This window comes from Aulonocara sp. 'chitande type north' Nkhata Bay, linkage group LG3 (assembly GCF_057382095.1).
Source record: "Aulonocara sp. 'chitande type north' Nkhata Bay isolate Kocher_YH1m ecotype deep benthic linkage group LG3, A_spYH_male_GT1.1, whole genome shotgun sequence".
NCBI classification, from domain to species: Eukaryota; Metazoa; Chordata; class Actinopteri; order Cichliformes; family Cichlidae; genus Aulonocara; species Aulonocara sp. 'chitande type north' Nkhata Bay.
This window is the reverse complement of record NC_141346.1, coordinates 37,415,680-37,475,209: the sequence shown is the minus strand read 5'-3', so window position 1 is coordinate 37,475,209 and position 59,530 is coordinate 37,415,680. Positions and strand designations below refer to the sequence as shown.

The 59,530-nt window shown below is 42.7% G+C and overlaps 4 protein-coding genes across 10 annotated transcripts; 3 read left to right on the top strand and 1 right to left on the bottom strand.

The window, feature by feature from the left end:
* Positions 1-1,230: 1,230 nt before the first annotated feature.
* Positions 1,231-27,248, top strand: intu (inturned planar cell polarity protein). 2 transcript variants are annotated; one of them, XM_086279359.1, is made up of 17 exons: positions 1,231-1,588; positions 3,801-4,393; positions 6,777-6,862; positions 13,308-13,523; positions 17,168-17,286; positions 17,893-17,982; positions 18,601-18,678; positions 20,094-20,280; positions 20,583-20,636; positions 21,224-21,286; positions 21,566-21,775; positions 23,575-23,667; positions 23,750-24,181; positions 24,626-24,720; positions 24,808-24,997; positions 25,371-25,513; positions 26,645-27,248. In XM_086279359.1, the coding sequence occupies exons 1-17, from the start codon at positions 1,503-1,505 to the stop codon at positions 26,754-26,756; spliced, it is 2,847 nt and encodes a 948-aa protein (XP_086135485.1). In that variant the 5' UTR covers positions 1,231-1,502; the 3' UTR covers positions 26,757-27,248. The 2 variants fall into 2 exon arrangements, with proteins under 2 accessions (XP_086135485.1, XP_086135479.1); XM_086279353.1 differs by lacking the exon at positions 1,231-1,588 and adding an exon at positions 2,260-2,510.
* A 2-nt stretch (positions 27,249-27,250) lies between these two features.
* ino80b (INO80 complex subunit B) lies at positions 27,251-35,839 on the bottom strand. Of its 2 annotated transcripts, none has more exons than XM_086279392.1 (5): positions 35,665-35,839; positions 29,363-29,543; positions 29,125-29,276; positions 28,289-28,461; positions 27,251-28,129 (listed from the first exon to the last, which is right to left on the bottom strand). In XM_086279392.1, the coding sequence occupies exons 1-5, from the start codon at positions 35,720-35,722 to the stop codon at positions 27,665-27,667; spliced, it is 1,029 nt and encodes a 342-aa protein (XP_086135518.1). In that variant the 5' UTR covers positions 35,723-35,839; the 3' UTR covers positions 27,251-27,664. The 2 variants fall into 2 exon arrangements, with proteins under 2 accessions (XP_086135518.1, XP_086135525.1); XM_086279399.1 differs by lacking the exon at positions 35,665-35,839 and adding an exon at positions 31,355-31,665.
* Positions 31,746-45,578, top strand: aadat (aminoadipate aminotransferase). 2 transcript variants are annotated; one of them, XM_086279378.1, is made up of 14 exons: positions 31,746-32,043; positions 32,447-32,518; positions 37,725-37,893; positions 38,084-38,216; positions 38,420-38,494; positions 38,577-38,786; positions 38,980-39,045; positions 39,161-39,243; positions 40,707-40,803; positions 41,469-41,530; positions 41,634-41,698; positions 43,326-43,432; positions 44,415-44,516; positions 44,597-45,578. In XM_086279378.1, the coding sequence occupies exons 2-14, from the start codon at positions 32,452-32,454 to the stop codon at positions 44,636-44,638; spliced, it is 1,278 nt and encodes a 425-aa protein (XP_086135504.1). In that variant the 5' UTR covers positions 31,746-32,043; positions 32,447-32,451; the 3' UTR covers positions 44,639-45,578. The 2 variants fall into 2 exon arrangements, with proteins under 2 accessions (XP_086135504.1, XP_086135496.1); XM_086279370.1 differs by having other exon boundaries at positions 31,751-31,889.
* A 1,912-nt stretch (positions 45,579-47,490) lies between these two features.
* On the top strand, positions 47,491-57,161 carry mfap3l (microfibril associated protein 3 like). 4 transcript variants are annotated; one of them, XR_015126792.1, is made up of 4 exons: positions 47,491-47,911; positions 49,315-49,715; positions 55,306-56,243; positions 56,331-57,161. XR_015126792.1 is itself a non-coding variant. In XM_086279326.1 (3 exons), the coding sequence occupies exons 2-3, from the start codon at positions 49,448-49,450 to the stop codon at positions 56,178-56,180; spliced, it is 1,143 nt and encodes a 380-aa protein (XP_086135452.1). In that variant the 5' UTR covers positions 47,492-47,777; positions 49,315-49,447; the 3' UTR covers positions 56,181-57,161. The 4 variants fall into 4 exon arrangements, 3 of the variants coding, with proteins under 3 accessions (XP_086135452.1, XP_086135460.1, XP_086135440.1); XM_086279326.1 differs by having other exon boundaries at positions 47,492-47,777; positions 55,306-57,161; XM_086279334.1 differs by having other exon boundaries at positions 47,492-47,868; positions 55,306-57,161.
* Positions 57,162-59,530: the final 2,369 nt, after the last annotated feature.

Below are 59,530 nucleotides of genomic sequence, written 5' to 3'. Positions count from 1 at the left end.
AGCATAGAGCATAAATTTCTTTGAGTTTACCCTTAGAAGGTTTTTTAAGATAATCTCCTTCTGTGTGTTTTAGCTTGGATTCCAAAACCTTCCTTTGCTCTGCTTGTCTACGCTTCTTACCTTTAGTATATGAAATAATGAGACCTCTTGAGTAGGCCTTTAATGTCTCCCAGAGTAACGACGGGTTATCCGTGGAGGGTGTATTAATTAACAAGAACTGTCAATCCAAGATCGTACAGGATAGAGGGGTCAAAGTGCCAATGGCTATCCTGGGGGGCGGATTCCTGACGTTGCAATGAAGGAAAACTGTCGCATGGTCTGATATAACTATGTTACCAATCGAGCTAAACGTAACTGATGGCAAAATAAGGTTTGGGACGAAGAAGTAGTCAATTCTTAGTAGTAAGATTATAACTGATTCAGCTTTTTTCCAAGAGGTTTAATGCAATAAAAACGCTACAAACTGTGTTTTTTACTGCGTGGTTAAGTAAATGAGCATTTTTACATCACTTGCAGCAGCATTGCGTGATTCTCTGTGGATTTTATTTTTATGTACATATAAATGTGGGCTTGCCTGCAGAGCTTTTTTGTTGGTAGGCGTGCTTCTGCTCCACCTGCCAAGAAGACTGCCGGGTGTTGTGCCAAAAAGTGATTGTCTGCCAAAAAGTGATTTCCAGTGTTTCTGTGTATTTTTTATGTGTAATATCTTTACGTATGTTCGTAAATAGACTTCGGTGAACAGGGGATACAAAGGGGTTACATAAAGAATTAAAAAATTATCTGTTTTTTAAGTATCTTTACAACTTGTACTTACATTATAACCAATCCGGTCCTTTATCCCCACTTAAAATATTTTTACAGAACTATTGTAATATTTGCTGCCATTTCTGCTGTCCTGTTGGGCAACTTACTCTTACAAAATACATTTTTAATGTTAATGAGATTTTTTTTTACTGCATAAATAAAGGTTATATAAAAGTCGCTGCCAAAAACTGATTGCGGCTTGTATCTTGCTACACGAATGTTGTTTGTGGCTCAAGATGACTTTATGTCATCCATAAGGGATGCATTTGACATATGTTTAACATATTATAGCCCAACAAGTTACTTATAGCACTTTAAATATGAGCAATCGCTTTTTGGCAAATACCGGAAATCAGTTTTTGGCAGACAATCACTTTTTGGCACAACACCGGGACACATTCCGCCCTGCTGGCCTGCAAAAACACTCAAAACTATGAAAGGAGAAAAGAAATAAAGGAGGACCCGCTTTGAATTGTTGTTGAACCGTGCACCCTGTGATTGACGTGAGAAACTAGGGGGAGGATCCTGTCTGGGCTCAGACGCAGTTTGGGTTGCACGCTGCTGCTCGGGCATACAGAAACTTCAGGACGGAGAAGAGGCATCCATCAGGAGGACTAATAAAAGTTTTAAAGGATTTCTCTTCGGGAGTCTTCTTCTTTTATCGGGCAGGCTCGTCCCGGTGGAAACATGAAACATAAATGATGTTCAACGTTTCCATAGATGGAGGTTCATTCTCTAAGAACCTGGAGGACTTTGACTCCATCCGCAGTGTTCTCCTTTACAGGTCAGTCTAAACTTCACTTTACCCTCAGTGAGCATACAGAGCATTTACGCACTTTATTTATTTATTTATGTATGTATTTATGTATTTATTTATTTTTCTACAAAGGCGACGTCCCGTGCTTTCATTTGCTCGGAGACACTGTTTTGCTGAAATCCTGAGGGGATTTAAAAAACCTTATGTATTCAGGGAGGTGGAGGCACCGGGCATCAAAATAAAGGTGCAAATTAACAAAATAAAAGCCTATATTGTCATATTTTATAGGCTACTTAAGGCTCCATATTCTTTCAGTTTCTTTACTGGATTTTTTTAAAAATTTAAAACATATAAATCATTAGCAGTTAAACTGAATTATTACTCATAGTACGTATAATATGAGCAGGCTTGAGCTGTTGTCTGTGTGCTTGCTGCATTATTTTATAGGAAATAGCTTCACGGTGCCAAATAAACCGTTAAGTGTGTTATCGTACGTAAACATGAAGTAAACCGTATCCCCGACCCGTTATAACATGATATGCTTATGTTGCTAATAATTGGCGGCGTGATTGACGGAAAACACTATTTTAACAGGAAACTTCAGCAGGAAAGCAGCTAGCTAGAAGCAAAAGCTTCTGCGTTGTCAGGGGCAACTGTGCTATCCACCAATAGAATTCGGTGCTCACGTGTCACGTGACCACACCACAGCGCTCACCGCTGCTTACAACATGGCGAGTGGATGTTGGTGCTTGTTTTGGTGAAAGTTCCTCTGTTTTTTCGCGCTTTTGGTGAACTAAGCCGTCCATAAACCGATGGCCACCGCGAATCCCCGCCACTGTGCCGGGAAAAGTATATCCAGCCGCCACACGGACGAAGAGACAGCCCAGAGCGACGAAGGTAGTGACTGTGGATCCACAGCATCGAGTTTCAGCAGCTCCGACTCCTCAGAGTAAGGACACACTATGTGTCAGAGACTAGAAACGTTTCACCTGTCTGTTCATTTCAAATGTCCAGATAAATGTTGCTTTTGAGTGGGAGTACTGCTAGGTTGTCAGAGAGCGGTGTCCGCAGTTTCCGTCTCCTCCCTTGTGCTTTTCATAGCTCTGGGCAATGTTTTCAACTTGGGAGGTAAACCTTCATAAATAATTACATGCTTTCTTAGTAAATTTATGGATGCCGTGTAAAAGCTACTTACCGCAACTTCTTAAAGTTAAAAGAAGAAAGACCCGAGGCAAAAATAGCTCCAACTCTTTTACATATGATGTTTGTACATATGGTGTTTTTCTCTGTTCTGTTTTTACAGCATGCACATGGTAGACATTGACATATTTTAGGAGTTTTGATATTTGTTCTACAGTTCACTCAGAAACCCCCCAGAAACAAACAAAAGTGCAACATGTTTGTGTGTATTTTTTTAAGGGGCAGTGAGACCTTGACACTGTTACAGGACCTTTCTGTATTTCCACCACATCTACCTAGATTCCTACAGAGACTGCTGCTGGCCTGTTAGGGATCAGGGATGAATATTCAAACACTAAAATAGTGATTATATGTGGTGCACAATAGGAACAGAGGTCGCACAGAGGTCAGATGTTGGCTTAACAGAAATATGAGATCTTATTAAAGGGTGGCACAGTGTTGGAGTAGTTTGCACTGTCGCCTAGGTTCCTAGTTTGAATCCTGGCTGGTGTCTTTCTGTGTGAAGTTTAGAAAATGCTATATAAATATATAGTTATACAAGTTTTCAGTGGTCAGTACGAGTAGAAAAGTGTTATATAAGTGCAAGTCATTTACATACCTATTTGTTGGCACTAATAAAAAGTAATCTAGTAATAAAGAAGTTAGAATCCATTTATTTTGAGCTAACTGAGAATAAAACAGAGATCAAAGAGGGGTTGGAGATTATAACCATTTGATATAATAGGATTTAAAGCCACCTGAGCTGGCATTTCAGTAAGTGTGGGAAACATATTTAGGTCAAACAGGACCTGATATTGTGTGATAATGGTTGCTTTTCTGCAAAAACAACTGTTGTAAAACCTAAAAAATAAACTCCCCGCTCTCTGAAGCATTAATTCATGATTAATCCTCCATTTATTAATGGCAAACATGCCATTTATACATTCTAAATTCAGCTGCAGTTCAAAATTTGTTGTAGACACTTATTATGAGTGAATTCTTGGAACCATACGGTGAATATGAACAGTACATAAGGCTTAAATCCTCTGCTTTCTCTCAGTGACCTGGAACCAGAATGGCTGGACGACATTCAGAAGAACGGCGAGCTCTTCTACCTCGAGTTGAGCGAGGGCGAAGAGGAGGCTGCGTTGGCCCAGCAGGTGAATCAAGGTGTATCCACCAATCATGTTCGCTTCAGTGAAAAAGAGGCAGAGATCATCACAGAGCAAAACAAGAAGCAGCGCTGCGGCTCACGGGCAAAAGGTGAGCCCACGCTTAAAAAGCTGGCTAGGATCCTGAGGAGGAAACGGCGGCCTTCACAGCGTAGAGGAGGGAAGGATGGGTGTAAAGACAGCTCATCGCCTCCAGCATCAATCCTGAAGAACCAGCAAGGCCAAAGGCAGGGTGTGACTGTTCAGCAGCAGCAGCAGCTGAAGGAGGTGTGTGTCTACCTCAACCCTAAACGTTTAGGAGGTTCTTCGACCCCTTTGAGTGATGGCGGAGGCCTGCTGGAAGCACTGCTGGGTGTGGTGCATCGCCCTGCCTGGAGCAGAGGTCAGGAAGACCCTGCAGTGCTCACACAGGAGGAAAGACTGACTGTTCATGGATTAATACCAAACAGTCCAGCCATCAAATGTGGCCAAATCCTAATTGGTAAGAACATAAATCCAAAAGTCAGCTGGTTTTATCAGTGAGGGATATATTTGTTACTTCAAAGCTTATACTTCAGAGAAAGAAAAGTATCTGGGTAGAAATTAATCACTTAATTGTAACAAAACTGTTTGCGGAGGAGCTTGCGCCATCCTCAGAACTAAACTCCTACCTTCACAAGTGAGGAAAAAGTAGCTATGTAGCCATTAAGATTCTGTAACAATCATCAGCAGAGTCGAGATTTTAGTTGTTTTAGTACTGATAAAGATGAAAATTTAAAAAGTAGAAGAGATGGGAGGAAAAAAAATACAACCAGTGTGTGGGATTTAAAAAATCACCAAATATTGGTATCGGTTTTTAAAACCCTAGATTGGTCAGGCTTTAGTGGAGTCGTGTTTTAGTACTGACACATTAATTTCCACACCACACAAGTGCCCTGCCAAAACACGGGCTGTAATTATGACGACATAGCCATAGTGACTGCATGCAGATTTCTTTTTTAATAATCACCTAAGCAAAGCCTAAATGATGACTCTAGCATGCAACACAAGAAAAAAATCTTAGGGAAAAGAGAAAAGTCTGCACACCGTTTGCCTTCTGTTTAATAATCTGTTTTATTTTAAATTACACAATTAAACTCAAATTGGGATGTGAACTGTATCTAAATGATGTTTATAAATAAAGTTCATTTCTTAGGATTTGTTAATTGACTTGTTACTATCATCATTATCATAGTAAACAAAGTAACCTAAGTTTGTCATATCTTATTTATTTAATTTTGCTTCTTGCAGTGTAGGTAGTAGCCACGTGTGTTGAAACCATAGTGCTAGTAAGCAGTATAAATCTGTCTGGAGCACACTGACCTATCTGCCCTGTTTAAAGAAATTTATTCAGTGCCATATTTTTATTCATGTATTCGCTCAGAGCAGCTTTACATGATTCACAATTGTGTTTTTTTTTAACTCCTTATTTGTTTATCCCAGGCTGTGTTGGAGTCACTCAGTTTATTGTCTGCTTGAAGCAAAAAGGTTTCAGCTTAGCTTTCTTCTGATTGATTTCCCTTCACAAACACAATGTTTGTGGGTTGGGCTCTTGTGTGTTGCATGACATGTCAGGGATATCCTCTAGCGAAGATCCAAGAGGAGAACAAACTAGGGGTCGACTTATGTCAGTTTTATAGGGGGAGATAATCACGTTCAGTTTTCTTACCAGAGCCACATTTCTTATGATCCAGTCCTCACATACTTGTTTGCGTTGTCCCTTAAAAAAGCCTCTGTTAACATTTTACAGTAGCTGAAGCTCTGCGTGCTTGTCAGCGATGAAATCGAGAACAGTTGTGGTCCTGTAACTTCAGCCGAGAGGACTGCGATGTTTATCGCGACTCCAGCGATAACTGCTGCTTTACTTTCAAACCGCAGCTCAGATTTCAGGAGCTACTTCAGACTGAATGCACTTGTGTGATGGCCTTTTACTCTTGTCATGTAACCAATCAGATAGCGGGTGTAGGTGAGATATTGCTCTAGACTTCAGAGTGGCGACTGCAAAGAGAGATATGGCTGCGTTAGAGCCAAATCAGCAAAATCCAAATGAATTATTTTTATTGTAAATCTGTAAAAATAAAAATAATAATAATGATCCCAATGATCAGGAAAATGTAGAATATCATTAGAAGATTGGAAGATTAGCAAAAAAAAATGCCTTAAACCTAATTCATCTACTTTAAAGAAAATCGTTATTCATGACCAACTCTAAACCTTTACGATCCTCCGCCTTAAATAAAGCTTTTACTGCAGATTTGCAGAGTGACTGGAACTTTGTGCGGTCAGATGTGGTCCTGTCTGTCTGAAAGCTAAGCATCTCTGAAGTGATTTTCTTCTTGGAGGACTAATCTTTTTTTTGTTATACCAGCAAACAGAGGAATGCCAGTTGTGCTTCACCACAAATGACTACCCACATCAGTTACGGTTTAGAGGAGCTTTTATGCAGTGCAGCTACATGTTTGAACAATTAGACTGCTTAAATACCTGAAATAGCTCCGTTACTGAGTCGGTGGAGCGCTTCTCTGCACAAGAGCAGGTGAAGCTCTTTACCGAATGCAAACAGCAGTGGGTTTAGTAGCAGATTGCAGTTGCATATAATTAGTTTTTACAGGAAAGGGGTTGGCATAAAAAAATGAAGGTACATTTCCTTGTTATGGTTACATTAAAGAAATCTGTTTTGTATATCTACCAGATGCTTTCTAACTCTCACTGTATGTCTCAGTCCTAATATACACGGCGTGTCTATCTTTCTGTATGATGACAGTGTATTTGTTAAAACTTGCTGCTTTTGTCCTGATTGAGCCAGTTTACTTGATAAATATATACTTTCTGCATGTTTTTCTCAGGCGATGCGCTCGTAGCTGTAGACGATGTCGACGTGACCTCGGAGAATATCGAGAGGGTTCTCTCCTGCATCCCGGGACCAACGCAGGTCAGTGTGTGCGTGAAGCTGCCAAAATCACTTTTTCTGCTGGTGTTTGGAATTGGTGACATGCCGGTGGTGTAGTCAGTGATGATTTCCAGATCTGGATAAAGCTGACACGGGGAGTTGACGGATAGCTCTGACGTACCTGGATTACCTGTAGCAGCATTCATTTATGGCTTTTATGGCCTTTTTAATTTTTTTATTTGACACAGCGAATCAAAGGGAGCTTGTATTCTCAGCCTCTGTTAACAGTTAGCTCCAAAGTGACGTGTTTTTTTGTTTTGTAGTTATGCCTCTGTGAACTACCACGGTGGATTTTAATGAAGAAGTGCGGACTTTCAGCTTATCTTTTTAAACTAGTTTTCCACTAACTGTTTATGAATTACAGACATTTTTTTGTAAACACAGGCTCAACATTAATTGTAAAGATTAACATAATTTAAATATAAGGAATACTTTTTTACACTGAAATCCTTTGCAGTCAAAAGTCTAGAACCCGTGAACTTCACAAAATGCTGTATTTCCACCTTAAGTTGCTTCTTGTTTTTGGGTCTCTCTGCCTTATGTTTGATTTTCAATAACAGTTATGCTCTATTGGGTTGAAGAATATCCCATTTCTTTACAAACTCTTGGCTTGTTTTTTGTGTACTTGGGAACTGACCTTACCTGGTCATGAAGCTGCTCATCAGTCAGTTGTCAAATTACTTTTGAGCCTTTTGTATAAAAATGGCTCCAAGTCGTAAAGAGTTAATGTATAACATAAATAAAGCTAGAAGTCTTACTGTCAATATTGGGAGGCCCCTTTTTTATTTGATGGCCACTTAATGAGTGTTTTGTGTTGCCCTCTTTTCATTTGGTTTGATTTCTAAATGTATAAGGCAGCATGTATGCTTTTAAGATCCCGCTGCCTGTCATGAGCAGCAGTTGTCGAATGCAGATACAGATCAAATTGCTTTAAAACGCAGCGGTCCTGCCAAGCTGCTAAATTGTGAGTAAAAAAGCATAAGCCAGCACTGTTTAGAAAGCCTTCAATGATCCTTTGATCGTCAGCAAAGAAAAAAAAACAACAACCCGCAGTCTGCGTCTCAGATGTGCATTTTCACCAAAAAGCAGACCATCAAAAAGAAGGAATTTGCAAATGACAGAGTGTACGCAGAGTTGATGGCAAACATGGCGGATGCACAGGACGGCGGTGTGACTATTTTTCGGTGCCACAGGAAGCTGTTGCGGGACTGAAAGCTCAGCTGATTAGAAGTTGTAGTCGGAAACTAAATTACATCGTACGGGAAGAGCGAGAGAGATTTTTGGGGAAAAATGCGCAGCTCCTCGGGCACCGTGATGACTTTCAGAAACTTGAAATAGAGCTGTGCTGCTGACAGAATCATTGTTTGGTGTGCGTGTGGGTTTGTTGGAGGATAGAGTGTGTTTCTGTGCGCCGAGCCTGCCAAATGGAACACAGACAGTAGTTATTAAGTTTGAAGGGACAAATATTAGTATTAAAGTCAGTCCACCATGGCCTTTACCAACCCTGAATGAACTACAGCTTTTCCTTTGTGCCTGCATGTGTGTGTCCATCCATGAATGAGCGGTAAATGACTGACATCAACAGACTGGAATTCTAGCAAGAGCACACTCCAGTCTAACCACATCCTTATTGTTTATGATGAGAGAAAGTGCTGCAGTTAGCCCACTCGGCCTCTTTACTCAGAGATTTCCCCAATTTATGCCCAGCCTCTTTCAAACTGTGGTACACCCTTATTTTTCATGTCATTTCAATTTGATGTCCACAGCTCAGAACTTACCGCTTTCATCATCTGTGCACCCAAAATAATTAAAGATATGCTATCATTAAATCAGTTTGGTTTTTTTTCTTTTTTTTTTACAGCTTTTAGAAGTTACTTTGCAGCACTGAGTTTGAAAGGTAGATCAGCGGGTGTTTCACCAGCGCTAACTTCTTCTTTAATAATACCCTTAAATTGGCTCAAATGGCCGAGCTCCCAGATGTAGGCGCCTGCTGGAGAGGCGGGTGGCCTGTGGTTAGTGCTGACAGGCCTTGGAGAGTTCTCAGGGAGCGATCGCTGGTTTAAAGAAATACGATTTAAACATTTTGACCAGGTAATTTGATCTTTTTTCTAAAATATATTGGGTAGGCTCCATGTAGTCTAAAGTTGGGAGAAATAAATACAGATTTATACCTTTGGAAAGTCTGCATCGGCTTATTATTTACTTCTCCGAGCAAACAATGCCCGTGTTAGAGTTTTAGCTCCAGATTGAGTTTTTTTTTCTTTAGAAAACTGTTCGCATAAATCAGTGTGAGCGGTTCTACAGTGTGCAATAAATGGCATAGTTCACATTCTGTGTTTCACAACCAGATTGTAGTTTTGGTGTGACTAGTGACAGTGGAGATGTAGTGGTTAAAACTTACTCACTGTGGGTTGAGGTTAAGTCTCAATTCTGTTCACTTCGCCTTTCTGCTTTTCCTGCAAACATTTTACTTAGAAAAAACGACTTAAAGCAGCTTGGTTCACCCCATAGGGTGCTGACCTTGGACAAGAGATAAACAGCATGCAAGCACAACCATATTGCTTCAGTTCATGTCAGCTTATTAACTTTTTATCAGGAAAGACACTTAACCCTTTAATCCCAAGTGTATCATGTTTGATACAAGAGTTTTTGAGACCTCTATATCAGCGGTCCTCAACCTTTTCTGTGCCACGGACCGGTTTAATGTCAGTCAATATTTTCACGGACCAACCTTTAAGGTGTCGCAGTTAAATACAACAAATAAAATGATACGACCAAGAAAAAATTGTGGTATTTTGTAAATATAATAATAAACGCAAATTCACTGTGTAATTGTGTAACTTTATTAGCAGCGTCCTCCTGAAATGCGCCAACAACATTGAGAGTAAAATCCTCCTCTCTGCCCCTTAATGCTCTCTGGTCGCTATGGTAACGCGTAAATATTTCTTTCAAAATCAGACACACAGCTACAACACGGGAAAAGACCGAGTTAACAGTAAAAACCCTGAAAACCATAAATTTCACACCCGATCCTCAACTCTCGCGGTCCGGTACCAAACGACTCACGGACCAGTACCGATCGTGGCCGGGGGGTTGGGGACCGCTGCTCTATATCATCAGTGTGATTTATAGGTTTTTGTTTAAGGTAAACAAAATATGATTGCACAAAAATGAAAACACACACAAATTAATATATCTTTTTTTATGTCAAATGGTCAAATAAACATACCAGCTTAAAAAAAGTAATTAAGTGCCCTGCCCATATGGTATTTATAAGGCTTTTTATTTACTATTCATTTGGAAATCATGAAAGTGGGACTGCGCTCTGTGTTTTAGCAGGAGCAGTTTCTTATAAACAAAAGTCTTGAGTTAAAACAAAAGAAATTGAGCTGGTCTAAAAATATCCCATAAATTTATACTTGGTTAAACACAGTATTTTAAGCAATACTCTGCTTTGCCCCTTTGTGCCACGCTAAAGTCTCACTGGCGCTCACGGGTTGAAATACTAAATAAAATGTGATGTGGTGAGAACCTGACTTTTTTAGCTGAAGATATCTCAAATACCAACGCTAACTGAATCGTTAATTTTTGGGTTTAATCCTCATATAAATGTGACCTAGTTTAAGACAACCACATAAAGGAAATGTCTTTTTCTTCAGCCGGTTTTTACAAAAGATTCATTACATATAATATTTATGTGTGTAAAAATGAAGAATGAAGTATAGCTTTGGCTAATATTGTGTAGTTTAGCCACAACAAGCTGTTGTCTCCCCATATCAACTTGATGAATGTTGAGTGCATGAAAGGTCGGGAAGGTGTAGTGGTTGCGTTATGGGTGTTAGAGGGCACCATGTCTGTTCACCGATGGTCAGTCACAGTGGACGTAGGTGGCCTCCTTTATTCATCTCTCAAACCATATATCTCTCTTTTCTTTGGGTGCAGGTGTACAGCTGAGTCCTGTCCTGTTTAATTGCCTGTTTCAAATTCCCCTCCAGCATTTGAGTACAATTCAAACCCTGTGCTTCTGTGACAGAGCCTTCCACAAACTATAGCTGTGGTCTTCTTCCAGCTCAGCTTCTGCTTTAACACAGATTGCCTCTCTGTGTCATAAATCTGTTTGATATGATGCAGAATTCGCATTCGAATGAATGATGGCATATTTTCTAGTCCCCGAGGCAGTGAAGTAACCCCAGACTCTAATATTTCCACCACCATGCTTCACATTTGGTATGAGCGTCTTCTCCTGAAGAACTGTCTGTTCTAAAGACGTCTGGTAATACTAACCCTGGTCCGTGTGTCCATCCGTCTGTAACTCTGACCCGTCTGTCTGGAGCACATTATTATAAAAAGCCAGGGTTCACTCAGATGGTTGTTTTTTGTTCAACTTATAGTTTTGCTCTATTGCTCTTTTTGGAGTACAAAGTCTTTTTCCTGGCACACCTCCCATGTAGGTTAAATTTAAATTAGGTAAATTTGTGCAGTCTCGATCATAGATGGACTTCGACATCAAGAGTTACCTACAGGTCCTCTAATGAAATTAGGGAGTTCTTGGAGACGTCTTTTAACATCAGTTTGGTGTTGGATTAAACTTGCTTGGGCTGCCAGCCCTTTAAAATCTCTGCCACTTGTAGGTAATTTTCCTTGGAGTGAAATATATTTTTAAAAAATAATTTAAATATGTTTTTTTTCCACGTCCTTTTCCTCCTAAAGAGCTCTTTAGGTCTTGGCATTATAGCAAACTGAACAACAGACCCTAAATGTTGCTGTCACTCATCTTCTATTACTTTTATTTTCGTAGATTAAACAGTCTTTTAATAAGTTGTGAAAAGACTTGCTTATTTGTTTCAGTGTATCATCTTTAATAATATCCACAACATTTTTTGTCCCGCTTTTAACTCAGCTTTGTTTTGATTGGTTGTACCTCATAAACAGAAGGTTTGAATGGTATGTGGGCGGGGCTTCTGCGCTCACAGACTATGTGCTCTGATGAACATGATAGTGATATGGTTTCTATACCACATCATACAGATTAAAGATTTGAAGAAAAAAATGCGTGGAACTCACTGTTTAAAGCACTCTGAGTTCTTTTGCACATGCTCAGCTCAGTATTTGAAATTTGACCACGTTTAATATGACCACTATAATCCAATGTTGTATAACCACTGACAGAAAATAAGGAAAAGCTCCAGAGGCCTGCTTCAAATTGTTAAAGGAAGGAAGAAGGTAAAGCTTTATTCATCCAGCTCTTCCTGAGCAACTCTTGCACACATTATGTTAACCAGCTGTTCCCTCTCACATCTGGACTCTGGCTCTGATTTACTTGAATTAGCATCAGCTTAGCTCCATAATTGGCCTCTGTGGCGCTGACAGCCTTCAGCCCAGAGTCAACACAGCGTGTGCGCAGGTATGCCGCTATAGCGTGTCTTTACTGTGAGCCGTCAGCACTAACTTCAGCCTGAACGATTCTTTAATTCAGTGTTTGCGTATGAGCGCACATACGTCCACACGGTCTTTCTTTGTGTTGATTCATTTTTGGTGTGTTTCTAATCTGTATGTGCATAAAAGAGGCTCTCTTGAAATGGAGAAAGCAGTAATCACAGGGCCTAACTAAAAAGTTTATTTAAATAAATACAGATCTTCTTTAATCAAAACTCCAGCACGATGATTTTAATTCATCTGTCTCCAGACTCGTCTATCGTGTCCTAATCTGTGAGGTCAGCAGGCAGCCTCTGACTCCAGCTATAATCACACTTAAATGTAGGTCTGACAAATTGTTTAAACAGAGACACCGCAGAGTTGCAGTTTCTCATCCTCCTGTGCGTCTCGGACACATGTGTTTCCATGTGCGGATGGTCCGATTTCCATGCGGCTCTTGTGTCTGTTTCCACTGCGACTTTCTATGAATGACAATGTGAAATGGAGGACTGTGGATGGAAAGTAAAACTGCTGCATGAATGAGAGCAGCAGTGCTGTCCGCTGCCTCAGCGCTGTTCCTCGGCCTTGTGAAGCAGTCTGGTTTTAATTTTAGTCAAACACACACACACAACCGCACCGATCTCTGCTATGTGTCATGCTGCGGTTAAGCCTAGATGTCAGTGTCACTTTCTCTTTGACAGTCGCCGTCCCGCTTTTCACTTTTCTCCTTAGTGAATGTGTAATGATTGAAGGTTTTTTTTTTCTTTTTTCCCGTCTTTTGGAAGCATGGCGCACATGCACACCTCGCCAAGTATAATCAAGTGGAGACGCAGTGACTTGCAGAATTTTTAGAAATGAATGAAATCTCTGAGAGGCCCTGGCAGGCAGACTGATGAAGTGATATTGTAAAAGAATGGCTGATTTTCTTCTTTGTGTCTCGGTTTGTTCCTTTACACTCAGAACTATTTCTCCGTAGTCTTTCTCTGATTTCCCTCATGTCTTCCTCCTCCAGGTGAGGCTGACCTTGGAGACCGTGGCTCCGTTGGACCGGGTCAGCGCTGGCGACACTTCCCTGATCCGTAGGACAAAGGCCTCTCCTCCAGTCAGCCAGCTGGTGCGGCTGCTGTGGGGCGAGGACACAGCCGAACTTCAGATGTCCATATCGCACATCCCTCATATCGTCATGTACCTGTCACTCAAACTGGACTCCACATCACCACAGGAGGAGGTTAGACAATAAAAATGCTACGATGAACAGTCTTTAAAGTTCATTTAATGAAATCTTTGTGCTGCGTTGGTGCTGCGCTGAGCTTTGCAGTCTGCAGTCTCACTCTTGTTCATGTTTGTGCTGTTGTTGATCCTTTAGGTTTGCCACGTCACAGAGAATTACAAGTTTTATAGACAAAGAACTTCTTTGAAGTTAAATGAAACTCGAGTGTTTAAAAACAGAGAAAAGTCTCCAGTGGAGACATTGTTTGTGCTTGTTCTCTTTGTTTCTCTGATCTTCATTGTTTTTTGCTTTGCTTATTTCTCACGATGACAAAGTCCGATGTGGCTTCTTTTCCTGTTTGAGCCAGCTTTTCAGCCAGTCAGTATTTAACCACACAGATATCTTATTCCAGATGGCAGACTTTTTGGAGATTTGTGCATGAACGTGTCTCAGTAATCTTCCTGCTCAATATTCTGTGTGAAACTCAAAAGTTACACAGACATGGAGCCATAAATCATACTCAAAGACCTACACTAGCACTAAATGGCGTTTGGACCGTCTTTTGCCTTCAGATCGTCCTTAATTCTTTATGGCACAGATTCAACAAGGTGCTGGAAACATTCCTCAGAGATTTTGGTCCTTTTTGACATGACATCATCACACAGTTGCTGCACATTTGTTCACTCCACATCCACGATGACAATCTCCTGTTCCAACACGTGCCAAAGGTGCTCTACTGGATTGAAATCTGGTGACTGTGTACACTACTGTGAGCTCACTGTCATGTTCTTGAAGCCAGTTTGAGAGGATCTGAGCTCCGTGGCATGGTGTGTTATCCTGCTGTGATCAATAGTGGGTCAGCCACCACCTCCAAAGGGGACAACCTCCATTAGGGTTTAAGCGCCTGGTTCTCATCATCTTTTTGAAGAAGCTTCTTGGATAAAAGGTGACGCGCCTTCACAAACTTAAAGTCCTCTTTTTCCATTTTCAAAAAAATTTGCAGAGCTTCAAAACATATTTGAGTTAAATAATGACCCAGCCTATTAAGTATAAGTGAGCCTGTCAACATTACTAATAAACTATTTAAATGTTTGAATTAATAACCACATGGGTACTCTACAGTGAGCTATACAGTATATAATTATTTGGTACTTTGAATGCTCATTGCAGTGATACCAGGTTAACTGCTTTATGTAGGAAAAAAAATAAAACTACTTATTTTGTTATGAAACATTTGCATCTGCAGACATGTCCTATTTTGAAACAGTAGCTATAAAACTTTACAGTACCTGTTTTTGTTTGTCTGTTTAATTTTGCCTGAAGTGCAGCGTAAGTGTAAACCAGCAGCTTGTTGTTTGGTGAAAGCAAACTTAAAGTATTTGGGGGAATTTTTGTATCCTTCCCCAGTTATGTCTATGCAACCATGCTAGCCACCAGTACTGAGGTTTAGCAACATCTAGGATATTATTAAAGATAAAGCATTGGCTTTGACACAATTTTTTTGGCAAAATGTTAAAACATTTTTGCATTTAAAGACTCCATTGAATCCCAAAAGGATAGACAAATAAAAAAATAGCAATTGTTTATTTTCATATTCATCTAGTTTTCTGTCAAAGTCTCTGGTGCTTCTGTTTCACTCATTTATAGCTAGTATTTAAAGTTATAACGAAGAAAAAAGTGTTTGCTGGGAAAAAAGGCAGTGCTGCTGACTCCACAGTGGTTATAAGTACTGTCACCAAAGCACTAAAGGTACGATTTGAAGGATTTATTGGCCAAAGAGCTACATTTAGACTTTGGGTCTTCCAGTTGAATTACAAGCAGAGTTCCTGTGTTTCTCTGCAAAAGGTTCCTGGAGGTCCTCCACTGAAAACAGGCTGCTATTAAAGAACAACATGTAGGGAGCTGTTAAAAGAGAAAGCCACCTTCAGACCTTAAATACTGCTGATAGGTTTGACCTAACTGAAACTGGCAGAATAAACAGAACCCTAAAGGCTGCTGTTGATATCCAAACCCCGGATGACCACATATTTTCCCATTCCTTTGGAGAGTAAATTGGTTTTTGGGGAAATCTGATCGTGACTTTTGTGGTCAACGGCTCTCATGACTCGGAGCAAACTCTATAAAACTCAATTTAAGACACTGAGCTGTGCTGAACAGACTGATTTAATTATCCACATTCTGACAAAGGGCATTCTGATAATGGAGTATTGAGTATTGGCCGTAGCTGTGTAGGAAACCCCAAGATTGGGAGTGGTGAGCTTCTCTTCTCTTCTGAATTTCTCTGATGTGATTCAGACACTTCAGAAAACTACTACTCTGGACAGCGTCCAGCGCCTGCGGGTGCTACCAACCAAAACTAGAGAGTGGAGAGAAAAGCGAGAGGTGCTCTCCATCATTTTAATGCCGTGAACTTTCTATCCTGCCCCACGTTCCCTTTGCAGCAGCAGCGAGCTGTTCTTCCAGTCGGGCTATAAACAAAATAACATTTCCTATTTTAATTAGATCCATGTGCATGGTGCTGTTTTAACATCCCGTAGGTAGGACACAGCTCACTTGTAGTAAAGTGTTAATCCCAAAGTCTCTGCTGACCCACACCTCCCACACTGTAATCACATTTTCCCCGTGGACGCTGCTGGCAGGTTGACGTTGCCTTTATGGTTGCACTTCACTGTTCTGCAGTTCCTTTTTGTGTCTCTGCACGCCAGAGTTTTTTCTTTTCTTTTTTTTTTATCTCGACCTAAAGAGCACTGGTGATAGAGAGTACAGCTTGTCTGGAGCCACATCAGCCAGCGGTTGATTTTTCTAAATGACAGTGCTGCGCACGAACCCGCTAAACTCTGACTTTGATTTTTTAAGTCCTTTGATTGTAGGGTAGTAGGAACCGGAGAGGTTCAGTGGTGATATTTTTGAGCTTTAGCTGTGCGATGTTTTGCTGATGTTTGTGTACAGGCTGAAGTTGCTTTCTGTGGTGGTTGTTCTGTAGCAGCCTCTCCGTGCGTGCTTTGTCCCCCAAGGTGAATATCTCCCATCGGCACTCGTTTGTGCCTTTGTTCTGGTTGCCAAGGCTATAAGAGGCCGTTCATTCAAAGTTTTTACCCCTCACCCACCATCCTCTTATCCTCTTGGCGGCTTGGATCTTATCCGCTCCTTTAAAGTTGCCAGCGTGCTGGGAGGAATACTAATAACTCAAACAATGCGCTGGATCTGCCCCAGAGCGCTCTGATTCTCTGCTGCTCTTTCTGCAGATTTTGGACCTGCAGATTTTTGCAGTCGCAGGAATAAGAGTTGTACAGAAACTAGCTGAACATTAACCGTGTGCCGCTATGTCCCTGAGAACGAATGGCAATTAAATTCCTGTGTGTCCTCCAGGACAGGAAAGTCAAATATTTAAAATGTGTTTGGAAACATTGGTCTTTAAAGTGACATATTTTTGTTGCTTTTTGGAGCCAAAGTGACATTGTTGAGTTGTGGCTCATCCATTCTTTCTTTTTTTTCTCTCCATAATTTATGGCAGAGAGCATTTGGTAGCAGCCAAGTTCAGATATTTCACATTCTGCTATTGAAAAACTAACCAGAGTTTGTTTTCCCCTCTATGTAGCGTGCGCGATTTTAACAATAGAGTTTGTTTCAATGCTAAGCGACGCTGCTGTCTGTGTCTGCAGGAGGAAGTCTTGTACCAGTACCCTGTGTCTGGAGCATCCAGCCAGCTGAAAGGAGTGAGGGGGATCTTCATCACTCTGTGTGACATGCTGGAGAATGTCACAGGCGGGCGGATCATCAGGTAGGAAAGATAAAATGTGCTGCAGCGTGCTGAATCCAGGCTACGCACACAAGAAAATCAGCAGAGCCATCTAATCATCATATAATGCTTAGCCCTATAGATCTGTTATAAGATGATAAGGGGATCTTTGGAAGATATCTTCACATGTAAGGGGAAAGAGAACTCCTGTATTGCGTGTACTGCCAGTGACACTGGTCTCTTGTCACACATGGTGCGCTTATGATTCCAAACGCTCTGATACTTTGTCAGGCTGGAGCTCACTGCCTTTATAGACACTTACTGCCTATTAACCTGATTAACCTGGTTGTGGTCACAATGAAGCCACTTTTAATTTAAGTTTCCAATAAATTTTTGTAGCAGCTCCGCCCCAGTAGGTCGCTCCATGGTGTACTGGTTAACTCACCCACCCACATTACGTACGTAAAAAAAAAAAAAAATCAAAGAAAACAAACTACAACACTTTTCCCTTAAAGTGATCACTGCCCAGAGGGTGAGCTGCCTTGGCAGATGTGTGTACTACTAAGAGTGTTTCTTGTATTGTATTAAAATTAAGTCACCCATTTCACCATCTCTCATATCCTCATCCATCCTCTTTTTCCCTCCCAGTTCGTCTCTTCTACTCGGCAAACATCTGGTACATGTTGGCTACTGGAAAGAAAGCAACAATCTTCTAGTCATCGGCCTTCCTGCTGAGAGGTAGCCTCAGGCAGCGTTACACACACACACACGCACACACACACACACACACACTTATGCTGTGAGGTCAACTGCAGGCACATTCGACATGCTGTGTAGATATTACACAAGTCGATAGCACATGGCAGGTGTTAAAGTTTGACAGTAATTTTTCACGTATATCTTTTTTCCTTTTTTAAATTGCTGCCCTGTCACTGATGTGGCAATAAATCCTCCGAGCATGACCTGTGCTCCAGAAATGAAGTATTTTTGGAAAGAAGGAAAGATTTAAGAGCACAATCTGTAAAAACAATCGGAAAGGACCGTCTTTTTTTCTTCATCTCCTCGCTTTTAACTTTACCATGTGCTTCTCTTTGTCCTTTGTTGGCCAGATGAATGCCTCTTTAAGAAGCACGTGGTCGTAAAACGCTTGGCGAGATGAGTCACATTAGCCACCTTTATGTTTGTAGCGGGTCAGCCCCGACCAGTCATCGTCTCACGCCTGGAAATAATGGATCGATTCTTGAAGAACACCCACAAGCAGAAAAAAAAAGCACTGCCGTAAAAATGTTTTTCTCCGTGGCTGCTGGCTGTTAATCCAAATATTTGATAAGCTTGAATTTTTCCATTTCCCTCCAGGGTTCCTCTGCTGTATCTGCAGACCGTGGTAGGAGACGTAGTCCGCACACTAAAAGTGATGTACGGCTCCTTAGACAGGTTGGTCACTGTTGCCTTTCCCTCAGTCCTGCTGAGAGCTGGTTGGAACTTCCTCTTTCTGGTTGCCATTTTTCCACATTATGCAAAATATGCTGAAATCAAAGTAAAATGTCTTAGCTGTAAAGCGCAAACCTTCCCCACAAACTCATTATTGTCTCAATTTGTCTACTTGATGTACTTTCTTCTCATGAGCATGTTTTTTTTCTTTTAAAGGGGACCTGTTCCACTCATTTCTAGGCCCATGTATGTAAGGAGGGAGTAGGGGGAATGTAATCACTTGTTTGTTTGTCTCTCTTTGTTAGCAGGTTTCTAGCTGTCATTTTTCATATTTTGCGTGATGGTAGATCACAGATGGTACAGCTTGGACAAGGCCACAGCAAATGTAACAATAAGTCTAAACATTTGACCTTAACCTTCATTGTTGGCGCCAAAGTTCAAACCTGACCTTGAGGAAAAAATGTCAAGAAACCATATTGAACAATACATTATATAAAAGGGATGGAGAGAGCTGTGCAACACACTTTTTAAGTTTATTTCCAGACTGTATAAATCTCTGCAGGAGGGAAAAATGTATATCATGTATATTGTGTGCAGATGGGAGGCAGAGGCAAATATAAAATTAACAAAAAATCCTGATTGGATGAATTTATGTGAGACACGCTGATACACCACAATTTACTTGGAAGAACATGGTAAAGATTTTATACCTCAAAGATAAAGTGTGAGAAACTGTTCATCCTGAGCAGGAGCACTACTGGACAATGTGTAGGAATAAATCTGCAGGTCTCTTCCAAAGCTGTTCTCCCACTGAGGCAGCTGGCAGAAAAAAATGTAATAATTGGTTCAGGAGTTGGTCTTTGACTTCACTGTAATTTATCTAGGAAACCTACCATCTGGACTCGATGAAAAAGATAAATACTTAGAATAAATACTTTTTAAATACTAATGGTGGGTAGCGAAACATGCCAGACTATTAAAGACTGGATAGAAATCACACAGGAAGTAGATGACATTTTATATGACACAAGCTGTGTCCAAATTCATGAATTTGGACACAGCTAAAGACTGGTCAAAATGCAACACATTTTTGAATCAGAGGTGTTTCTTCTCTGTCTGTGCATCTGTGATTTATCTGTAATTTAAATGTGTTATATGTTATAGTTTTTCAACTCTAGAAATGAATCTAAAAGGTGCTTATGTCATATGCCTGAAAAGACTAATTACAAGGAACACGACTGTGAGTGCAGTGATGTGTGCAATTTTATTTCATCTTTTCAGTTGTTTTTCTCATGTCTGTTATTAGTAGATGAACTTGTGCTTTTGCATGTTTGCCAATTTCATGAATTAACATTAAACAATAAAATTAAATATATATTTTTTTTAAAAAGATTTCTTCTAATTGTGTCCTCCCACAGTGCGTTCTGTAAGGCGGACCATGCTCCCAGGTTGGACCATTTCTTCTGCCTGTTCTTCCAGCAGCTCATCCAGCCCTCGCGTCTGAGGGAAGGCTCCTCCTCGGCACCTCCGCCCGACATCTCAGGGACTCTCTTCCTGGATGGACTGCCGGCGGTTCGATGGCTCACGCTGCCTCCAGAAATCAAGGTACACTGCTGGATCTGTGAATGTAAAGTTTCTTCTATCTTTCTGTTCTTACATGTGGCTATAGCTTGTTAGTTTAGCTCTGGTGCCCCCTTGTGTTCAATATTAAAAACAATACCTGCTTGATTTTGATTGATTTATTAAATCTGATTAAATTTTAATGGACTTCATAATGACAGTGGGTGGTGGGAATAAAGCGTAAGCGTTCATGAAAAATCACATTTAAAATGACTGCAGAAGGCAGCTTTAGTGTTAATAATATTTATGTGTGTGCGTTTTGTTTGGTTGTTTGTTTTCATCTGTAGATGGAGGTGGACACGGTTCTGTCTGACTTTGAGTCTTCTGATTTTGGAGAAATGGTAAGAAATGTTAGTTTTCCACCTTTATACGTTCTCTCCTGCACATATAAAGCTGTGCTGTCTTTGCAGTCAGCTGCAAGTCAGTGAGGTTTAACTCTTTCTCATAAAGAACGTCTAACGACCTGCCCCTGGACCCTTAATGACGAGTTTTCACACTCATTATACATCAATAAACCACTCTGTTCAGAAACGAGCTTCAAGGTTTACTCGCAGCAGGCTTTCAGGGGTAAAAGGTTAAGTGGGCAAAGACACACGACCATCATAAGGGCTTCTCTTGAGCATGTGTGCATGTTTGCTGAGATCTGTCTTCTGTCTTGAGCAGCAGAAGGGAGAAGGTCAGACTATTTATAGGAAGGCGTTCATGTCTCTGTGTGTATTTTTAATGAGCAGCTAATGAGGTCTGGTCTGTCCCTTTGTACGCGCAGCGCTAACAGGTTAGAGATGGATTATTGATGCTGGGAGCAGTGAAGCTGTTACTGCTTTCACTTAAATGATCATTCTGTTGAGCTCCACTGATTTAATGTTGCACTCACACAACACACAGAAAACCTTAAATGTGACTTTTTTTGTTCTATGTGCTTTTACAGTCTGAGGATTTCTTTGGCCTGAGGCGTCTGTATATAATCCTCGGCTCCTGTTTGTTCTATAAGGTAAGTTTCATAGTCACAACACGCACATGCCTGCTTCAGCGCCAGCAGCCTTATCATGTTTTTACTTCCTGATAGCATCTACGGTCTACACAGCTATTCTCGTCCAGATAACAGTCATTGTGTACATTAGGTGGCCTCTCACACGGGATAACAGGATGATGAGTGTGTTCTGTGGCTCAACAGCAAATTTACAAACAAATTAAGCTGTTAAATTATTAACTGAGAGGATAAGGGAGACAGTAATTTATCCTTTCATGTTTCCACTCCCTCCCCTTCCAGTCCTACCTGATCGCCAACCACCTGCCTAAGGAGGACTTGCTGGACGTGTGTCTGTACTGCCAGCACTACTGCCTGCTGCCGCTGGCGTCAGAGCAGCGCGTGGGTCAGCTGGTCATCTGGAGAGAGGTGTTTCCCCAGCAGAGGGCTAACGGAGCCACGCCGGGCTACAGCCAGCCAGAGGGCCGACACTTCCTCCTCATTGTGGGGCTGGTAGGGAAGGAAATCACTGACTTGTTTTATTGATATTTATTCTTTTCCTTGACAAAACTCCTTTTCTCATTTCAAATAAAAGGAGCATTTAATTATCGTGTTTACACAAAACCCACTTTAATCCCTCTTTACATTCACCCTCCTTGTGTGAAGAAAAAAGTACATCATCTCTAAATTCTAAGCATATATTATCTGGTCCTTAGTATTCTAGTCTTAAAATGAGGTAAGTAAAACCTCAGATAAATGACAAAACATGACATATTACACCTGAACCAAAATTAAAATGTCTATGCAAACTTGCATAGGAATTAAGTAGCAGTAGCAGCAGCAACCAGGTGCTGCTAATCAAATGCACTTGATTAACTGATCATCAAGTATGAAAGCAGAGGTTTTGGTGCAATGTTCCCTCTAATTTTTACGTGGCCGATCAACACAATTTAAAAAGTGGTATAAAATCCACACTTTTTCCAGCAATTGTTCCGTCTATGCTGCTCACATCTCCAATGGTTGTACACGTTGTTATTAACGTGGCTTCACTCCTCATCAGCCGCTTTTCCAGCTAAAACACCGGTGTCGGCACATAAGGACGCTGTCATAGCCTGTCAACGACGTTGATTATCTGCGTATATACAAATGTGAATCGCATTATTGTCTGGACTATGGGATAAGGTGGCATCGTTCTAATCCCATACAGGAGCAGCCAGTCACTGACTGACTAACACTGCAAAACAGAATTGTTAAAGTATTAATTTTAATTTCAATTCAGGTTAGATTTTTTTTTTTGTGCGCAACACAGATTTTCTGTGCGCAGAGACCGTGCCAGCAGTGCACAATTGCGCACACGCGCAGCTTAGAGGGAACATTGTTTTGGTGTGTGTTAACGCAGTTCCAAGGAGGGAAGACAATCAATTGGAAATCCATCATTGTAGAGCAAAAAAGATTATTTACATTCGAGGCAGTTGTCAGTCTTCCCAGGAGTGGACGTGAGACAGACGGTGCAATGCTGAGAGAAACTGCACAAAAACCAACAAAAAACAAGAGCAACATCTCAGACTCAGACTCTCAGTTAGCATGTTAAATGTTAAAGTTCATGACAGTCTTTGGAACCTGTTTGTTTACAGGGGTTTGCAGGAGAAAGCTTCTTTTCTCTAAAAATATAATAACAACATGGCTTATGTTTGCAAAGTTAGATCTGAACAAACCACAGGACTTCTAGTTGATGTTCTTCGGACAACACCTCATAACAGCTGTCAGCACGGCGGTGGAGGGGTGATGATTTGGGTTTGGGTTGCAGCCACAGGACCTGGGCATCTTGCAGTGTTTGAGACGACCATGAATTCCTCTGTATACCAAAATATTCTTGAGTTAAATGTGAAGCCAGCCGTCTGAGAAGCTTTAAACTTGGCCTAAACTGAGTAATGCCACAGAACATTGATCCTGAGCACAGCAGCACATCTACAACAGAGTAGCTATAAAAGAAAAAAGTGTCACAGCGATCCAGTCAAAGTCCAGCCTGATATAAATTTTGTGGTGGGACCTTAAGAAAGATGAATACCTGCAAGCCTCAATAACATTATACACAGAGAGTGGGCCAAAATTCATCCGACTCAATGTGAGAGTCTGACAGAAAACAGCTGCCTCAAGTTGTTGCTGCTAAAGGTGGTTCTACAAGCTATGCAGTCATGGGGTGCTTTTTATCATGACTGTAATTCTGCCTCATCTCCTCAGTCTCTGCCCATGTGTGTGTTATCTGCCAGTATCGATGCTTCTTCATGATATCATTTTCCCTCTGTCCTCAGAGACACTTTATGCAGTGTGTACTGTTGGAAGCAGGCGGCTGTGCTTCCCCAGCTTTGGGCTCTCCTGGACCTGATTGTGTTTACATTGATCAGGTGGGCTTTTTTAAACCTGAAGATGAATTCCTGCCATGATCATTTACGTCAAACTGAAGCTCTGTGTTGTTCTGGCCCCCAGGTGAAAGCCACCCTGCTGCAGCTGGAGGTGTTGGAACCAGGTATCGAAGAGCGTCTGAATGCTCCGCCTGCTCCCTGCCTGTCCTGCGCCGACTGGTTCCTCCCTGCTGCCACAGCTCGTGACCGGCTCGACAGCCTGGCCTCCTCCTCGCCCGTCTTCAGCAAGCTCGCCGGTGCCGTTAAAGCCTCCTCGTCCGGGTACAGAGCTCGCGCCCTGTTTGGGGAGAAGTCGTGGAGGGCCAGCCCGCAGAGGAGCTTGTCGGACAGCGGGAGCGAGGGGCAGATGGATGCCGGGTCGGGGTCCAGTTCGTCAGCGGCTCCAGGCCTCAGTCCGCATTCCACACCGGACTCAGCCAGGAAGCTGGGAGGTCGTCGGGACTCGCTGGGGTCTGGAGGGTCTGATGGGAGCGGAGGCAGCGGAGGACTCTTCAAGGTTCATCTGTAATCTTTTAAGGAGTTTATATTTGTTCCTGTTTATTTTTTCATCTGTTAGCCAATATCAGTGAATTAAATTTGTTACAGGATGTGAAATATCTCATTTATTTTCTAATAAATCTGCACATAAATGGAAAAGTGCTGAACACAGAGGTTTTGAACAAGGTTTGGCTCAAAGTATTTTCATTGAAAATGCAGAAAACTTGCCCGAATTGTTTGCAACAAGCCAGCTGGTCACAAATAAAACAAGTTATAGGGAACAAAGCTGGAAGTCGATGGACTGCATTAACTTTAAAGAAATTAAAAGCACACTAATAGAATTTCTTTTTAAATAGGTAAAGTGAGAGTGGCTTAAATGTTTGTTTTTTTTTGTCTAAAAGCCAATTAAAAGCAGATTTTATTTAACCTTGACATTTTGATACACTTTATATGTTTTTATCAGATACCCAGGATGAAGCACCCAAACCCTTTTTACCTGGGCACCCTGAAGAAGACCCTGACTGAGAGAGAAACAGAGGAGATGTACAACACCATGAAGTAAGTGACCGGTTATCCGGTTCCTTTTACTAACCAGATAAAAACGATCTCTTTTCAGTTTGACCTGAGGTCCTGTGTTTGCCACAGACTAACATCGGGTGCAGAGAACACCTTGTTCCACTACGTCCTGATGGAAACCGTACAGGGAATCTTCATCGCTCCCACTCACAGAGAGGTGGCTCAGCTGAGCGGCTCCATTCACCCACAGCTCATTCGCAACTTCCACCACTGCTGCCTCTCCATACGAGCCGCCTTCCAGCAGAGTCTGCCAGCCAGGGTGAGACAGAAAGGTGTTTCCTTTAAGTGTGAGGTTTCCAGAATTATGTGGAAGCTCGTTTCTGCCGCTGACAATAAAAAGGGTTCGCTGGGATTTCTTTCATAGACAAACACATCAGGACCATCATGAATACAGCAGATTTTCCTGATCTTACACATTAACGGAGGCTACAGACTCATATTTCCCTCAACAGTAACTTTTTGGTCAGGACTTCTTTACCCAGCATGGAGAGACTAAGGTGTGGAAACACGAGTTTCCACTGTGGTTAAAGGAAACCCGTTTCCTGCAGGGCTCAGCGGGCGTTTTCTGTATTCTGCGCATTAATGTGTTGAATGAATCAGGTGATTGTTGGTGTGATTTTTGTTTCCCGTAGAGCCGCCGTGCAGCAGACAGGCCGCAGGGCGGCGGCTGGGGTCTGGGTCCCGTCAAAGAACACGGGGTTCTGTTTCAGTGTAAACCCGAGAACTGGACCGACCAGAAGAAACCTGCTCCCACCATGACTTACTGGGTCATTGGGTACGTCAGCTTCCACTTATCCACTTATTTGCTTTTTTAACCGCACAGGTTTACATGTTCAGATTATTCAGGCGGCAGCTGGAGCAATGAAGTGTGCTCAGGTTGAGTCCTCATCTGGGGACTGCAACCATTCAACTTTCTGTCTTCACCTGAATGATCGAGCAGCCAAACCTGATTCATAGCTTTAGTAAATAATATTACTGGAGGATAAAGCTGGTCTCAGTCCCATTCAGGGAGACTTCCAGTAACTCTGTTTTCTCAGTCTGCTGTTTAATGGCTGAAATGAATACGAAGCATTGTGCAGTGTGTTCAGTGAAACACGGGGAGGAGACGGGGAACTCGTCATGTTGGACCCGATGTTGGTACTTTGTGTTTATCCTGGAAAAACTCCCAGTCTCAGTAAGTCAAAGAGGAGAGGGGCAGGCAGATTAGAGATGGAGTTAAAACGGGATTTGTAAGGGTCACAGGGGAACAATTTAGAATGAATTAACTGAGCTCCTTTGTCGATTCATAACATGAATTTTAACATTTCTTGTTTCTATCCAAGGCGTTTTGTAAATGTGCCCCCGCCTCATTCTCACATACACTATATATATCATATGTTGTCTCCTCACATACAAAGTTTGGAATAATAATGGCCCACCTTGTTTTAAAGACCTTACAGTACAGTATCACCCCATTAGAGCACTTGGCTCTCTGCTTTTAAGATCAGGCTTAAAACTTTCCGTTTTGGTAAAGCATATAGTTAGGGCTGGATCAGGTGACCCTGAATCCTCCCTTAGTTATGCTGTAATAAGTGTAGGCTGCTGGGGGATTCCCATGATGCATTGTGTCTTCTTCACTCACTGTGTTTATACTCTGCATTTAATCATATCTGGCTATCTTTGTTTTTTTCCTCCGTCTTCCTCCCCTCACCTCCAACTGGTTAGAGCAGATGGCTGGTTCTGATGGAGTTTTTCCTTCTCACTGTCACCAAGTGCTTGCTCATAAGGGGTCATATGATTGTTTGTCTCTATTATTGTACGGTCTTTACCTTAGACTAGTCTTTGAGGCGACTGCTGTTACGATTCGGCACTATATAAATTAAGTAAATTGAATTTCTCATCTCAGTCTCCTTCCTTCGGCTTTCAGACGCATGCTGCTGGAGCCCGTTCCTCAGGAGTTCTACGTGTGCTTCCATGACTCTGTGCCCGAGGTTCCCGTGGAAATGGCCTTCAGACTCTCCTTTGGTTTGGCTTTGTGACCTGTCGCTATCCTCTTCTGCACCAGATCAGCGGCAGTGATGAACAGAAACTTTAAGACTTCGTTTACCAGTGAAGCATCCGTAACATCCTCAGGAAGATAATTCAAATTGTGACGCTTGTCGAAGCACGCGAGCATAAATGTAGGGAGCCTTTTTACATTTTTTTTTTCAACAGTGATATTAGGCTGACTGCTATTTTGTACCTTATTGCACATATAAAAGACCCTAGACACATTTTTTATGTGCACATGAAAATCCACTCAAGTCAATCAGGGAATACCTCATGACGCCATTGTGCAGAAACTCATGCAAGACCTTCCTGCAGCAGCAGCAGCGTACATGTCCACGCGGACACAGCACACAGGGGTGTAGTGATGTTTTCACAAACAGTTTACAGTGATGTAAAAATGCCTTTCAGTTGCTTAATTTAAACTTTGTACAGTTTTGTAAGGAAATTGACTCATTTGTTACATTAATGAATGAACATTAAAAAGGAAAATTATTATTATTTTATTGCTTCCAGACCAATTTGTTTTTTCACATTATTAACAACGAAAAGTGGAAACAGCTACTCTCAAAACTCAGAAACCAAAAAGATGCACTTTATCTGCACCAACAATGACGATGTTCTACAAATCATAATTACTGAATATTCGATTTGTACACAGATTGATCTTTTTAAAATATATATATATTGTACATAATTGGACGAGCAGCTCCACAGAGAATCATTATCATGACACATGAAAAAAGCATGTTGATATACAGTCTCCTCACACAGGTCAGGAAAGTCCAAAATCACCTTCCTACCACTACACAGTCACCAGTGTCCTGTTAACGTAAATACACGAGCATGAATACTCGCCATCGTCACATCCCAGGGTGGCATAAACTCAACTGTCTGGGGTTCACGCTGCGCTCTGCACGAGCATGAGGTTCCTCTTGTAGCACTCGAGGCTGCAGAGAGCAACTCCGGTCTTTGAGCACGAGTACTTCTTGAGGTTTGTGCACCCGCTCACTCCACAGTTCAATGGGGCTGGAGGAGGAGGGCAGGGAGGTGCCGGGGTAGGAGCGGGGACCCCTGCTGGGAAGGAGACGGCCATTCCCTGGACAGAATCGCTGTACCGAACCATGGGGCACTGGCTCTGCTTGGACTTCTTCTCCTTCATGCTTTTGATCTTGGCCTTGCTGGTTTTCGTCAGTCTCTCTATCGTCTGGTTCTTGTTCTCCTCTGCCTTCTTGGCGGCCTGCAGGCGTCTCTTTCGGGCACGCTCCTCCCGCTTCTGCATCATCTCAGCGGTCATCTCTTTCTCCTTGTAGCCCATGGGGAGCTCCAGGAGAGGCTGACTCTGCTGCTTGTGTAGCAGAGCTTTCTGAGGGGGAGAGACAAGGAAAGAAAAACATGTTTTAAGCTACTTTTAAAAAAAAAAGAAAAAAAGTTTTACCCCTGATTTCAAATGCTGGAAGACCTTTCATATTAAAGTCAGGCACAGGTGAAAATGTTCTCCACAACACTGACAGCTGCTTCTTACCTGTCTGGCAGTGAGCAGAGACTCATCGATCTCCTTCTTCAGCTCTCCGTTGTCATCGAGCTCTCCTTTCTCCAGAGCGTCCAGCCACCGCTCCTCCTCGTCCACGGGCCCGCCCAGCATGGAATCTGAGTCCATATCCGGCAGAGGGGATGTGGCCAGGTTGCTGTCTTCATCTGGTACAAAACAATCAAGATACAGACAGTCTTTGTTGCAAGGCTAAAATAAAATCAAGATCAAGCTCTGTTGTGCTATTCTGTACCATCAGCAGATTCTCAGACATCACTGTTTGTTTCAGCTCTGAAGTTGGAGTCATGTAGGGATGCAGGCAGATTCTACTTATTAATGTGTGGAGTATTTCTTTCAAACCACAGTTTATAAACTGGTTTGTAAATATCAGAGGATGTTGTCCAGGTGATAAAAAAAATATTCAGTTCATGACCAGATTAGACAAAAGCAGTAAGTATTTGGGAATAAGAAAATATCTGGCAACAAACAGCACAAATGTTTTAATCTTTGGCAAAGGAACCATTTCTAACATAAAAATAGTATGTCAAAGATGTGTGACAAACACATGCAGAAAAAACCAACAAAACTGCCAGAAAAAAACAAAAAAAACAAAACCTGGTTTTTTTTAAAGTATGCAACAAAGCTTTTACAAGAGCTTAGATCTCAGGAGGTTGGCAGAAACTTGAAACTAAACAGCAGGAACTAGTAATCATTTCTTTCAAATATGACTTCCTTCATGGTTTCATCCATGAAGTGTCAACAGTCCCGATCAAGCTGAGGTCATCCCTCCTCCTATATTAGAATTGAGTCCACTTGTTTTGCTAACTCACCGAGCCAGGCTCGATACTGCTCCAAAGGAACAGAGGGCTCGTCATCATCATCTTCATCGTCGTCATCATCGTCGTCATCAACGTTGTTGTCAATGATCATTAAAGGTGAGGGTGGACGAGCCACACCAGGATGGACGGTGAAAGTGGGAACACTGGAGAGCACAATGTCCTTTTAACTGACTGATCAAACTGATTCATGAACAGTTATCGATACTGAAATCTGGCTCAAACGTCTCACCTCTTGGTTCCCAGCGTCTGTCCTCCCAGTTTGATCTTCAGTCGGAGCTGCGGCGGAGGCCGAGGCACCACTACAGGCTCAGGCTCCGGCACCTCGGGGAAGCTGTGGTGCTTCTTCTTGTGCTTCTTGTGTTTTTTGTGTTTCCGCTTGTGAGCGCTGTGCAGGCTGGAGCCGCCTTCACCTGCAGAGGACGGGACAAAGCACAGATTAATACAAAGACCGTCAGTGAGTTAGTTGCTCATCCAGCTCATGGTACATCACAGTTCACAATTTAGAACTTTTAAATGGCTAATTGAGCACAGTTTAGGTTAAGATGATGAGACAATCACTGTGTGCAAGTTTGATTAAGTTCTGATCAAATCTGTAGGAGGAGAACTGTGGAAGAACAGACACCTCGCCACAGCGTAAGGGCAGTGGTCCATCAGCTCGATGAGCTAAAACACAAAATGATTTCTTTTCAAATAAAATGTTTACATCCACATCCATTCATCTTCTGCTTATCAAATTCAGATTCACAGAGCCAGACGGTTTTTCTAATTTGTTTTCTACAGAATTGAACCAGAAATCAAAGGTCAAGAATCAGAACTCCAAGTTGGTTTTAATATAAACAATCCACATCTTTGGATCTAGTTGTGTCATTTATATCCCCCTTTGAGTCAGGTAAACAAAGAAACTCATTAAAAGAGATAACTGTTTCCAAGTCTTTCAGCTTTCCATCACAACATATACCAACATGTATTTAACATAGGAATAATGTGACACAAGTAAAATAACCTGCATTGGAAACATCAACCTCATTAAAAAGCAAACAAACAAACAAATCCCTTTCTATTCTCGGGTTCTGATTATTTTTCTTGTTTTATTTGTGTGTGTTCTTTTAAAAACCACGTAATTTTTTTAATTACTTACTTACATTAATTACATCACTTTGTTCAGTGATGGCTGCCTTTTAAAAGGTCTAATAAACAGACTGTTTGAACCCTATAACAATAAAATTACAAATGAATCAGCTCAGTGTAAAAACAATATGATTTCACCTTTTTTTTTTTTTTTAAATACATTCAGCAAAAAAGTATTTCATTCTAGTTTGCCATTTTTAATAGAGTGGCCGCTCCTACAGAGGTCACTGAAGCAGATAATCTGCCTATATGTATTCCTATCATCCTCCTCTGTCACACCATGTCCATCACTACATCCATGAACCTGCTTTGTGGTCTTCCCCTCCTGCCTGGAAGCTCCATCTCTCCTTTGTCCAGTATATCCACTACGCCTCTTCTGTACATAGCCACACCATCTCGGCTTTGCCTCTCTCCCTTTCTGTGTGGCCTGAGTTGTCCCTCTGTTACATTCATTTCTATTCTTGTCTATTCTGGTCACTCCCACTGAAAATCTTAACATCTCCAGCTCAACCACCTGTCTTTGTCAGTGCCACCGTCTCCAAATCACACAACATTTGTTGTGTGTAGTTTATGTGTTGTTGGGCTCACAACTGACCCACAGTCTGAATGCTGGCAGATTAAAAAAAAAAAAAAAAAAAAAAAAACACAACAACAACAACAACAACGAAAAGACCTTTTCTACTGCTGTAAGAAACTCTTTAAATCTACAAAGTAAACTGTGAAGGGACATGTTTTGTCCCAACTTGGAGGAGGTTTCTCCTATAAACATTTGTTTAAGATGCATTTCAAAATATCAGCCAAACTTCCTGTTTGTTATCCCCCCCAAACTATCAACACACACAGCCTCCATTTACTGCTAAAAACGGAGGCCAGCCACTACAAAAGGCCCACGTTAAGCTTTATATGAGGATGGGGTATTCCAAGAGATCACCCCTGGTTTAGATGCGCTTATGTTTTGTTTTGTTTTATGGATATGTTTAATCAGCTTTTTGCAGGCTGTGGTTTTAAGCAGACAAACTGGAGACTTTAAGCACAAGGAAAGAATATACGAAAACGTGCGACTGCAACAGTACAAGCTTTCTCAAATACTCACCGAGAAATCTGGGGTGAATCATGTCTTTCCTTTTTCCCATTGAAACGACGAAACAAAAGCAGCTTACATAGCAGCAGAAACCTCACGGTAAACAAACATTAAAGCTTAAACACTGAGCGGCCTCATTCAGCCTCCTCTGCTAGCATCAAACAACTGCTAATATAGTCAAAAGGCTCAAAATAATGATAAAAAAAACCAATTACCAATAAACTTTGGAGAAGAAACGCTACACAAAACATTAACTAACTCATTTTAGATATTAACTAAGCGAGATTACGCTACATTTTCTCACTCCATGTTGAACAACACGGAAGTTCCGCTTCTTCGTCGTTTTCCTGCTGTTTCCGCTTTCCCGCGCTTCACTGCACCCTAGCGGGGACCAGAGGAATAAACATCACAACGTTGCTGCACAACGTCTCGTTCAGGCTTCGCATCTGTGAAATGTCGAGCAGCCGATATTTTCTTTAACGTGAAATAATTTCTAACGCTTCGTGACACAGACTCGTACAACAGAAAATGCAGACATTTCTGCCCGGTAAGCAGGCAGGCGTTAATATTTTTCTTTGTAGTACATCTTGGGTAATGTAGTTCAAGAAGCGGTCACCGGCGCTAACCACCACAGAAAGTCGCCACGCATCTAGAAATACACTGACCAGAAGCCCCCGCGTCGATTCTGCCACACGCGCAAGGTCAGTTACACTGCAGAGTGTGGTAGAGCAAATGTCATAACTACAGTTAAAATAATTGTTTACACCTATGATATGTTTAGTCCTGTGTTCACTGTAGCCTCCCATAGTGTGTGTCCGTGTTAGCTCACCTTATAGCTGTTTCGGGTTTATATCTATATATGTATATATAGATATATGTATATATATATAGATATGAATCTGTTTTTACGTTACATACCAAAAAAAGGTAACACATTTCTACCATAGCCGCTGGCTCAGTTAAGAGCTACAGTTACAAATTAACTTACAGAAACAGCGTAAATGCTTCACTGAAAGCCTGTGGAAGGAGGTGTAAGCTTAATGGGCAGATAACCCCGCTGTGTGAGGGGAGGCAGCTGATATTTTTCACCTTGTAATTTGACAGGAAACATGAATTACGCTCGGTTTCTGACAGCTGTCAGTGCAGCGAGAAAGCCTTCCCCCATCAGGATGCTGAGTGAGTACTTTTCATATATTAATACACTTGTGTCCGGTTGTACAGCGAGACTAATGCACCCATTACAATAGCCAGTTTGACACAAAATGGTAAAAACGGGTGTTCCTAATCACCTTAAGGCTCTGTAGCTAATGTGGAATAGAGCCTATGATGTCACTGGTAGCACCCGTGTTTGGTGTTTACCTCTCTTTCGTGTGAGTTATGTCTGTGTGAGAATGCAAAAAAACAGCAAGTCTTCTGAGTTTTTTTCAGTTTTTCCTTGTCTGCTGTGGTTTTTATTTAACTACAACAAAAATGACCAATTAAACCGGTGATCTTTCTAACCGCAAGGTTCATATTTTCCATGCCATCTCTATTTACTCCACCGGAAACAGATGAAATAAACAGAACACATTAAAACACGAGTTTTATTTAGTTTATATGGTTAAAAAAAACGTCAGAGGCGTATAAATGACGACACTGGACGCAGCGTGTTCGGGTGATGTTTTCCAACTTTACTCGTAACCCGGAAGCTCCCCCCACACACGGCCTTATGGGAACAGTAGTCTACTGCTACACCTCCTCCTTTTAGCTAAAGACATACTTCATAACGTCTCAAACGGCTCACTAGAACAGAAATGGGGAACATCATGAAACGTGAAAATTATACACATCCCTCATTTGTTCACTTACATTTAAACAAAACACATTATTGTAAACATCTCTGACAGCTTAGCTTTGAATAAGGCATGAATGGATAACTTTTTCCACAAGTCTTTAATGGTACGAACAGCGCGTTCTGCCTCCCCATTGGCTTGGGAGTACCTAGGGCTGCTCGTTTCATGTGTGAACTGGTACTCTTTGGCAAAGTGCTTGAACTGTTCTGATGAAAATTGCGGCCCGTTATCCGATACCACAGTCTCGGCAACACCATGTCTTGCAAAGGCTTCTTTTACAGCATTAATAGTGACCTCTGCAGTTGTGTGTCTCAGTTCAGCTATCTCAATGTACCTTGAGAAAAAATGAATAATCAGCAGGAAGTGTTTCTTTGACCACTCGAACAGATCCATGCCGACTTTTTGCCATGGGCGGTCGGGAACAGGAGTTGCCAGCATTGGTTCACGGCACTGTAACCTATGTTTTTGACATGTTTCGCACCTGTCTACCATTTGACGTATTTGGGTTGAGATTCCCGGCCACCACACAGACTCTTTTGCTCTGGCCCTGCATTTTGAAACGCCCTGGTGGCCTTCATGCAAACGTGACAAAACCTCCGCTCTCATTTGAGGTGGTATCACAAGTCTCTCCCCTTTCATGAGAAGACCATGGACTAGATTGAAGTCCATTCTGTATTCCCAGCACCCCTTTAACTCTGGATCTAGTTTACCTTTTTCTGGCCAGCCTGTCCCACATTGATACACCACCTTTCTACACAGGTCATCCATTTCCTGCGCCAACTTAATCTCCTCCAACCTTTTATCTGTTGCTGGGAGATGGGAAACTACACCGTCCACGAAAACCTCCACCTCTTTTTCCAGCTGAAGATCCCCAGCAGAAGGAGGCCCTGCCAGCGGTGCTCGTGAGAGAGCATCAGCAGTGACAAGGTTTTTCCCTGGAACATGGACAATGGTGAAAGTAAAGCGCAGCAGCCTGAGGCGGAATCTCAGGATGCGTGGAGGCAGGTCGTCCAGGCCTCTTGTGCTCAGAAGAGGGACCAGGGGTTTGTGATCTGTGATTAGAGTGAACTGTAGGCCCATGAGGTAAGATGACAGTCGTTCACACACCCACGTTACAGCGAGCGCCTCCTTTTCTATCTGCGCGTAGCGTTTCTCTGTGTCTGTGAGACCTCTTGAGATATATGTGACCGGTCGCCAGGAGTTGTCAGACTGTTTCTGAGTGAGAACAGCCCCGACACCGTATGCCGAAGCATCTGCAGCGACTCGTGTATCTGCTGAGTTGGAGTACTGAGCGAGCACTTCTGGAGAGCTTAATATCCCTTTTAGTCTCCTAAATGCTTTTTCCTGTGGCTCCGCCCATATCCACTCGTTTCTGTCTTTTAGCAGTTCCTTTAATGGTGTGGTGATTGTGGCTAGTTGTGGCATAAACTTGGCAAGATAGTTGGCCATGCCCATGAGACGGCGCACATCTCCCACGCTCTGAGGCTGCGGCAGCTGCTGGATTGCTGTTATCTTGTTGGGATCAGCCTCAATGCCTTTTGCTGACACTTTGTGTCCCACAAAGATTATTAGACTTTTAGCAAACTCACACTTCTCATTCAGAGTGAGACCCTCCTTCTGAAACATTTGGCGCACACAGTGCAACCTCTGGTCGTGCGCCTGCCTGTCTCTGCCATATACAAGCACATCATCGGCGTGACAAATCACCCCTTCAAAATCTTCCAGCATCTGTGACATTCGCCTTTGGAAATGTTCCGGCGCCGATGCAATGCCAAAAGGAAGGCGGTTGAACTGAAACCTTCCAAAAGGCGTGATGAAGGTAGTGAGTGGCCTTGACTCTGGCGTGAGCGGAATTTGCCAGAATCCAGACCGGGCGTCGAGCTTTGTGAACACTTTAGCATCTTTCATCATCGCTAGTGTTTGATCTACTGCTGCTTGCTCTATCTCAATGTGATAAGGCTCCCTCAGCACGCCTAAACCTTTAAAAACGTCTGGGTATGCTGCCCTGAAATCTGTCACCAATTCCGTTACTGTGCTTACTCTGTACACAAGACCCAGAGCCTCACACGCTGGCCTGCTTAGCAGTGGCTGTACTAGACCTGACACAAGGTAGACGTCTTGAGAAACATTGCGCCCTTTCACTGCTAGCTGTGCCTCGAAGCAGCCTTTAACATTGAGTGGGTTACTGCCCGGCCCTAGTAACTTCTTTCTGGGTCTCTGCAGCTTACCATCCCTGTCTGGACTGTACAAACCCTCTGGAATAGATGTAACATCCGCCCCTGTGTCAAGTTTAAAATATACATTTTCCTCATTTAACTTGACCTTTTACACCCAGGGCTGTGACCTCCCAGTCTCTACTTCACCCAAGAACACACAATCCTCGCTGTCTGTATCTTTCGGATTTTCTGTCACTTCGCGTAGCGCTGTAGCTTCACTACTGCGACAGACCGCAGCAAAGTGCCCTTTTTTCTGACATTTTCGACACTGTACCTCTTTGGCTGGACATTCTTTCCATGAGTGTTTGTTCTTGCGACCACAGCGGCCACATTCCTTTCCGCTTTGCTTGATTGGCTTTTGTTCTTTCTTTTGCCACGTCTGCGTTTTCCCGCGTGTTGTATTTGTCCGTATTGTGTCCATGTTCAGTGTTTTCTCCACTGCCGCGCTGCTGTGAAGTATTGATTGTTGTTTCTTTACCGTTTCGCTCTGCCTAACTTTCTCAGTGGCTTTAGCAAGAGTCAACTCTGAGTCCATTTGCAGCAGCTCCGACAGTCTTTTGTCTTTTATGTCAACTACAATTCTGTCCCTTATGACTTCGTCTTTGAGTGCTCCAAATGCACAATTTTCTGCAAGTTTGTGCACAGCAGTGATGAACGACTCTGTACTTTCCCCTTCCTGTTGCCGTCTGGAGTTAAACTGTGCTCTTTCAAAAATTACGTTGTGTTTTCCTACGTAATGTTTGTCAAATGCCTCTTTGACAGTTGCATATTTCTTTTTATCTGCATCGCACAGTGGTAAAACTGCCGAAACATCATCAGCAGCGTCTCCCATAGCGTACAGGAGTGCATTAACTTGATACTCGTCTGATTTGTTATCAAGAGCAGTTGCAATGCGAAATCTTTCGAACCTTCTGATCCACTTTGGCCATTCGGCAGGATGAGAAAAGTCAAATGTTTCTGGGTACCGTGGTCGCCATCGTGACGTGTGGATCCCTGGCTTCCTCGCGTTCAGAATCCAAGCTTTCCGGTGCGTCTCCTCCCTCCGACATGTGAGGCTCGTGCTCGACCGCGCGCGCGCACGCGCCCTGTTGCTAGCGCCGGTCACAGCCTCGGCCGCGCTTCACCTGCATGCCGGTCTTGTTCGGGTTACCGATGCGAAAACTTCTCTCGCAGTTAACTGCACCGTACTGTACTCGAAAAAGAAGAAGAAGAAAAAAACAGTGGAGACCGCCGTTCGCACTTCTGACACCACGTATAAATGATGACACTGGACGCAGCGTGTTCGGGTGATGTTTTCCAACTTTACTCGAAGCTCCCCCCACACACAGCCTTATGGGAACAGTAGTCTACCGCTACAAGAGGCACATCCCAAATCTGCCCTGTTTCATTGCACATAACAGATTAGGTGAAAAGACCAGCTGAAATAATAGAACAGAAGAAAAAGCAAGCAGATGACAATTTCAGTTTTTTAACTTTTTCTGTTATATACAAATATTTCTGTTACAACTAAACATTTGTAAGTCTGGGTGGTGATGAGACTATAAGCTGGGACCTTTCTGTGTGCAGTTTGTATGTTCTCTCTCTTCCTGTGTGGGCACAATCAGAATTAAGCATGCATTTTAGACCAACTGGTGACTCTAAATTGATGGGGTGCAAAATGAGAAACTGTGATACTGCATCTGGAAGTCAGGAGTGGCAAAGATGTATGTGAGGTGGTGCAGGAAATGCATGAGGAGAGTGAGACAGTGATGGGGTGTGCAGTTGGAGTAACGGGTAAGTTCAAGATGGTGGTGGGATTACATCAGGGATTCACTCTGAGCCCCTTCTTGTTTGCAGTGGTGATGAACAGGCTGACAGATGAGGTCAGGCAGGAATCTGTGTGGGCTATGATGTTTGCAGATGACACTGATCTGTAGTGAGAGTGTGGAGCAGGTTGATAGAGAGCCTGCAGAGGTGGAGATATGCACTGAAGAAAAGAGAAATTAAGGTCAGGAGAAACAAGGCAGAACACATGTGTGTAAATGAGAGGGACACCAGTATAACAGCAAAGAGCAGAAGTAGTGATCGTGGATGAGTTTAAACACCTGGAGTCATCCATGCAAAGCAACAGAAAGCACACGAGAAGTAAAGAGGAGAGTGCAGGCAGGGTGGAGTGGGTGGAGACGAATATCAGTGGTGGATTGTGACAGAAAGATAGCAGCAAGAGTAAAAGGGAAGGTTTACAAGATGGTAGTGATGCTGTGATGTATGGTTTGGTGAGACAGTGGAACTGAATAAAAGACAGGACGCTGAGCTGAAGGTTTCATCATCTTCTCTCTGTGATCCCACATGAAGCTGAGCTGCAGCAGCGGTCACCTCCATCGCTGATTTCTTTGGCCGGAGGAGCTCCTAACTCCAACACCTTCCCCTTCCAGTCAGCTTCCATCACGGTGAAGAACGGGCAGACAGTCACCTTCGATGAGGTGGCGATGAAGAGAGCTCTGCAGTACTCCGCCTCTAATGGGTGAGAAATCCAGATGACAGAATCGGTCACTGCTTTGTGACAATTTTCAGAACAGCATTTCAGTTTGGATTAGAGGATTAAGACAGACACTCGTGCAGACATGTGCAGTATTTGTGTGAAAATAAAACAGATTACTATTTTATGAAAATAGATTTGTCTTGGAAACACCTGATTTCTCTTCAATGCGTAGAATACCTGAGCTGCTGACGTGGATGAAAAACCTGCAGAAGAACCTCCACAACCCGCCGACTGCTAGCTACAGCCCTGAGAGCGGGCAGATGGAGATGTGTGTGACGACGGGGAGCCAGGAGGGGCTCTGCAAGGTACTGACACCATCACCTGTAGATTTACCTGTCCATCTGACATCAGCTGAACAGCTTAGACCCACTGAAACCCTTAAGCTATAGCTTTAAAGTAAGAATCTCTATATTTTAATATAGTTTTATTTATTATAGCAGTTTTTCATGTCAAGGAAAACATTCACAGCCTGTGTCTTAGCCTCGTATGTTTGCTGGTTTTGGTGCAGGTGTTTGAGATGTTGGTCAACCCCGGAGACAATGTTCTTCTGGATGCGCCCACGTATTCGGGCACGCTCGCAGCAGTAAGAGCATTTTTCTTCTGCACAACACAAACATTGTGACACGAAGCACTGCGACCACCTTACGCTCTCATTTCCTGTGCAGCTCCATCCTCTCGGCTGCAACTTGGTAAACGTTCCCAGCGATCAGCATGGCATGATACCTGCAGCTCTGAAGGAAGTCCTGTCCCGGTGGGATCCGTCAGAGATCCACAAGCCCGGAAGCACCGCTCCCAAAATCCTCTACACTATCCCTAATGGAGGAAACCCCACCGGGGCCTCCATGACAGCAGAGAGGAAGAAGGAAGTGTATGAGGTAAGTCGTCGCCAAAGTCATACTCAGTGAGATAAATACATGCACACGCTGCAGATTTTGACTCTCTTGAGTCACGGTCGTACAAAGCAAACCAGTGAAGCGTGCACTCTGCTAATTACAGCTTGTTGTAAAGCTGCTTTCCCTGCAGATTCACTCTGACGTTTTTTATTTAAACCTCTCTTCTCTTTAATAGCTGGCCAGGCAGTACGACATGCTCATCATCGAGGATGACCCCTACTATTTCCTACAGTTTGAAAAGGTGCAAAGACAAGAGATTTTTTCTTTAAATGACAAACGGCAGCCTGTTAATCTGACCTTCATTAATAATGAATAAAGGTCACAGTTAGTTCATGTCATGTTTACTTGTGTGGCAGCCGTGGGCTCCCACGTTTCTCTCCATGGATGTTGATGGGAGGATCATCAGGACCGACTCCTTCTCCAAAATTCTGTCTTCAGGGTGAGTTTCTCAACCTTTGTGACCGTTTAGGTGGGTGGATTTGTTTTACTCCCAGTACATGTGGAACTGATGTTCCCATTTCTTGATTTGCCCTAGCGACTATGAACCTGACACATAAATTTCTTTTACGTTTGTTGGAATGAAAACGTCAGGATCCTTCAGGAACACATATATTTGGGTCCAACCCTCAAGTAAACAAACTATTTTAGCGACTAAAATGACAGAATAGGGTGATGTATGACCTGTAATATGTTCTGCAGGAATAGTTTGTTTAAATGGCTGAATATGTGTTTATCACAACTGTAGCGTTCCCTTTTGTCTATGACAGACATGTTAAATAATGTTCTAATGTACTTATTTGTGGTTCTGGCATCACATTTTTTCATCAGATCTTTATGCCATATTTGGCTGCTTTTTTTTAAGAGACTGAAACACCACCTGCCTCTAAAGGCCACCAACTGTTCATGTACACAGAGATCAGTAACAGGGAGAAAGTATTTCAGGCAGCAAACGTTGTCCAAATATGCCTGAAAGCAACAAGTTTGTCCGTGGCCTGTGTCTGAGCTCCAGCTGCTCAGTTGTGAAACTGCACACACCTCAGGATACCTTGTAATCTTGTTCTGTTAGCTGCAGTTCACAGTAAAAAAAATTTGTATTTAATGGTAAAAGTGGAAAATCAGTACTATTAATGTTAAAATAACATGTTTCCAGTGTCATGTCACTGGACCCGTGAAAAGCTGTAGGAGTTATAGATTGGGGGGGGGGGGAAATGTCAGGAAACATTTTTATGAGTCAAAGTACCTCAAAGATCAGACACTGATGTAGCATACAGGTCTAGAAGGCAGCCCATGTGCTAAAGGGTCACTGCACGAATCCCTTTTGTGTCATCAGGCATAAAAATCTGCCAAATCAAACACAGAGCGCTACCTGCTGTGGTGAAGCCTTGCGACTAAGAGAGCAGCCAAAGGTAACGCATGGAATAACTTTTACACTTTAACCACAAATAAAAAACAACAAATGCAGTTTTTTAAACAATCGTAAGTATAGTAGTGAGGTGAATTGTAGGAAATTATAAAGATTACAGTAGTATAGTGTGTAGCTATTTCTAAAGGGGTTCAAGCAGGGTTTACTGACTTATGTTGTCGACACATTCAGCGGCTTCCAGCCAAGTGACATAGTACAGACACTCGTTTATCAAGCAACATCCTCATGGACACAAAATGTAAATATGGCACCCCAGCCTTTATCTGCACAGTAATGTGTGTTTCCAGCATTGCTTATCCAGGCTCCAGTTCCTCAGTTTCAGTGAAGTCACATTGCGAAACACAGTCTGTTAAAACAGGATCCGGTCACAGAGAGTTTATGTCTTAGGTTTAAGAGTGAAGTTAATATTTGACTCCAGGTTTTATGTACTGTGAGTGTTTCTGACTTGAATTATTCAGCTGGTTGTGTTGTTGCTTCAGACTGAGGATAGGTTTCGTGACCGGCCCCAAACCGCTTGTAGACCGGGTGGTGCTGCACATCCAGGCTTCGACGATGCACACAAGCACCTTCACACAGGTGAGAAATCTCCCACTTAACACCACCCAGAATCTCATCGTATTCACCCTGAATGGACTAAAAGAAATCTTTCAGCGTGAAGTGCTGTTGATAGTGACAGTATGCCATCACATAAAGCAGCAGTAAACACAGAGCAGGGCAGCACAGTTGCGCAGTGTGCTAGCAATGAAGCATATTTGTGAGCAGAGTCATTACTGACTTTTATACTCTGCCAGATTAAGTTCCCACCCACCAGGCACGCCTGATTTGCACAGACATAAACTCAAACCAGGCGAGGATGAGTGGTGTGCTGCTGTCACGCTACATTTAAAGCTGAAAAAGAATTTATCGCGTGTCTGAACTAGCAGAAGCAGCAGAGCAGATTTTACTCAGAAAGAAGGAGGAGAGGATTAATGAGGACCTCCAAAAGATCTGCCTCCAACCTCTTATTTAATCCTCACCTCTGCATATTCATCTAATCTAAACCAGAAATGTTATTAATGCATGAAAGATTTAAAATGCAAACAGCTCAGGCATAAAAACCCCATGTGAGAAGGAGGAAAGTGTGCCTCTTCAACTCATTAAACTATTAATATGCAGTTTTATTATCTGCTGTACAGTCATTTTACAGTCAAATGATTTGGAGTGATGCCAATATATAATCAGAGTGCCCTGCTTTCTTTCAGCTCATGGTGTCTCAGTTGTTGCACAGCTGGGGACAGGAGGGTTTCCTCCAGCACATAGACAAGTATGTCACTTCCTGTCTGACCAGTTTGACTTGTTAAAAACTGACTTGGATCCAGTTACGTTTCCAACAGGAAATCAAACAGTTCTTTTCTTTCCTCTTGCAGGGTGATTGAGTTTTACAGGAAACAGCGAGATGCCATGATCAGCTCTGCAGACAAATGGCTCAAAGGTTTGTGCACTCACTGATGAAGCCCAAAGTATCCACATGTAAACAAGCAGTGACCTGTTCACTTTACTTCATGTTTCCTTTAAGCTGGACTCATAGACTCTATATAACAGGTGATGTAGCCACAGTCAGATCAGCTTTGATGTGTGAACACTCCAGACTGACATGAGTGATTCTGATAGGCAAACAGTAACGGCTTTTAAACATGGCCAAGCCGTGAAGGGTACCATGTTTTATATTCTAGTTCACTTTAAATTGTTCCATGCTGTATTAGGTATGTCTATAAACTAGTGGTTGAACCATAAAGTCAGCTGGTAGGCATTTAATGAGGTCAAGTTACCAATAGGGTAATTTTCTCTTTGCATCCAGAGGTGTCGCCTCCTGCTGGAAGCAACAGTCATCCTTTATATACAGTCTGTGCTTGCAAACATAAATTTAGATCTTTGATGGAAGGCTCACACCCACTGAGGCTGAAGGTGAAATCTGTTGTCAGCATACTCCGTTTTAAGGTTCCTGTATAGTTTTCTGAAGAAGAGCAACACTATTAAGCAATGACCAAGATTATTTGAGTGTGCTGAGGCCCTTTCTGTGCCTGTGTGGGTCTTTCTGGGTATGTGAATGTGGGTGTGAATTGGTGGATGACTGAATGGAGTGTAAAGCGCTTTGGGGTCCATAGGGGCTAAGTAAAGCACGATACAAATACAGGCCATTTACCATTTTACTCCAGCTTCCTCCCACAATCCAAACACCAACTCGTTAGGTTAACCGGTATTTCTAAGTTTGTGTGTGTGTGTGTGTTTCAAATTATTAGGAAAATGTCTGGTTTACACTTGGTTTCTCAGGAAGGAAATGGATTAAACATATTTAATATTTATTATATCCCCATTAATGGAAAAAGGAAAACTTACCTCTGCATCCAGACAGCTCTGACCTTCATTCATAACGGGCGGGAGCCAAAAGGTCATGCTGTATAAATGGAAAAGTACTGTAGTGGGGCCACACTCATATAAAAGTGTTAGTTATTTACATTCATCATAAAGCTTATGATTACTTACAATTAGACTTTGGACAGGTTGCCAGTCTGTTACAGGGCTAACACAGAGAAACAGACAACCACTGACACTCAGAGGCAGTTTAATCACCAGTTAACCTAACCCCACTAACTGCATGTCTAACTATGGGATGAAGCCAGAGTACTCACAGAGAACACACACAAACATGCAAACTCCACAAAGGAAGGCCACGGCCGGCCTGTGGAGTCGAACTCTGGACCTTCTTGCTGTAAGGCAATAGTGCCGTCATCTAACAGCAGTCATTTTTGTAAAATTACTTACATTTGGCAGCAGATTCACTAACAAACCCAGAACTAAGGTGTAGTGAACTATCAGTGATTTTTGACACTTCCTCTCATCCTTCTTCATCTTCCTCAGTCACTTTTCTTGGACTTTCTGCCCAGCAGCCTTTTCAGGAACCAAAGGCACTGAATCTAAGTGAGATTTTGTGGCTCACTGCACCAGCAGCCGCTAAACCAGTGACTGTCTGCCCTACTTAAAGCACTGTATGACCAAAGAGGCATTGTGAATCACAGAAAAAAATGCTCAGGCACTTTTGTTTGTGTGTGTGCGTGCAGATGTAGCAGAGTGGCACACACCATCAGCAGGCATGTTCCTGTGGATGAAACTGAAGGGCATAGCTGATACCCAGCAGCTGATCATGGAGAAGGCGTTGGAGAAAGAGGTCAGTGTGAACAAACATGCAGGTGCTGTTCTCTTTTCAGGTTAAGACCTGCCTATTGAACAGCAGATACCCCAGAGGCACTTGTGTGCGTGTGTGTGCGTGAGAGGGAAAACACTTGCACAAAGGCTGCTTTACAAGCACCATCTCCTCACAAACACACACACTCACACACAGTGTGTTTGTAATTCCATGCTACTGAATTAGCTGTGTATGAACAAAAGTGGGTACAATCGGGATTTTCCAAGGCCTCTGCACAGCAGGCTCGTGTCCTGAGTCCTGAGCATTTAAAGCCTTCATACAGCAGATAATAACACCACTGTGTCATTGGGCAGAGGAGGAATAATGGACAGCTGAATCTAAAATGAGTCTTTCAGTGCTGTCATAAATGCCACGGCGAACAGTTTACAGCCTGTGAGATCAAAACAGATACCAGAATATTTATACCCAATCCAAACTGCTATATCAGAGTGAGAAAGCTGGTTATCAGAGACAGAGAAGACAGGATGTTGACCAAACATGGAGGATATCCTGGACGTTATTCCTAGTGTTCCTCTCACTTCACATGAATAATGCCACAAATAGTAATTTTTTTTAAAAAGTTACCAAACAGAGAAAAATACGACGGTGACACAACCTGGCATAAAGGGAAACATTTGGCCTCACAGTTTGTAACCAGTACCTGAAATCCTAACAAAAAGCCTGCAGTAACTAAAATATATCACAAAGTTGTCATTTTACTCAGTGAGCTGTTTGAAAGCTAATGTAAGCTTTTTTTTGGACTTTTCTGGACTTAGACGGACACGATTGTAATTTTTATCATTTAGAGTAAAATCTGGTGACCTGCCTGGCTTTATGTTAGCTCAAGACACAGTTTGGCTGGGGTGAATGTAGGAAAAGACAATATGTAATAAGTTTTATTCCCTATGTAAAAACTGGAGATGTGTAAGAACTGGTGATACATGTTTGTGTGTGTGTGTTACAGGTCCTGCTAGTTCCTGGAGGCGTGTTCATGATCAACAGTAGTGAGCCCTGCCCCTACGTCAGAGCGGCCTTTTCTCTCAGCACACCGGAGCAGATTGATGAGGTAAACAAATGGATAAACAACCAGATAAACACATACAATCTCTACAACTCAATCTAATCTTGTATTTCTTTCCCCACCAGGCTTTGAAAAGACTCTCTGCGCTCATCAAAGAGGCTTTGTGATGGTTTATTCGTCCTTGGCAGATGCAGGATTTTTTTAAATATGTGGTTGAAGGGCTTAGTTTAGATTTAATAGTGCGTTCTTATGACTGTCAAAATTATAGTGTTACAAGCCCAAAATCAGGACCTACACAGAAAAAACTATAGGTGTGCTGACTGGGTGAAGAAGGTATCTGATCATTTGAGTGATGCCCGCCTTCCTCAGCTCAGAGTTTGTTTAGCAGACCAAGAAATCGGTACAGCACACCCTAAACGCTTAATGAAGTTCTTCTAAATCTAGTTTTTCCAAATCTAACCATCACCCATCACAGAGACGTCATAATCTCTGGGATGAATTCATGTTAACAAACAGATCATTTTCCAGAAGAAAAATGATCCCTTTCTTAGCGAGCAGGAAGTCAGAGAGCTCCGTCTTAACAGTTCTTGATATAATTATTTTAAAGTAGACCAGAGGCCTCTGCGACAAAGCAAGATTTAGGTTTATCTGGGTAACTTCAAGGTTAGCCCTGAGTTTTGTGTACTATGAAAGTGGTTCACTTTCATGCTGAAACATTCAAGCAAGTAAGTAATACAAAGGGAAACGGAGAAGGACGAGGTGGAGGGAGGAACAGAAAACGAAACCCTGAAAACACTAAACATAAATAAACTAAAACTAGGAACTGAAACCACGTAGAAAAAGCAAGGACTCAACTCCAAGAAAGAAGAATACAGCAAGACCTGAAGCACCACATAGCTGAATCGAAACCTCAGCACAGCAGCAACCTCAAACTAAGAGGATCAGAATATCCAACACATTAAAAACCCTCTAAAGAAACTCTGACCCCTGGGACCCAAACCAGGGCAAACATGGCAGACACAGCCTCACTGCTGTATAATGAACAATGGCTACACAAACTCATTACTGCATGAGAACATGGTTTTATCTCATCTGTGAAATAAAGTAAGGACTTTTTACCTTTTGTATTTTGTTGTATTTTTTTTGGAGTCTGTTTGTAGTTTGCTGCTCAGGGATTGGTGCAGATGATAAAATCAGATCATATTGCAGGTGGCCTGATCTGATTTCACTTTACAAAGTAATTGGTGTGGTTCTTACATAGTGCTTTTCTACTCTGAGCACTCAAAGCGCTTTAGAAAACTTGCCTCATTCACACCAGTGCTTTTTTCTACGCTTGTTCTAGCTAACATTCACACACATCCATAGCAACTTGAGGATAGTATCTTGCCCAAGGATATTTGGTATGCAAAGTGGAGGGACCTGAGAGCTGGTCAGGTTCAGGTGGAGTCATGAACAATTCAGCACCGACTCGTCTTCCTCTTCATCCTTTTTTCTAAAGTCTGCTGGCTCTCACATAACAGCACCTGCTGACAACAGCAACAACAGGGTCTATCTGTTTGGTGGGAACTGTTTTCTTCTCCTTTGTACAGACTTTCTGCCCCCGCTGTGTTAATATGTAGCAGTCTGAAGTGTTTGTGTACTGCTCAAACATTCATCTGGAAAGGAGGACGGGGTCAGCGAGGTGGCTTAGATACAAGACTGTTAACACTTTACCCCTCTCACTGCAGTCGTGGATGAAGCGTTCAAATTTGAATGCAAAGATTTCTGTAAATACCAGGATGGGAATCTGAACAACAACTGAAGAGGAGCAACTGTGAAGAGGTCTCTCTTTGAATGTGTTTCAGTCAACAGTAACTTTAAAACCGAAGCAGTGCCCCAGATTTGTTTGGTAGAATGTGAAACATTAACACAGAAATGGATGAAAGCACCAAAATCCTCTCTAGAGCAGAAAAGTTGAAATTCTCTTAAAGTTACTGAATAAACTTTTGTTTTGTTTTTACTTTGAAACAATAAAAACAACCGTCCACACAAGCTAAAACACACACCACCTCCTTAACCTCCACAGCTTCTATACATAGATGAAGCATTGACTTAATTATTGACTGCCTGCTGAGGTTCTGGCATATAACGTCAATCCCCGACTCGCGCTGTGGCTTCAGGGTCTCCTTTTATCAGGCCTGGTAAACAGAATAACAGCCTGTACAGGCTGAATGACCCTGGCCGGGTCTAAATTTAGAGCAGCCTTTATTCTGCCTTTAATTGTTTCAAAAGGAAGCTGGCATTGTGATCCACATACAGCCTTTTCCTTGAACGGCCTTTTAGAATGTGTTTTCACCACAGCCCATTTACCTCTTACTATAGGCCTACGCTGTAATGCAGACATGCACAAAATAACCTACTTAGTGTGCCATGCTATTAAATGCCACAAGGCTTTATGTGAGCGAGGTTATCAGTCTTTTGCACTGGAAAGCTGTTCAGACCTTACTTCTGTCCTCGTGGGAGTCTGGAGGCCGGGCTGCATAAACATGCAGCAGTTATATCCTGTGTGAGGAAGGATAAACGAGGCTCCAGCACTGATGCTCACAGGTGTGTTGTGTATTAACGCTTCCAATTAATATCTTACTTCGTGTGTCTAGGTTTGTCTGATCTATCTGAAAGTAAACCATGTAAACACAAGTATCATTTTAAATCAGCCCATGGTGCTTAATTTTTAATTAAATTAAAAAAAATCTACATTTTTTAAACCTGTTTTGTGTATTAACTTGTGGCTTTTTGTGGTTTAACTTGTCAAGCTCAAGTTAACATAATTTCCAATATCTTCCCTGCCTGGTGTAAGCTGCTAATAAATTAACCAGAGAGCATAAGAGAACCGGTTTAGTGATGGTTTGGATAAGTTGAAGTACTGGCAGCATATTAGCGGTATTAGATCGTATTGCACTGCACCAGTATTTGTTCATGTGTTGCATTTTTCCCACCCTCTGCGCACCCCACGTGATCAAAAATCAAGCAAAGAATGTTAAAATGGATTAAGTTATAGAAACCATGTCACAAATATTCTTTTATTGTATAAAGTGAGAATTGAGTTTGAGTCTGGCAGCCATCTGTACAGGCAGGGCAACCCAAGCAACTGGGCGACGTTGCCTCCCTCCGTGCCTTGAAGCAGCTCAGTCGTCGTTTGCAGAGCGAGCTGTCAGCGGTCCGATGAGGAGGAGGACGATGATGCCCGAGCAGAAATAGCACAGCGATAACCGCCGACTATGGTAGTTTCTACCAAACTTTCGAGGTGAAACAGCGGCCGACCATGATGTGAGTATGAAGCCCGAGTTTTATTAGCGGGGGAGTCGCGGATTTTGCCGTTTTTAGGACCGTTTATCCGCCGCCGCTGCCATTGTCAACGGTAAGGACCGGCTTGCTGGACCGCTTGGCTCTCCGCCGAGGAGGTAACGTTGCAGCATTACCCGGTGTCTTTTCAGCTATTTGTTTCTCCTCTTTTGGTCCAGTAACGTTGACAATTTAACTGTAGCGATACATGAAATGAACCCTCGTCCTGTGTAAACAGTCTGCGGTGGCACAGTTCTGGAAGGGTCCCCATACATATATCTGCTGTCCAGCACGTAGCCGGGCCCCACGCCCTTGTTTTATTTTATTTTATCCTCAAGCACAGTTTAAAATCTTAACAGCTCAACCACACATGACTAATATCCGCATTGACATATCTGTATTCTACCTAATTGATAAAGTAATGTAGGTAACGTTATTTTTGTCGGAGGGACTTTACGTGTGACAGCGGAAAATAGCCGGAGCCCACACACAGCTCCGTTATGTGGCAGTCTCCCTTTGTTTTCATACTAATCGAGCCCAAAGATGCGGTTGTAACGCAAAGCAAGGCTGCCTATATGGATAAAACGTTAAAAAAACAACAACAACATTGTTAATCGTAGTTGTTGTTAAGCTGTACTATGTGCGTTATATCTGTCTGATGTAACACTACCAGCCTTTAGCTGGAATATTAGCTCGATGTCAGCTTCAGACTAGCAAAAATGCTGCCGTTTGATGTTGCTAACTTTGAAGTCTATGAATGAACATTTAACGGTATTTTAGAGAGGATTTCTGTGTGACTGGCTCAGATGCGGATGCAGTTTATTGCAGTGGAAGCTGATTGAACAGTAGATACCGTTAACCCTGCGAGACATAAAGGAAATGGGTGATTAGTGTAATAACAGCAGCAGTGGTCAAAAATATGGTATTTACCGGAATAAGAACGCAGTGTAGGGGAAGTAACTGCGAGGTTGCAGGGTTAAGATTGTTGTCACTTTAAATCTAGCACAGAAACAGAATCTGCTGCAGGTTATTAAACATGGAGTGCGTTTCTTCATAGTGTATATAAAGCAAAGTGCTGGGCCACACCTCATAATCTTTGAATTCAGGTGGTTAAAATCAACCCTGAGTGGTGTTATTGGAGCGTGGGAGCCTTTAGGAACCACAGCAACTCACCCACAAAGTCCCAGATACAGTTACGGAGCGGGGTCGCTGAGTGCTGAGGGATGTGGCATAGGCATTAACATCAGCACAAACACTGCCCTGGGAGCTTTGAGGCCAAGGAGCTCTTGTAGGAGCAATATGCAGGTGGCCCAGTACTTTTGTCCATATAGTGTAATTGTAAATGGATACTTTTAGATCTTAGATCTTTGTGTGAACAAAATTCAAATGTAAAAACGTAATCCTGTCTCACAGAAGTGTATTAACCTATGGTTGGAGTTCTAGTTATCAAAACATCTGATTATTATTAGTTTGTTCCTGGGCTGTCTCTAATTATTGCATGCCCCTCACTTTCTTGCTTCAGTGAGATACTTCATGGACCTGAGCTGAATACCAAATTACCCTCAAGCATCACGAGATAGCCAGTCTGCAGGATGGAGTCCCTGGAGGAATGACAGTTTCGTCCCCCTTGGGTAACAAACCTTCAGCTAGAGAAAATGAACTGGGCCGGTGGATTCGTTTTTCTGGTCCTGGTGTTCTTCGTCGCCTCGCAAACTGCCGGGGCCTCACAGCTTAACGCAGACGGAAACTACACGGAAACCGGTAACGCGACAGACGGAGGATCTGTCCCCGCTGTGTTCACAAGCGTGAGCCAGATAATTGCCCGAGAGGGGAGCTGCACACTGATTGATTGCAATGTCACTGGAGACCCATTCCCCAGCGTTCAGTGGTTCAACTCCCACGGTCACCGGGTGGACACGAGCGGTGAGATAGACTTTTTTAAAAATTCATTATAAACCTGGTTTCCTGCTCTCACTTTCCTATTATAAAATGATCACATTAAAGCAGCCCACTGAAGTGAGTGGTTCCTGACTGTTTTTCTTTTTGCAGTGACATTTTTATTTACTTGCAGCATCATCATTGTTACCACATGAGTTTAGGGTGATTTTCTTAATTGGAGTAAGTTAACGAGGACTTAGAAATCAGCATAAACACTACAGGTTTCTCCCCACGGGAGCTTGTGCTGTGGGCTTTAAACATTCTGAGCAGTCATCGTAAGAATCTAAAGACCAGAAGCGTTGCTGGCTCTGTATTCAAAGAGGAGTCTGACTTGTGTTCCTGGGGGGATTGTGGCCCAATTATTCTCCATTTTGTCTGGCAGCAGTGATTATTCTTTTTCTGATGGATGGTCTGTGTCAATTAGATTCAGGAAGCCTTAAACTAGTGATTTTCTTTCGAGCCCACTATCCTTTTGTCTGTGATCCGCCTTAGTAGAAACAGGGAGGGAGCAGTGGTTTGTTGTTTTCGCGATCCTCCTGAGCCGACCTGTTGAAACCTGCAGTTGAGAGCGAGAGAAAGAGAAGCCGCAGTTGTTATTATGACCTACAAACCCAGAAGTGCGTCTGTACCCACCACTCAGCTTTTCCCTTGGGTTACACTCAGGAATATAATTAGGGGCAGATAGACTTTCCCATAGCTGGCAGTACTTCACTGAGCAATAAACGTAGCAGAGTCACTAACCTGGATCCTGTAAAACGAAGCCAGTTCATCATACCCAGGACATATTTCTGTTATCAGGTCTCACTTACTGTAACATTACCAGTCAAACTGTCACAAGAAGCTGGTTTATCAGTCTAGCTGCCAACACTTTCAAATGAAAGAGGGGTGACGTTAGCAGTACCTGGCCAATCAGAAACACGCACAGATCTGCTGGTGAAAGTTCTATGCATGCTTTTTACAAAGATAAAGGGAGCAGATGTGGGTGTGCGAGAGGAAAAGGGCTGTATGAATGTGTGTGTCTGGCTTTATCAAAGGATAAGTGAAGGTCCAAAAGTACATATGTGTCCTGTTTATGATTAAGGTTAAAAGAACAAAAACTATTTTCAAACAATTAAAACTGATGCTCATCTGGGAACAATAGCGACTTTTAGACCCAATTTAAAAAACCAAACCTTAAACCTTCTTACTAACTCAGCGCTAAGATCTGAGGGATACTCCAGGAATAGTGCCTTTCCCTAGAGCTGATTGATCAGTAGTTTTGTACCTGTTGATCTCTTATTTTAAACAGAACATGCTCAAGAGCAGGTGGCGTGTGAAGCAAGAGTAAAACACCCAAGGTTAACCCTGAAGTTCCCTCGATAAGCCCCACATCCTACTTGGTAGCACAGGCTTCTGCAGTTTGTTAGCTCGTAGTACTCGGCAGCACATCAGTCATTTTATAATCTGGTGGTGGTGATAAAATTAGAAATGCTCGCCTCCACATGAAAAAGGCGGATGGGCGGGACACTGTTTGCCTGCCAGGCTACATTTCCTGAATGCCCATTCATCCTTCTCCTCCGGAGGATAGCAGTGTGGGAAATTGATCGTGATTGCCGAGTAGAAAGGAGCAGAAGTGGTTTTTAGACCTCATACTGCAGATTTGTAAAAGCCCTCTGTGATTTCTGTCCATCTCTTGCTCCCACACAGTAGAGACAGTGAGTAGCTGGGGAGGAGGTGAATGCACTAAAACGTTGCTCTGTGGGGGAAATATGCAGCAAATAGGGTCGTTAAAAACAACTTTCAGCCAAAGGTAGAAAACGGCAATAACTCAGGAATGTTAACTGCATCTGCAGAAAGACTGCAGAGCGACTACAACGCACCTGCGCTGTGCTGGGCTGCAAAACCTTATCAGACAAGCATCTCTTAAGCTGAGCTCAGCACAAAGATTGGAATCAGGTTGAAACAACAAACTTTGTTTGGTCTGTAAGTAACAATATCTCCACCAGCACCTCCGCAGCCCACTCAGCAATATGTTCATACAACACTTTATTCTATACACTTTGGTCTACCTCACATCCACGGTCACTCACTAATTAACCTGGCATTACAGGTGGATGATATACTCTAAGTCATATTATAATATGTCAGCAGCATTTATAATATTTCTGATGATATAGAAGAAAAAAAAACACTGAATGGTAACAGCATTATGGATAAAGTAGGAATGACACAGTGCAAGTTTAAATGTAAGCACACAAATATAACACAGCTGCTTAACGCTTTACTTTAATTGTTCTTATTAATAATCTAAGCCTGTAACGCGTCAGGAGCTGCACAATATTGTCACATAAAAATGAAATTGATATTTTCTGCCTGGGATGTTTCCACACAGTTACTGTAACTTTCATCTACCATTTGTCATATGGAGTGCAGCTAGCAAATACTCCAGCAAAGCGTATCCTTGTTATGCTTAATAATGATGGGTTATTGTTATTATTTCTTTTATTTATTTATCTTTGCCTCAAGTGGTAAAACAAGTTTCCACCTTCAGTGAACACCATAGCTGGATTGGCCATCCCGGTATGCCGATGGTGATTTTTCGTTTTTATGGGCCGATGATTTTTTTTATTTATTTATTTTTATAACGGTATAAACAATGAGAGGTGGTGGATTGGCCAGATGCTGGCAGATGTGTAAAAATAACTCAGTTGTTTGGTGGTGGCTATGGCGGAGCTGCCACAAGAGGCCAGGTGGATGAGGGAAAGGTGAGGCAGGAGGAGCAGAGACCCAAGGCGGCTGCCGGTTCGAGTGTCAGGGGAACTGAACTTCAGGTAAGAAGTTATGACCTGCAGTCTATCTGGGTCAGATATGAACCAAGTTTAGGTGGAGTTTATTTTCGTTATGCTGACTTTTTACTGTCAGTTGCAATAACAAGTACTGCGTACTAGCTAGCATGACAGAGTTTCTACAGCTGGGTTGGTGCTATGTTACTGATAGTGAACTTTATTTTATTCACAAGGTTAGTTAGTAGAGTTGCCAACCGTCCCCTAAAAAATGGAATTGTCCCGCATTCAGAGAAAATATTACACGTTTCGAATTGAGGTGAAAAGGAACACAGTTTGTCCCGGACTTTAGCTAGGATGGAAAAAGACACAAAGCTGGAGTTTTTCTCTGTCTTTATGCTGTCAGCTGTCTCTTCTTCTCTCATTCAATCGTGAAACTGATCAATGATCAGCTGATCGGCTTTTCTTTCTTGTTTGTTTATCGCCCACTTTGCACATGAAAAAAGAGGAAACCAGCGGATGTCGCGCTAAACAACAGCAGCACGTTTAAGCTTGATCAGCTGTTGTTAGAATTTATTTAACATTAATTTCTACTATCAGCTGATGTTTGCTGGAGCCACAGCTGTAAAACTGCTGGTCATGATGTAGGTTTGGTTATCTGGTGAGAGGGAAACATGAAGATGAAACCAGCAGATGTCCTTACTGAATCATCAGAGCTGAACAGGTGATGGAGAAACAGGTTTACCTTTTAGGTCACATGAATGAGTTGAAGGGAAGTTATGAGCTGTTTCTGAGAGACAAATAACACCAGGATGCTTTTCTAAGTAGCTGACAGCTGGTAACTGTGCAGGGGCGGATCTAGCAAAGCTTTGCCAGGGGGGCAGGTAGGGCATTAATAGGGAGAGGTGGGCACAAGGAAATACTTTTCTTTCTTATTCTCATTTAAAATATCTAGCTTTTATTAAATAATTATCTGAATCTTACAACCAAAGTTTTTATCTGATGTACTACAACGTATAGAAATCATACATATACCAACAAGACAGTGTACATCACTGTCACAACAGCGTTTGTTTTCATTCAAAGGCTTTATGGTTTTTCCTATAATACTTGGTGGGCCGGTCTCTAGTCAAAATGCCTGGGCCGATTTTTTGTCCCAGTCCAGCCCTGGTGAACACAGTTTTCTTCCAAGTATTCTGCTGTGTTGGAAGAGGCTGAAGCAACTCCCTCTGATCTGATTGTTTTGATGATGAGTCTTGTATGCACCAGCGAGCATAACCACGTGGAGCTGCCGTGACAATGAAGTCATCATGTGGTATTTTATATCACTTAGAAATGTATACAGGTATTGACAATGTGGTATGTGGTACCTCACTAACAAGCACGTCTTTGGACTGTGAGAGGAAGTCGTCTGCTTCTCCATCACTCACTAGAATAGCTCATGAGGGTGAGAACAGCAGGCATCGAGTGCTTTTCTCCTTTCCCTTTAAACCACACACAGGTGTTAACAGCACCACTCTGACTCCAGGCAGTTTCTCAGCTAAAACAGCCACTTCACTATTCTAATGAGAACTGATACAGAACCAGCAAACATTTAGGCTACACACACACCCTGTATGAATCGCTCTGCCATGGATTTGACTGTAAACCACATTTTAATTAAGCACTTCTCGAGTTACCTCCTGTGCTGCCTGACTGGTGCTGTTAGTTATCTGTCACCACAACTGGTGGCCAACCCTGTGACTGAGGTTATCAAATGTAGGCTAGATGACGTCATTACCCGTGATCTGTTTACAAGTGGGTAAACAGATCGCTTGTGTGCCGATCAGTGCTGGAAACCTCAGCACATCGAGACATGTTTAAATATTGAAAGCATGGCAGGAACACTAAGGTCACTTCAGCTCTGCGCTCACACGCACATATGCAAACCACATGTTACCTTAAAACGAGTCAGTTCATTTATCTCATTAACATGTAGCACTGTTGACTTCAGCATAGAGGTGAATAAGAGAGTGCCGATGCTTTAAAGGACTTTCTGTACAGTAACAGGACAGGCATGAAGATAAAACGCCGTGTTTTCCTGAGCGGACGGATTCTAAAACGCAGAGTGAGAAGGAATAAAAAAACAAAGTGCTCCTATTCAAAAGCAGCAGCTGCAGAAACACAGCTGAGGAGAGGTTACAGCAGACTCGCAGAGCAGGGAGACTGATGCATTAAGAGGATTTTCAGGGTTTAAACTCTGACTTCAGTAGGCCGTGTTGTACCACTGAGTGGTCATGATTCTAAATCTGGTCAGGATGTCCAGTTTCTGCTAAAACTAATGACGGGATTTTCTTTCTGCGTGGTCTAAAATGTTTGGCAACCGCGAAGACGTCTCAGTCGGAGCTGCTGTAATAAAATGATTTTTAACCAGATTTTTTGATTGGGATTTAGTTTACTCCAACATAGCAGACAGCTTTTCTTATTAAATGATAGAAGATAAAAATGTCTACATTTCTGTCAAACAAGGTAACAGAGTCATTGCCTTGAATAGACAAAGACCATTTGTGCCCATAAGTCACTTCTCAGAGGCTCAGTGCAGGCCAGGAAAAAGCTCATGTTGTTGGCTCAGTCGGTTAGGATAACACAGCCATGACCAAAATAACTTCCAAGGAACCGAATCTGCACATTAACAGGGAAAAGCAGCAGCAGTGACACAGTCAAATCCTCCAAACTCATTTCAAACAGATGGGCCACAAAAACAAAAATCCTGATTCTTTACAAGTTTTTTTATTCCATGTTTTACACATTCGTGACCTTCTCTGTGTCTGCAGGAGGGAAGTGGTCGCTGCTCGACAACGGTGTCCTCAACATCACTGGCATTGAGTTCGCGGACCGCGGGAAGTACACCTGCATGGCGTCCAACGCGTACGGCAGCTCCAACTGCACGGTGACGCTGCGCGTGGTGTTCACCAACGGCGACATGGGCGTGTACTACATGGTGGTGTGCCTGGTCACCTTCACCATCATCATGATCTTGAACGTCACACGCCTCTGCATGATGAGCAGCCACCTGAAGAAGACGGAGAAAGCCATCAACGAGTTCTTCCGCACCGAAGGCGCAGAGAAGCTGCAGAAGGCCTTTGAGATCGCCAAGAGGATCCCCATCATCACCTCGGCCAAGACGCTGGAGCTCGCCAAGGTGACGCAGTTCAAGACCATGGAGTTTGCGCGGTACATCGAGGAGCTGGCCCGGAGCATCCCGCTGCCCCCACTCATCATGAACTGCCGCACCTTCATGGAGGAGATCCTGGAGGTGGTGGGGGTGGAGGAGATGAGGCACACCTTCCTCAGGCAGGCTCCCGACGGACGCCGGCTCCCCTCCATCGGGGTGAGAGATGTCTTCACAATCCTGCAGGAGAGGGAGCGGGGACGCAGCGAGTCACCCGCCGCCGATTCCGACAACTCCTCCGATCACGAGCAGCCGCAGCACATCGCCATCCAGGTGTCGGTCCACCCGCCACTCGTTGTCGGCGGGTACAGCGAGGAAGCCGCAGAGCAGCCAGAGGCTACGGCGTCCCCGTCCCCGCCGCCGTCTTCTCTTCACCACAATGAGCAGCCCGAGGACACCGAGGAGGTCGCTGCCGCCGACGAACCGGTGGCAAGCAAGACCCCAACATGCCAGGTGTTCTACGAGAGCCACGTGTGACGAACTGTGGCGAGCTCCGGAGAGACGATACGTTACCCTGCTATGCATTTCCACTTGAAAAAGGTCCATAAACATTTGTAAGTTCACATTTTGAAGAGAAACAATCAGTTGTATTTATCGTTTGTGAACAATCTCTCTAAACCTCTGCAGGCTCATCTACTGAAAATCAATCAAAAGGAGACTCTGGGTGCTTGAATGTATCCGGGCGGAGGAATATCAGTGTAAATGTAACAAGCAAAGCATTGTAAACGGGCATTTCCTGTGTTCTTATTTAAAGAGTTGTGGGGATTTTTCAGTTGGTAGTTTCTTACAGTGCTAGGGGTTTTTAACGACATACTTCAGAAATCTGCCTCAAGCTGCTCTGCGTGCTCTTGTTTTCGGATTGTGAAAGCGAGCTTCCTAGATCCACTCCAGAATTCACATCCAGCTACTGTCACAGCCTACAGATGCATGCTGGACTCGAGGAGCAATAGCCGACAGTCCGACTGCTTACTCATGATTGTATAAGCTCTCTGCATCTCTAACAACATGGAAGTAAGCGAGGAGAGAGCACACACACTGGGTGGAGCTTAGATCTGTTTCCTTTAAAATACTTTGAGTATTTTTATTATTACTGCCCATTTTGTGCTGTGATTTTTGTTTTAGTCATTTTTATCTTCTTACTAAGACTAGTGTCTTGTTTTCGCTTGAGTAGAGAAGAGCAGCTTTGCTTCCTTTGTGATTTTATTTTAATTTGACTCCTGACCCGATTTCTGCGTCTTGCTTCTGCAGAAGCTTTACAGTACAGTCGTATTTCTGCTGCATGTTGGGATTTTAGACATCTTTCTCTGGGACTGAAATGACTCCTTTTGTTTGGCCCTTCGCTTGGCTTACGGTCCAGTCTGTGGCAGATATGAGTGGGCGATGTTCTGCTTCTTCTGGTGCTCTTGAGATGCTTCTCTTTTGTAGTGGAATAAAATGAAAGTGCTGTGCTTAAAATGATTCCACAGTTTGGTCTGATGTCTTTTTTTCATTATCAGTCATGAAGTTGGCATATTAAATGGAACTTATTATGCTCATTTCCAGCTATTACAACAGCTTTGCATGATTCACAGTTCAAAGTAATCATTTATCACAAGCAACCCTGTATGAAATAAGCCATTATTAGCACCTCTCCATTTACACCAGTAGTTCTCAGCTTTTTCTGGTGTTTCCTTTTTTCCCAACAAGCAAAAGGTTCCTGGTTCAATTGTAGGAGGAGACAAAGTCTTTGGGGTTGTATCAGAAAGAGCATCCAGTGTAACATGACAAAAACAAAACAAAAACATGGAGCTGTGGTGACCTCTTGTGAAAAAAATGGAACAGTCATCTTACTTCTGATTGGCTGAGAGAAGAGAAGCTAAAGCATCAAGCGGCTGCAACTATGCCCTTTAATAATACACTAACAAGGCTTATTTTGAGCCATGACTCATGCAAAGTTACTCTAGTAGAATCAAGAATAAAAATCTAAGATGGAAGTGGGAGTAGCTGACCTCCTTTAAAAGCTGAATAAAGACAAAACAAGTTGCATTGAAGTTTTGGTCCTTTTATTCTTTTTCACTGCAGTCCAATAACAAACCACTCAAGGTCTGCTTTTTCCTCAGCTTGAAATGGTATGCTCCCGAAGGCATTCATGTGAAGGGCGTTAATAATGCAAGTTAGACCTTTTTGTGTAATGGCTGTGGTAGCCATGGCTACGAGGCTGTGCCAGACACAGGTGATGGAGGAAACAGATCTCCTGAGAAGAGAAAAAATAAAATAAGTCTCATTTCTTTCAGAATCCAGGTGAACAGCAGCACATTCATTCAAACAAACTGAGAAGCTGCACACAAAATGTTCACACAGCTAATCCGATGATAATATGGATTTAGGTGAGAAAGCCCTGTTTGTTTCTGAATCTGCAAGAGGATCAGACACCGTTTTGTGAATAGAGGTGAACAGGGAAAGGACAGAGTCATGAATGATAGATGTGTAAGTGGATATGAGGAGACGTGGATCGCTGTCAGGTCGCTGAGACACTGGGCAGGGACTGCTCACAGAAGCTGGTCCATCTCTGGGAAACCTGAACCTCTCAAACTCAACCCCATTCCTGCGTTTGGGACAACATTATAAGACTTCCTGTCTGCACTAATTAGCTTCTGCTAGTCTGAGGACAAGAGATAAATCACAAAGTGCAGTGCGAATAAACAAATGTCTCGATCTGAGAGAAGCCTTTTCTGTTTCAGCAGCAGGCTGTTGCATTACACCTAAAGGGAACCTCAGACGCTTCAGTAAGACACGAGTTCATTTTAGGCTTGAAATCCTTTTTTAACATCACAAAAAAAGCAATTAATATCTGTTTTACAAACATGTATAAACAGAAATGACTTCACGTCTCAGATTTCTTGCAATATGACTGAGCAGTTGTTGAGAAAGCTGCAACCACAGAGATTATTAGGAGAGACTGAATGAGAGAGAAGATGTTTCATACCGTCTATGCACAGCAAATCATCAGTGGAAGAATCATCAGTGGAAACCTATTAGCTGTTTGTTCTGTCCTGCCACACACACACAGTGTCAGCGTGTCCTTGGAGGAAAGTGGGGTAAGATGAGCCAGTGGGTAAGTAGATCCACCCTAAATTTAGGTGGCATTTCCTGTTTCAACTGGCTCTGGAGGAAGAACCTGATAAAGTGGATAACATTCTTTTTTAAACAAGATTTTCTTTGCATCATCAGTTGCATATCAAATTCTGCTTTTATCTTAGATTATATACAGTAAAGTTATACCACAGCTGCCAGATGTGCCACATCTGTGTCAACAATATGGCAAATTATGGCTGTGGAGCAACATGAGAACAGAGAGTGAGTGCGTGCCTATCCATGCTAATGTTTCTAAGTGCCCGAATAAACAACGTGCAAAGCAGGGTGGAGAGTATTTGCACAGCATTTGACTACAAACAATAATGAAATCCTTACAATGTTTACAGTAAGTGATAGCTCGGCCTGCAGGTTCTTCCTCTGGCAAAGACCACAAGATTGCAACCACAACTCCGAAGAAAACCTGATGACCTGAAATACAAAGCAGCCATTACATGAAAGGAAAAGAGACAGCAAATCAAGAGTTACACTCACTGGACAGTTTATTAGGTACCTTCATGGTCCATGTTGGCATGACAGCATCACACATCTATGATTTGAATCTCCTCTTCTTCCGCATCTCAAAGCTGCTCTATCACACTGAGATCTGGAGACTGTGGAGGTTGTTTGAGTTGAGTGAACTCATTATGTTCAAGAAACCAGTTTGATCTGAGCTTTCTGACATGGTGTGTTGTCCTGCTCGAAGCAGCCATCAG

Bases quoted from the DNA above. Each gene is read 5' to 3' on its own strand.
- intu (XM_086279353.1), top strand. From the start codon at position 2,374: ATGGCCACCGCGAATCCCCGCCACTGTGCCGGGAAAAGTATATCCAGC. The intron at 2,511-3,800 runs GTAAGGACACAC...GCTTTCTCTCAG, and splicing joins AGCAGCTCCGACTCCTCAGA to TGACCTGGAACCAGAATGGC. The intron at 24,182-24,625 runs GTTCATCTGTAA...TGTTTTTATCAG, and splicing joins GCAGCGGAGGACTCTTCAAG to ATACCCAGGATGAAGCACCC.
- aadat (XM_086279370.1), top strand. The intron at 32,519-37,724 runs GTGAGTACTTTT...TCCCACATGAAG, and splicing joins TTCCCCCATCAGGATGCTGA to CTGAGCTGCAGCAGCGGTCA. The intron at 43,433-44,414 runs GTCAGTGTGAAC...TGTGTGTTACAG, and splicing joins AGAAGGCGTTGGAGAAAGAG to GTCCTGCTAGTTCCTGGAGG.
- ino80b (XM_086279392.1), bottom strand. From the start codon at position 35,722: ATGTGGCCGCTGTGGTCGCAAGAACAAACACTCATGGAAAGAATGTCC. The intron at 29,277-29,362 runs GTGAGACGTTTG...TGTGCTCTCCAG, and splicing joins CAGACGCTGGGAACCAAGAG to TGTTCCCACTTTCACCGTCC. The intron at 28,462-29,124 runs GTGAGTTAGCAA...GTTTTGTACCAG, and splicing joins GCAGTATCGAGCCTGGCTCG to ATGAAGACAGCAACCTGGCC.
- mfap3l (XM_086279326.1), top strand. From the start codon at position 49,448: ATGAACTGGGCCGGTGGATTCGTTTTTCTGGTCCTGGTGTTCTTCGTC. The intron at 49,716-55,305 runs GTGAGATAGACT...CTGTGTCTGCAG, and splicing joins TCACCGGGTGGACACGAGCG to GAGGGAAGTGGTCGCTGCTC.